Source organism: Saccostrea echinata, unplaced genomic scaffold, assembly GCF_033153115.1.
Source record: "Saccostrea echinata isolate AGI-Se365-2 ecotype Australia unplaced genomic scaffold, CSIRO_AGI_Sech_v1 ptg000022l, whole genome shotgun sequence".
NCBI lineage: Eukaryota > Metazoa > Mollusca > Bivalvia > Ostreida > Ostreidae > Saccostrea > Saccostrea echinata.
Window position 1 is genome coordinate 14298899 of NW_026889771.1, and position 72089 is coordinate 14370987.

General features: G+C 33.6%; 3 protein-coding genes and 1 non-coding gene across 4 annotated transcripts; all 4 read right to left on the bottom strand.

Annotated features, from left to right (window-relative positions):
• Nucleotides 1-538: 538 nt before the first annotated feature.
• LOC133190495 (serine/threonine-protein kinase PLK1-like) lies at nucleotides 539-16510 on the bottom strand. The gene is made up of 14 exons (XM_061326149.1): nucleotides 16396-16510; nucleotides 15635-16070; nucleotides 10575-10682; nucleotides 7399-7515; nucleotides 5961-6178; nucleotides 5735-5830; nucleotides 5358-5633; nucleotides 4051-4162; nucleotides 3771-3921; nucleotides 3611-3685; nucleotides 3331-3493; nucleotides 2589-2718; nucleotides 2347-2466; nucleotides 539-2211 (listed from the first exon to the last, which is right to left on the bottom strand). Exons 2-14 carry the CDS (start codon nucleotides 15863-15865, stop codon nucleotides 2002-2004), a joined length of 2007 nt encoding a protein of 668 aa, XP_061182133.1. The 5' UTR covers nucleotides 15866-16070; nucleotides 16396-16510; the 3' UTR covers nucleotides 539-2001.
• A 4553-nt stretch (nucleotides 16511-21063) lies between these two features.
• LOC133190511 (small ribosomal subunit protein uS10) lies at nucleotides 21064-27158 on the bottom strand. The gene is made up of 4 exons (XM_061326170.1): nucleotides 27006-27158; nucleotides 26611-26707; nucleotides 21576-21775; nucleotides 21064-21163 (listed from the first exon to the last, which is right to left on the bottom strand). Exons 1-4 carry the CDS (start codon nucleotides 27006-27008, stop codon nucleotides 21107-21109), a joined length of 357 nt encoding a protein of 118 aa, XP_061182154.1. The 5' UTR covers nucleotides 27009-27158; the 3' UTR covers nucleotides 21064-21106.
• Nucleotides 22793-22985, bottom strand: LOC133191011 (small nucleolar RNA SNORA53). The gene has a single exon (XR_009721650.1). It is a non-coding gene; the product is annotated as a small nucleolar RNA SNORA53 (small nucleolar RNA).
• A 2681-nt stretch (nucleotides 27159-29839) lies between the features above and the next one.
• On the bottom strand, nucleotides 29840-40995 carry LOC133190601 (transmembrane 9 superfamily member 4-like; the record flags this gene model as incomplete). The annotated part of the gene is made up of 21 exons (XM_061326294.1): nucleotides 29840-30057; nucleotides 30356-30445; nucleotides 30669-30788; nucleotides 31863-31926; nucleotides 32017-32096; nucleotides 32371-32466; nucleotides 32584-32667; nucleotides 32844-32919; nucleotides 33353-33434; nucleotides 33687-33819; nucleotides 34278-34348; nucleotides 34713-34865; nucleotides 36520-36617; nucleotides 36899-36940; nucleotides 37129-37181; nucleotides 37328-37430; nucleotides 37756-37868; nucleotides 37978-38021; nucleotides 38378-38480; nucleotides 38752-38865; nucleotides 40951-40995. Coding segments are annotated over 21 exons (1914 nt in total), but the record flags the coding sequence as incomplete, so codon positions are not given.
• Nucleotides 40996-72089: the final 31094 nt, after the last annotated feature.

Below are 72089 nucleotides of genomic sequence, written 5' to 3' on the forward strand. Positions count from 1 at the left end.
CTTTTGAGCAGTCAGGTATTCGTGTCAGCACCTACTGCGATATGGGAACTCAGTTTATACGTCTCATCCAAAGGACCGGTCTCCACGTCCCGCAGTGGGATTCGAACCCGCGACGTAAGAATCAACTCCTTACTTCGCGACTCTAGACTAAGAGCAAACACTCTAACCACTGCGCCACGCGGGCGACTTCTAAAATTGAATGTTTATTTGAAAATATAGAATTTATTTAAGTCTCAAAATTTTCTGAACCATTGAAACCATTTATATTTTTCAAAGATTATAACAAGAGATGGGTCCGTTGTTGGTCGACATTCTTTAACACTTTAATTCATATGAAGTATTTTAATACAGGTATGATGTTTAGTTTTATGTCAAACACTCAGTTTCATAAATCAAATAAGTACTCTGTTTCATGCTGATGAAGAATTTCTTCTGGTCGATGGTAATGTTTAATTGTTGTTAAAAATCATTCTTTCTCATTTTTTGGACAAGAATTACTGAGATGTGCTTCTACTGGAAAAAAAAACAAACAAGAAAATGTTATTGCAAGACATTTATTGAAAAGGGCAAAAAAAAAACTTTTTAAATCCAAAAATCACACGGAGTTTGCACATTCAGTCAACCAGCACACACTATCTTACAAATAAATGCAGTTCACAAGTAGCCTCCTCGGCATGCATACGTACAGTATATTTATACATATTTTCATGGTGTAATGTGGGTCCAACAAAAATCGTATTGCATGAAAAAAAAAATATTGCATAAATTATTACAGTTGCCTGATTATATTTTCAGCGATAGAAAAAAATGGACATTTCTTCGTGTCTGAAGAAATGAACATTTCGAAAGACGAAACAAAAAATCCAACCTTTATGTAACAGTTATTACATACACTAATCAACATGATTACAATATCCCACTGAGATCCCGATTGTAAAAAGCCGTAATTTCATATTTTGTCACACATCATATACCTACAATTCGCTTTTGTGGTTAAAGAGAAGCAGATAAACATTTTTGCTTCAAATTATTGCAACACAAGAGCAAATCCATATCCGAAATCTGAGGTTCATTCATACCATTTCGAAACAAAAACCTCGAACTGCTTTATTCTTTAGAAGCAATTTAAAAACCATTGCTTAAGACACCCAGAACATATACCAAATGTTCATTTAAGCGAGAAATTAAAAAAAAATCAACAATATACAACAAAAAAAATCATCACAGGTGTTCGTACAATGAAAAAGAATGGCATTATCTACATGTGCACATTATTTTCAATGTTATTCTTTAACATGAGATCAACATATTGGTCCACAATTTTATTATCACATGTTATCAGGTATCAAGTATCTAGTCAGTTTTGGCGTCCAACGCTCAAAAATGTTTCAATTAAATGCAAATGCAAATGTTTTCGGTCCGAATATCATCCATATATATTAGGACAAAAAACAAGGCGAGACTAGTTTATACACGAATTCAATGTTTGGCAGGAATGTTTTTTCTCTAACATTTTTATTACAAATATATACGGGACCAATTCAATTATTCACGGCCCATACAAGATCCCCCTGTGTAGTCATAGCACCTTGCAAGTTTCCAGGGGAGGACGGGCGATAGTTGAGAGACATTAGTCCTTTGATATATATTGCAGCAATAATCTCTCAATCAAAGCTATACATCTCTAAGGTTAGACCTACTATCACTAAACGCTAATTAATTATTAGCTGATTATTATTATGCACCAATTTATTATGGAAATCGGTAAACTATCCGAGATCTGAAGTATATTCTCATAAATACTATAGTATGCACAACTAAGGCACTTAGAGACTGTTCTCTAATGATGGACATATGCCTACATGTATATACCGCATGACTCATGATACCTTTCTTATAAATCCGCTTCAAAAGGTTTGATAATAACATTATATTTCCTTTGAAAGACAAATGGGACGTGATATTTTGTTATCAAAAAGTCATCTGATATCAGACACAAATTTAAATATCAGCTCCCTCGATATCAACTAAGTTTTTGAGCATCTTTTTAGCGAAGTTCATACGCTGAACAATATCCCTGCGGCAGCCATCTTGGATTATTTGCATCATGCAGTACGTGTTCGCTGTTCTTTCTTCATCGATATAGGTCACATAGTAGTCATTCTTCATGTAACTCATTATGATCTTGGTATGGTCATCAAAGAAGTTTACCTACAAAATCATACATGTATGTTGTATAAAAGAACTTGCAATGGAATTTGGGATAATGTGTGTCGTACAAGAGTGAACAAACAATACTAGTAATCAATTTCTATGTCACGTGACAGGGATATAAAAATATCATACCTGAAGAGTTCCATCGCTGAGGTAAAGAACAATTGCTTTCGATGTTCTGAACCACTTTTTCAAGTAGACATTTCCATACCAAGAATCGTCAGAGTCCTTGGACAATTCCACTTGACCTCCCTGCAAGGACCATAAATAAATAAATAAGGTCAAGCTGACACAACCACTATGCATCACCCAAAAAATAATCCCAACATCACAATTTTTTTTTTTACTTTACTGTAAATTGTGGGTATACTGACCTGGATGAGATGTTCGTCCATATAGCGGGCGAAGTAAAGCAGGAGGGTAGTCTTCTTCTCTAGCTCCTCTGGGACACACTCTACGGTGTATGATGACGACTTATTGGTGACGTCAAAATACTGCACGGCCCTACAAAACATTTTAAAAAATTGTCAATTGTGAAAAAATTATTTGAACAATCAATTTTTTACTTCCTTTTGTAAAGCATTGTTGTGTGTCATTCACTAAATTCTTCAAATCCGAATATAATTGACCAAACTAAACACGTGCACCTGGCAATACATCATAGATACTATGGTGTCAAATAACATTTTCCCATCTTTTTTTTATTTGCAGAAAAATTTCCTTAATACAACTATTATTTCATTATTATTTTATCAACTTTAAATTATTTCATTTTGAAATATTTCCCTTTTTCTCTCTTTATATTATTGAATTGCCGGAAGATATTAGGTTTAAATTTCCGCCCAAAATCTAAATGATAAATATTTAGAATAACATTCTGACGATATCATTTGAATGATGGATTAGATAGAATTTAAGAAGAATTCACATGGGTCGTTTAACAGGCCCCAGTACATCAAACCACAGGAATCTATTATTAGAACAACAAAGGGTATCTATCATATAATAGTATTATGAAAGAGTTAATAAACAAACATTGACACCAGGAAATAGACATTCTAAATGCGGTAGCCATAGTCGCCTGATACACAAATAGTGGACATAAGTTATAATTACCTCCCATCCGGTGACATCACGATTCTTGAAGTGTCGTTAAATAGAACGCCAATGACGTCATTGGAGAGTTGGAAACCGAAGCCGTATTTGTTGGAATAATCTACCCATTTTGTCACCCAGACAATGTTCGAGTCAGATATGGATAGTGGGTTTTCTCTGACATCTAAATAAGAAAATTCACTCTTATTGCAGACTATCATTTAAAGATTTTATAGAATTAAAAGTTAATTGTAATCAATGGAAAGAGCATGGGGGTGTTATACATGTAATTCTAAATTACCTTTGGGCATGTGTTCTAAGCATGTGTGTAGAACATCAAGTAACGTCACTGCTGAACGTGGTTTGGGTGAAGATTCTAGTTAAAAAACGGATTAATGAATAAGAAAGATTTAACAAAACTCGTCAAACTCAATAATTTCGCAATGTTTATATTTACTCACCTCTGCTTGGAGGTGACTCTGAACGGCTGTTCCTCTCGCTGACATTTTCCCTGACCAGGGACTTGACGGTCGGGAAGGAAGTTGGGGGAGAGACAGTGATTGGTGATTTAACCGAAGGGAAAGGTGGGGGTGAGGAGATACGTTCTGCCAACTGTTAAAAAGAATTTAAAAATGTCATATGCAAAGGGATAAAAAAAAATATCCATTGAAAATAAATGAGAATTCGATAAGATCGAAACATTTTTGACGTATTGACGTCTGATGGATGCGGTGATCTGACCTCATTTGCCTGTCGTTCTGGTCTGGTGTCTGTCTGGATTTCGATGTTCCTGATGGGTGACGTCATACGTTCTACTGCATCAGGCTTGTCTGGTACGGCATACGACTTGGGTCTATAAATTAAGTAGCCAATGAATCTTTAATTATTTAAGTAATAAGTGTAAGTTAGTGATTTAACGACTTGTTTTGTTTATCAGAAAAAGATCACCTAAATGTTCAAGAATATTCTATTAAATAATTTGCCAGTTTTTAAAAATCGCATGAAATTGAGAAGTCTGTACTTTAAACAGATGTGTATTTATTGTCGGGTCACCAAAACGGTCAAGTTTGCTTTGCGAAGGAAGAATACAAGATAATACCGCTCGCCTATAAAAATAAGGAGTTTGCTAAAGCTGTTTTACGATCAGACAACATCTGCGATGGTACAATTGCAGCTCCAGAAATTATCAGATATTTTTATGTTCAAGGTTCATCAATGACGACCAAATGATGGTTTTATCTTTACCAGGTAAATATTGACATTCTCATTCATGTACTTTGTGGAACAATGAGAGTTTAATTTGCCGTGAACTTGTTAACTTTACATTTGATTTAAGATGTAGGTCTCGTGAAAAAAAGAAACAATAGACTGTCAAAAAACTTTTTATGTATGAAACTTTCTAAGGATATCATTGCCATAATCTACGACAAAAATCACTCGGGTAGAACCATTGAGTCAGGGCTACAGTGATACGGGATACTTTTCCTTATTTATCGCGCTGAATAACTGACAGTTGAAAGTCATACGGTTGACAAGAGATTTTTGCTCAGCTTTCATTATATTGAAATAAAAGAAATGATGGTCCTGGGAAAATTTTCTGTGGCTTAAGGACAACTTGTGGATATATTTCACTTATCTATTTCAGATCTTCCTAATCGGATTTTAGCATGTGTGTAAACATGCTTTCAAATAAATGCAGTATCAGCGCTTGTTAAAATTGTCTGCATACTTTTAAATGCTTTAATTATTTCTTTTTTTTCTACATGGTATTTTTTGCACTCTGTCTGTGCAAAAACATTTATCTCATTAACGTTCTTGATCAATTGCCCACCATTAATTTTTTAAGTCAGAGGAAGAAAAAAAAACATCAATTGCATGCAAGGAGAGTCATTTAAATTTCACCTACTTGTAATATTTTAATGTCATGCTCGCAGTCAATGATGTTCAATATAAAAAAAGCTTAATGTTTAATATTAAAGCCTCTCCTTGCAATAAAATGTACATTGATATTGATGAATGTTCATGAATTTTTAAATTAGCATAACAACCTGTTGAACTTGGTGTACACGGGGAATTTTGGCACGTTGGTACAGCACGAAGAGGGAAGGGACTTCGGCAGAAAACCTGAGCTGAAGAATTCATGGTTATATAGTTCGTTCAAACTCGGTCTGAGTTCGGGTTCATGATTCAGGCACTGTCGAATAAAGTTCTGCGCAGGCAGTGACATGGTTTGTGGAAGAACATAGTTATTGTTTGCAATTCTGACATATGTCTCCTTGAGAGTTGAGGTTTCAAATGGGGGCCGTCCAACCAACAAGGCATAACTGAAAAGATAATTGAAATTCGTTATAATGCACAGTAATTTTTAACAAAAAGCCATATGAATTTTTTTCATAAAAAGTTATTATGCACAGTGTATTCTTACGTTACACATCCAATTGCCCAAACGTCTGCTTCGTAGCTATGACCTCTTTTTTGCAGAACTTCTGGTGCTATGTAATTTGGAGTTCCACATACGGTCCTGAAAAAAATGATGATATTTGTTTATACATTTGAATGAAACACGTATATACTATTAGTTATCAGTATCTACACACAGGAAATTGATATGTTATCAGACAGGCATCAAAACTATTTGCAAATTAACCTACATCTTCTTTTCGCCTTCGTAGGTCATTTTTGTGGCTAGACCAAAGTCTGCGATTTTGAGTTGCATTTTTTCGTTCAGGAGCATGTTGCCCAGTTTGAGATCACGATGAATTATATTGTTGTTGTGGACATATTTGACGCCTTCCACCAACTGACGGAGGTAGTATCGCACTTCCGGTTCTGTCAGAGTTTTCCTCTGTTTCAACATGTGAACTAAAGACTGAAATACAATGCACCGTTAAGAATGCTATACAGTACAAATAAACTTTGAAGCAATAATGAAGCTTAGTGACTTTAAGATTATTGTTATTTCTGTCTAGTTTCTTTGTCAACAAAAAATCTCTCTAAAATATTAATGAAATACAATGCACCGTTAAGAATGCTATACAGTACAAATAAACTTTGAAGCAATAATGAAGCTTAGTGACTTTAAGATTAATGCAGATTGCAGATTGATGCAGATTTCAAAATGCCATTGATGTGTTGTAAAGTCTTTAATGTCTTGCAAAGAAGGATCGAAATAAAAACCCCAAAAACCGGAATTTGAATTTTTAATGTGTTCAGTATCTATATAACCTATTGGTTAACCTCATTTTAAAATATTCAATATCTAAACTATGCACTGATATCAGCAATACAGTGTTGAGTATTTGTTTCAACAAGCTATGTAATCTCCAATCATTGGTCATAAGTGTTCTACCGCATATAGAATGCAACAAAAACGATGACAATGCTGGCATTTTATTTGGATGATATTTAAACTTTATCTTATGGCTCTATAAAAAAAGAACAAAAACACACGGCCATATTGAATTGTTGTCTGATCATTGTTTCTCAGAACATTGATTGAATTGAATTTTTAGAGATTACAGAAGACGGCTAGCCACATGTATTCCTTAACTGATCAAAACTTGGGCCTTTTCAGTCCTTTTATACACCCATCTTTTCTTTAAGGTCTTATTCAAAACATTCTCTCTAAACTTGATATGTCTCCTTATAAAACACACAAAACTTTTATAACTCGGAAATCTTAATGCGTCGTTTACCTATTATTACAATGAAGATATGATCTTTATATGGGCTTATACAACCGGGGGCTTAGAAATAGAGAGTGATATATATTTTGAAGGTCTTGACTGAAATGAAGGGCATATAATTATAAATAATAAAGAACGTCTTTGTCAGGTATAGAGATAAACGGCGCTGTGTCTTCTCTCTATTTCATCCTTGTTAAATTATTACTCATTACTTGGACCCAGACTTGTATTTTATGGATGAAATATTAGGTTTTATCAAAATGCCCTTCCCTAATTAAACAAAATAGAATTGCCAAATGAGCTTAAAGCTACAAGGGTATGTTATTAGATGTCCGTTATGACGGAGAAAGAATCAATGTCTGAATGCAAGGATTGGCAAGGACTATGGAGATTGCAGTCTAACCTTTCTGCTGCAGTTTTCAAGAACAATGTACACGTTGTCTTCATCTTCAAAGTAACTATGAAAGCCCACTACATGCTCGTGTGAGAGATCCCGCTGCAAATCTACTTCTCTGGCAATCTGCAAAAGCAAAGGTTGGAGGCTTTCTTTAAATATAATGTCACAAATGATAAAAAAAAAGTAAATTTGGATTTTTTGCGACCTCTTCAATTACAAGCTGAATTTGTTTTACATTGTCACAGAAAATAATACACAATCATAATACATATGTATTACTCAAGTATGCGAGATTTTATGAATTCACTGCGTTTGATGGGCAATGTAATTGTACAAAGAACAAATTGTTCTTGAAAACATATATTAATTTTCTGTAATTATATTTTGATCCATCAAGTATTTTTTTTTTATAAAACAGAATCATATATCTTGTTCTTCGTTTGTCAAAATCACTATTGCCTACAAAGATTTTTTAGCTATTGTAAATAATGACGATTCTTCGGGGAGGTAGGCATTTATTTGTCTTTTTCGCTACCCCATTGTAATACTCCATTGCAGACGACATAATACTGTAGTTTAATACAAGAGAAAAAAAGACTGACGTGTAAATCAAGTCTTCATAGTTTTTCCCATAAAAAAATTATGTCAAAGTCTCATAGAGTGATTTTCGGAGTACTCTAATTTGTATCGAATGACATCCGGGGCAATACGCCGCCATTACTACCAACATGCTAAGTACAAAGATCAAAAAACGATACGACCACAATAAAGAAATTTGAGAGAATACGTTAAGAGAGGAAGCCAATACACAGGTATTATTTGAAATAGGAGGCAATCAAATTCTCTTTCCTTTCTCCAATTCTCCGTACTAATAGCCAATACATGGGACTTTTTAAGTAAATGAACACATTTGTCCATAAAAGACAACTTTAACTTGCTAATAAACAAGGGTTACAGTCGGGAATTAATTTGCCATAATTCCAGAGTGTTTTTCTTTACAAAGTCTTTGTATATAACGTTAAAGAAATGGGACTATTTTTTTATGGTAATGGCATTATTGTTACAATGTTCATTGCATATATAAATCGTTATTACAGTTTTATGTGGTTATTATTGAATAATAATGGATGCCTTACACCAGACCAAATAATATTCTTATGTAGAACATGCGGGAACAATGTCCATAAAAGACCGCGCAGGCCTACTCAGACATTCCAAATACTAGGCTTTGTTTTCATATGCATTTTGAACTTCATTCTAGCTAGTCATCAATACGTAGGGAAATAATTCCATTTCAGAGACCAAATGGGCGGTGAAATAATACTATTATAAAGATTATAAGATTACACAAGTGAAAGCTTTCACATACCTATCTTTTGTTCTCTAGATTGTTATACTAATCCTATATATATAATTTCTTTTTAATTTAAAAATTGGTCAAATGTTATGTTCGCAAATAGAACAAAAGTCTTCAGGATAATTGGTCTGCATTCCAGTAGGTCTGCAATTGAGTAGCATCAAAGGAAAGTGAGAAACTGCAATACATCCGAAAGTTATCAATTATTCATATTAGGATCTAACATTTACTTTTGATGCCATATACATGGCAGACAAAACAACGAATCCGGAATTGAAAATAGCATGTAGCATAAAATATAGAATAACTGTGCTTTTTGACAATTCTTTGCTCACTCATGACTGGAAAATCCATTTGCTTCATAATGATTTTCCATTAAAGTCATTTCGTTCAAGTGTTATGTTGCTTTACTAAGCTGTCTGTGAAATGCGATGGCTTTACTTATTTTCTTTAAAGCAAAATAAAAATCCCTTCTAACTTTTCTCTCTAGAGTGTTTACGTCTGTCATTTCTTTGTTGACATCGACCAGGTAGCCTAGAAATCAACTTGTCGTCTGTTACTTTTAAACTGATGAATTATCGGGGTGACCCGAGGTGGTCGACACCCTGCTGTTTGCTTTATAACGGCCACCTCGAGCTCCAAGGAAGATTGATAATGGATTTCTACTGTACAAATATCATACAGCATGAGTATAAAAAGAAAAGATTCTTCCCAACAGCAGACGGATAAAATAAGAATAGGGGTACACAACACAATACGAACCTAATCACTTAGGGGTGGGTTGGACTTCCGGGCTAAAGAGGGTGACTCATTCTAAAACTTTCAATCAATATTTTCAAAAGAGTCGACCTTTATTTGCCCATTTCATTCAAGTTGATTTTCGGATTTCAATGAAATCCTCGTCCTACATTTCGCGACGTTCTCAAGGACCCTTTCTGTTTCATTCAGTTTATTTGATTAAATTCGTTACTACACCAAGGCTTGGGATTCTCTGAAGACCCCAAACACGCATTCATCCCAGACATTTCTCTTCTCATTTTACGTTGCATAAAACATGCTCAAAAATGTAATCCCTTTGACATTTTTAATAAAGCTTGCATTTTATTCCTTTTTATCCAATTACAAAATGGGCTCGTTACAGGAGGATAGAACATAAAACCTTTTACTAAAAAATGTCAATTCGTTTGTAAATTACAGAATCATTTTTCCGAAGAAAATCTGGAACATTTGGTTTTGCAGAGGAAGCATTTTTTTTTCTTTTTAACGAAATCTTATCAAAAGTAGTGCAGCTCGGACAGCTGTCTTTCTCTATCCCACTTCTCGAGATCTCTCTGATTAAGTTCTTACGTATCTTATGTCTAACTCTCTCGTAAAATCCTCCAGGAAATGAACTATACTGATTAGGACGGCAGATGGAGAAAATGAAACGTTGGTCTTCGGATAAGTCAATTGAACTACGTAGAAAACGCTGCCAATCATACGCGTCACTTAAGTGAAGGAACTAGCCAATGTAACTAATTATGCCTACTGAAAGCTTCCATCAGATTTTTTTTTTGGTATCATTATTTCATCTGAATCTGCCTGTATAATTTTTCAAAATACTTTTGTTTAGTTTTTCTTTAACACTTGACCTCTTGCTCTTTGCTGTAACTACGCTCAACTACATATCAAATAACAACTGAAAAACTGATTAATTTATAGTTATTATTATTAGCAAAACTACATTTATCGTTCTTTTGTGTATATGCATGGGTATCTTAAATGAATTCCCTTTCTCTGTTACTTTTTATTTTCTAACATTCTGGTCTATATGATAAGCCCATACCTTTTGTTTCTGATGTGGTTTTGTGAGTCGCTGCTTTGATATTATCTTTCCAGCATACACTTTATTTGTATTTAAATCCAGAAGTTCGTAGCATCTTGCAAAACCACCCTGTAGAGATGAAAAGAAAATATACTTGAATTTAGGATAAAAGAAACTTGCCGGAATCTCTCTCTCTCTCTCTCTCTCTCTCTCTCTCTCTCTCACGCAAAAAAGATTAAGAAAAGACATGAAAGATAAGATTTTAGATAAATGAAATATTTTTGAGATATCTCTCACGTTCTTTTATGGCTTTATGAAAATGTAAGTGATAAATTAAAACTATATAGTCAGTGTATTTTTAAACAGGTGATAAAATAATTATCGAAATACCTTTCACTTAATTTATGACATTCTTTCGTTTTGCATAGTCAACGACAGGAAGATTTCTTTTTTTGTCAAATAATTTCAGACAATTTTTATTGATCGTTCAAACCCCTACAAATCTCAGCTCTAAACAGAATCAATCATATACAACAGATGTAACATTGATCATGCCATTCCTCCCATACAATGGCGAGTCAGTCGTCGTCATAAATTGCAGGTGTCCCTACTCAAATGAACACAGTTTTGCATTCTGTATAAAATACCTATATCATATACAGTCTAACACAAAGACAAAGAACGCGTATTGCTGTCTAAGCTGCGTGATCGACGGCTCAGTGTGCAATCGTAGGTAAGATGATTAAGTGAGGGGAATTGGATACAATCGGAATCGCGATACACACCGACGATTTTTACTTATATCGTCCTATAGATCGCACTGAACGCTCAGACGAACGCTATTGTTTTCCGGGGAAGGGGATAACTTTGTTGCTTAATCACCAGAAATGGTGAAAAATACCTCAGATGCATGGAATGCCCTGTATCGGAAACCAATCTCCTCGGGTATGGAGTATTTTAAACCTAATAAACTTAATGGCCATGTAAAATGTTTCTGTTCTTCGTTTCTCTTTGTTTTTCCACTTGATTATGTTCGCGTGACGTTCTCTAATGATATTCTAAAATATAATAGGGGTACAAAAGTCGGATGGGCCACCCATTAGCAATAAACAAACCCCTGGGATAACCCACAGCAATGCATTGAAGTAACACACTGCTGATTAAGAGAGCACTGTAAGGAATCAGCTGATTTTGTCAGCACTATAATTAAAACTCATGGACCTGTAATTATAATTATTTGATAAGTCCTCTGCTTAGATCGGCAAATTTGCTTCCCCTGAACTGCATGCGTACATGCTGATTCAAGCGTGTGACTAGTAAAATATGGTGAAATTTGGCGAGGGTTATCAAACGAATCATAAACAAAAATATTTTAAGAGAACTCTCAGATCAGACATACACTATATATTTGATATATAAGACTAGATAAGGCAGTGGCAGCGTACGTGGAAAGCCCATTTCGTGATAGCATCTTAAAAGTTGCTTACTTTAATACAGGTACACATAGATCTCTGTGCAAACTCTGACTCTGATAATTTTTTTTTATTCACAGAGAACAAGGTGGGTCAAAGATAGATAAAATACTGTATTTGTCAATTATTTATGCAGGAATTTTTAGGTGACATTTTAGTCAAGGCTTTCTCCACAGGTATCGAGCAGTTCAATGCTATTTTTAGTACTGATGAAATTCGCACCTTTCAGCAAAAAGTTGATACATCAAACAAATGAAGCAGAAAGCAACAGCACGCAAATGCATTAAAAGGGCATATGAAAAGGTTTCGATTTCTCTTGATAAACAAGCTTCAAATGTAAATAAAAGTTTCAAATGGTTAAGACTTAAGAGGTTTATTTTTTAAACACGTGTACTTTTCTTCTCAATCGAAATGATCAGTTTCCCATGACCAGGTACGGACTTATACTTTGGATTAATGTCTATATTATACATGTAGATCTTTGTATATATTAACTGTGGTCCATTATGAAGCTATGCCAAGAATGTGTGACTCAAATTTCAAACAAAACCGTCTACCACCGAGATTTAATCTCACGGGGTCCTTTCCGTGGGTGTTAAAATCCACTTCGTCAAAATTCAAGGATCTAATAGAAAATATACTAAAATATGATTCAAAGAGACACCATATAGTAAACTGCATTTATCTATAATATTTTTTTTAAATAAATAGATCTTTGATGTTAAAGATGGCCATTTATGTTCTTTTTTATGCAAAAAGCCTACAGGTTACGACTCAGTAATTACAAGGAGTGGATATATTGTCGTTTCATGAATGAACCTCTTGTTCACGGTTGTCTTGTCTGTGAATATTACAAACATGGTACGAATTATTTACTTTCCATAATAAATTACTTCGTATTTGTTTCCTTGATGGGTTTCAAGAAATACGATACTTGTAAACTAAATGTACGAAAAGTTTAGTTTAATAAAATATTCTGAAAATTTTATGAACTTAAGTTACTCTGCACGGCTAGCTCTGTTTCTCCTGAGTGTCCTTGAGGAACCTTCCTTTGATTTCGTAAGTGAAATAAATTATGAACAGCTGAGATTCATTTAGAATTATATTAAAAAACATTCTCACGACCCCTGCCTCTGAAAGACATAAAACACGATATTCGTTGTTTAAAAAACCCAGTATGTCTGAAGGTCTTGAACACAATATAACATCAATGTCGTAAGCGACCCGTCTTGTGACAATTTCTCTTCAGTTCGGGTTTTTTGACATTTCAATTGCAGTTTTTCACCAGTGAGCTTTTACTTTCCTTTTATATTGCATTAAATTGACTGACATAGGCTTCTTGATGACACCAACCCCGAAAATAAAAAAAAAAAAAAACTCGGAAGTGGAGATTGGCCAATTATAAGTAGTTTTTATGCCTCTTTGATGACTTTATGAATGAGGAGTCTAATGACGTGATTTAGGTTTTGGTGTCAACCACCGACTCAATAAAGGTTTCTCTGACTCAACGTTTCCTATACTTGCGTGTCATATAAGTAGCATTAATATCAAATTCATAACCCGAGATGTATACTTGTTGTTTCATTTCGCTTTAATGGGTGTAAACTTTTTAGTTAATAACTTGGTTTTTATACGGATGGACAAACTTTCTTTCATGTACTTTCCATAAATGTTTAATCAATAACCCAGAACAGCTAATATTTCCTTTTAAGTTTCTTATGAAACTGAGCAACGTCATCAGATAATTTTGTAAAAATAATTTCTCATCAGCGGGCTAAATAGCTTGAAACACTTTGCGGACCAAGGATATGAGAGAGAGGGGGTAAAGTTTGTGTTTTATGGCACGGCTGTAAGGGTTTTCTTAAGTGACTGTTTAACAGACTTGGAAGACTCCTGTGTAATGGCAGTATCAAAGAGATTCGCGACTTCCGAATGAACTCAACAAATCTTATACAGCGAATTAAATAAATTGTCAAATAAATCTTCTGAGTATATTTGCTAATAGCTTTTTAGTTAGATGTATTTTGTAAGTATCACCCAAGGGTTCTATATATCTTACGGACATCGTCAGTTTTTGTAAGGTGTCTTCAGGCCACGATGATGGCCTAATGATTTCTTACGTGGACAAAAACAAGCAGGGTGGCAAAATCTTCAGATTTGGTATGGATATATATCGAATCTTATGTCACAAAAGAACAAATATACTCCTTAACCTGAACCCACAGATAAATAATTAATTTTGGAGGTGCCACTAAACAAAGAAAAATCGCGTGTAATGAAATGACCCGATCACTTCTTATGAAGTTGATCCTTGCCTGGGGTGAAGGGTGGACAATACAACTGCTCAATATAGCATTTAAGTCGTCTTAACAATGGAATTTACTTATTACTTCTTTACTTTTGCATATTTTCTTCTTTGTTTGAAAGAATTTTCAGCCTTCTCCTTTGTTCCACTGGATATATTCTTTGGCTTCTTTATCCTTTGAAGACTTTTAATATTATCCTACCACTGGCCAATTTTATTGAATTCTTGGCCTGTTCCAAGTATTTTTCATTACTTTTAAATACAGTTATAATCATATTAGCGTGCCCTGGGTTCATGTAAACTCTTTGCTGACAATGGTGAAAAAACAAATTTTGCTCTAGACCTTGTGTCAAAATCAATCATAGTCTGCAAGATCCTTATCAACAGGGCAGAGCAAATTTTTCAAAAACTTTTTAAGCCTCATATCCGGTTTAAAACAAACACTATAAGGGCACCCTGAGAAGTGAAAAATGAATTTAAATAAAACTTTGTCTGCAGTGTGCAGCGTTTTATCAATATTTGTCAAAAAAAGTCTAGTGTTATTGATAAACTGTAGATGAAAAAATATATCATTTCTTCCATTCACATAAAGTTTGCTCGAGTACACAAATTTCAAGTTATCAAAATTTAATACAAAAACGGTCTTTTTTTTTCTTTTTTATTGTCGTCTTTTTTTTTTTTGAGTAGGAAAGTAATTTAACAAATATGCATGTCGGTGTATGGCATTCTGATCACTAAGATAGCAAAAACCGTGAAGTGTCTGTTCTCACAGAGGGCGAAAGTTCGGCACAACTTACTCCTATAAGCCTGATAAGGCGTAATCTTTGTCTTGAACAAGATATTATACAACCTTGCAGAACCCTATTTCTAGAGCATTAACATGGCAGTTCTGTGCCTTTTGTTCTCATTTAAAATCAATGGGTTTTACATAATTTAAAAAAAACAATTTAACATCAACTGATAGTCAAGTGATTTCTCAATCTTTTTTGGATGCATAATTAAGCATGTTAATTTCTATTTTAGCATGGTCCATCTTGGCAGCCATATGTTTCAGAAGGTTATCTATCAATTCTTTTGTATTTAGTGAATAAATTTTATTAAATATGAAAATTATGACTTATTTGCACGACGACTTCCAAATTTAAAATAAACCGAGTTCTGAAGCTGTTTAATGCCCCCTCCCTCTCTCTCTTCAACATACTATGTATATTTTGTCGAATAAATTGATCAATTGCTAAGTGTACAGTTCTCATTAAATGTAAACACACTGTCTCTCAATCAATATATTCAGAAGATCGACTCACCTTGCCCAGCAGACGGCCTCTGATGTAGGTAGTATCAGATGTCGGGTCGTACACAATGTAGTTGGGATCGAAGTTATTGATGTTGACTTTGGTGTTGGCATCGTCAACCTGAATCCTCCCGTGAACCACAAAGGGGGATGGGGGCCGTGCCTCCTTCATCTGCTGTAGATGGGGGTAGCTGAACGCCGTATGAATTTGTGAAAACTTTGGGGGTAAAATGTCCACAGACATTGGCTCTGCTCTGTCCTACGACCACCAGAAGTTCATTATCTGGACACCAACACAAAACGTCTAAACACAACGTGAGGAAGGATTGCTAAGTATCGACCAAATCGTCACTCTGTTCACACTTTTCAAAGTTCAATCCTATTTCTCATTCTAGAATTCCAACTTTTTTTCTAAACTGGAGCTAGCTGTGACAGTTCACACCAGGCTACTGGAAGAAAAAAAATTAAACTTAATATCAGTACCCACATATGTTTCTTTCTAGCCACACGGCTCTTCAATTGCAGCTCCTCGGTGAGATTTGAACTTTGATGGAGTTATCTTAAATCTTCCCAAGTTCAACTGTGATTAGAAACAAGTAATACATACAACATAGAACGGTTCTTGAGGGAATAACTGTGTATTTGTAACTCTGTGGGAAATCCACGAGAGAAACGTGCCCTACAAAGAGCAAAACCTTTATGGCATGAATCATTTACCTTGTAGAGGTGTAATAGGCCGCTCTTTATCAGAAATAGGGTGTATTCTTGTCTTACCTGTATAGTCACAACCTCGCCAGATGATCAGTTATAGTCCTTATGGTAATCCTGATTCAATTATTAAACAGTACTTTCATATAACAACCCAGGACTACACACACAACTGTCTCCTTTGACTTTCGTTTCCTAAATAACAATCGGATTTGCGAAACAGGTCATCTGGGTTTTGTGTTTCACATTACTATAGTCCACTTGTGCGCCGTCATGCGAGCAAATGCAATGATGTCTAAAATTAGTACCTTACCTGTCTGGAAACGCCCCCTTTCAGGTACACTTACCTAGGCTATTGCATTTTACCTTTTGCAACATGTGCAACTGGTAAAAATATATATCCTTCAGTATCTATTTCCAATCATGTCTAAAATCGGCATAAAATATTGATTTAGCAGCGGCATATTGTCATTGTGTTTACAACAACAAAGATTCGTAAAATTCCGTATCCAGACATAGTTCCTTATATGGAAATTTCCGTCGCCGAACGTTAAAATATACACGCCTTATTTACATGTTTATGCATCTATAGATACAAGAAATTACACAGGTGTAAATTTAGACTAGTATTTTTGTAAGCTGACAACATTCAGAGAGAGTATTTCTTCCCTTGCATATAATTTTTATTATGTAAGCTTCTGTCTTAGAAATGTTTTCTGTGTTTACAAGTATATTCTTAGATGTCAGACATAAATTTACGTGTCGCTTATCTTGTTAACGACATAATTGATACATAGCCTCTGGTCAAGCAGTAATTAGTTCATTACTGGACACGTTTCTAAGTTTTTTTAATTCAAATGCGTGAAGATTCAAAATAATTCAACTGAATGTCATATTTAATTAGTCTTCCAAGATCTCGATCTCTCTTTATATATATATATATATATATATATATATATATATATATATATATATATATATATATATATATATATATATATATATATATATATATAATATATATATATATATATATGTATGTACATGTATGTATTTTTATAATTATATCAATGAAATCTATAATTACCTTATTTTCACGTTTACTCTTACATTTAATAAATTATTACAAAATAAAGTATTACTTCAGCATTTACCTTAAAGTAAGTATTAAACTTCAGACTACTCTTCTTTTATTTTTTTTAAATAATGTTCCTTTTTCTCATGCAGATAATTAACACAGTATTTATAATGAAAAAAATATCCTCCAGAAAACCATTTCCATGAAGGGAGTTTGGGGATTTCGCCATAATTACTTCCCGTTACATGCAATGACAACCAAAAAAAAAAAAGGAAAAGAAAAATAAAACTTTTGATTATACATGTATTTTCACTTCTGGGAGTATTTCATTTCCTTAAAGATATTTTTACATTCTCGGTTTCTTAGGGAAGAAAAAATAATCTGCACGAGAACAGCTGTTGTAGCCATGCTTAGAGCTGCCCTAGCTGTTTGTTAGGAGCCGACATTTTTATGTCTAAACCCTTTGATCACCTGGTGCCTGTCAATACGACCTCCTCTTTTTGATTGATCGATGTCTCTTATTAAATTCTTTACCTATCTTACCGATATAAACAGCGATGACAAAATATTGCATGAAATCAACTTTCAACGATAGATTGATTTGCAACTACCTGGTATATACTATAAGATTTTTTTTTTAGTTGCGTGTATGTTTTATGAAGAAAAAGAAATGCTAAACAATCTGAAAAAAAAAATCAAAAGTACATTTGATGGAAATACGTACATTCAAGAAACTAAAACAATATTTATTTGTTTTGAACGATAAATGAATAAAATAAAAATCAAGCATCAACTAAATACTTGCATGTGGATTTCCATAATTTTTTCTCCGGAGGATTATTTCAGTGTGATTTTTCACAGTACCCTCAACCCTTCCCACTATTAGTATTGAATTCTGGGTAGAATTTTTTTTTTTGACTGGGGTGCCCCCCCCCCCCCCGGGAAAAATTCCTGGATCCGCGCCTGTATAATATGCAGTTGAATGAAAACGAATTGTAAAAAGATATTAAAGTTGATAAAGATAAAATGTTGGGAAAATACTTCAAAAAAAGGTTGAAGACAATCGCATAAAAAGATCATTCTTCATGTATAAATAAAAAACATCTGAATTACACATGCATTTGGAAATGGAGCCTAACGTGATCCAGTTTATACTCGTATATGTGGCGTACTTACAGATAGATGTAATTCAGTGTTGTAAATTACTACCACCAGACATGGCCAGAAGACAGGGGAAATAAGTTAATAATAGTGCATAACAACATGCAGGTCCGGTAGTTCGCGCGTGATTTAGCACGTGTCCTAGTCCTAGATTCCCTGTCTGAATCATAGAAATCTCACATCCTTATCCCTATCCCCCGCAAGGAGAATTCACTAAACAACACACAAAGAAAATTAATAGGGATCAACTCCTATAGTCGTATTACTTCAGGTTTAAAGCCGTGTAGGCTTTTGTATAAAATAAGCATTTTTCCTTTTTCATAGTATACATGGACGAACTAAAATCAGAAAGTCACAGCTGATTACTAATTACTAATACTTCAAATGATTACTGTGCCAATTATTTTTATTCTCACGTTAGTCATATTTCCACTGACCAAAGACTTGGCAATATTTACAAATAGGAAGACAAAAAAGAGTTATATATACTTATTTCAAAGGGATTTTATCAATCTTATTAATAAATCACGTCATTAAAAATTTCAAATGTCTCCAATTATATATCGTTATCTAATTTTTAATATCAAAGAGAATTTAAAAACTCCAAGAAAAACTGAAAATAATTTTGCCAGACCAGTGATTTTTTGATACTATTTACATGTTTGAAATTGGTTGCATCGCAAATGTCCGATTTAGCAGTCACTTCCGGAGTTTTCATGGTCTCGTGACTTTTATACGTGAGTTCTCCGCCTTCATTAAAAGTGCATCAATTAGCACAAACAAAATAAAAACGGGCCAGTGGTTCATCCAATAGTTTTATTTAAAGATGTTTACTTATACATTATTCTCAGCAGCAACCAAATTTTCCATATTTGCGCCATTCAATATCTTTTATGTCTATACATCGCATCTGAATAAAACCAACATTAAAGTTCGTTTTTGTTTTTTAAGAATATTTATCCCATTTTCTCCTGACATTTGTTAAGACCGGAAGACGACTAAAAAGAGACCATACTAAGGACCTTCTTCTGTATCACTTCCATTTATCAATCAATCGTATTTATAATTCATACACCAAAACCTAATGTCGTTTTATTTAATTGAAATTGCCTTCAATTTATTTCTGTTTTGAGGCCATAATCCAGCGTCAAACGCACTAAGATTATGGGATCCGATTTCATGTTCGCTTTTATGCCTTGGTCCTTCGACGAAAACTATCATATTCATCATCTTATAATTTTTAACCCGTGTTTGTAGAAGTCATTCACCAGTAGAACGATAGTCAATTTTAAAGGTGATTATGATAATTTACCTTTTCATTAGAACCTACTTTAGATTAAAGCATGTCACCCGAGACCTTTTGCTCTTTGGAGAAAATTGGCTGTAGATTTTGGGGTTTAATGGGACACACAAGATTATCCCCAATGTGGGAAAAAAATAAAAATGGTAGACGAAACCCGTTTTCCTGCTGGCTTAACACAAATACTCAATTAGCTTCGTTTTTATTATGAAGACATGGACATCCCCCATGCGTTCACACAATGTTTGTGTTCAGAGGCAATGGGTAAAGAAACGATAATCTTGGATGACCCGCGGGAATGTCAGTGGGGAATTCTGTAACGGTTCTTTCGTGAGAATGAAACCACGTGTATTGTCCATTCCCGACTCCCATTATCATGACAAAGGCATCCAGACCGAAATAAAAATTTTGCTGACCCATTTCACTTCGTGCTCTCTTCATTACAAGTCCCCAATACTGAAAATCATTCCTGCATGGACATGATCTGATCATCCCAAATTTGGTCGAACTTCCTCGTGTTGTAAATTAATTTAGGTCCATTTTCGGAAACACAACAGCGGTATGAAAACCCCTCTTAATTACAAAGACAACAAAAATAACAAATTGCTATTATCCCATAACCAAATGTCAACACCGCCTGCGGACAGGTTGACAAAACAGATTATGAAGCAGATTAAGTCATTTCAATTAAAAGGTCAGACGCAAAAATGTAAATTGTGACAATTCACACTTGCCCGGTAAATATTACTTCTGTGTTACAATGGTGTCACACAATCCAACACAGTTGGAAAGTTCACACGCATTGTTCACTCCTTTTAACTCTTAAAACAGGGGATACCGGATCTCGCATAGAATGTTGACTCTGCTAACAATCGGTTTAATTCTTTTCTCAGATAAAATTGATAATGAAAAGTAAACCACTTGATAATTAAAACAGAATATTTTCGTTACATGTACAACGGAGTAAAAGGGATTTTTACAACAAAGGTTCCCCCACCCTCCAGAAAGACACACTTTTGTTTTATTTTTGATTTTGCGGAAAACCTAATTTCCTTCTGTATAATAAGGAAGCTGGATTCTGCTTTCTGTGTCTATTTATGTAAACAATTAATTTAACTTGTCAACTGAGGAAAGTACACTGAAACAAGTCTTACTTTAGAATACAAAGTACTCACAAAACTAAAATACAACTAAAAATGGTTATTCTGTTTTTATTGTTTTTTCTTGGTCATACACAATTAAGCGTCAGCAATTGTGACTTCGACCTCAACTCCAGGTTCAATACTGATGGATGTCTACAGTTATTAAGGAAAAATAGAGCAGTAAAAGGGGAATAACTCTTAATTATTCAGTAATCATGCGACTGCAAACCAAACACATCTAATGATGAAATCTTTTTCCTGGGAGGGTGAAAATGTATGCATTTTGTGAAAATGAAGACAGCAAATGAAATTAAACTTTATTCCTCTTGGGAGAAAGGGGGGGGGGGTGTAATGAAAACTGGATACAGACAAATTTGCTTCTTTATATGCAAGTCACTGAAGACAGCATCAGCATACAAATGAATAATTTGAAATAGTTCTACTAGTCTGGGACTTGTTTTTTTTTTTGTGTTTTTTTCCACAGACTACATTATTTAAAATTCTTACAAACTAACATTCTTAGCTAACAAAAAATTCAGAAATATGTTTGCATTGAAAAGGATACAATTTGCTTGACAATCTCAGATGGACTGTGCAGATCGATGAGACGCTTGTGGATACGCATCTGGTACCTATCCCAAGTCTTGGAACCCTCTCCGCAAGGAGTTTTCCTGGTGGTGATTCGCAGAACCTTTGTGGGCATACGCACAGGTCCCTTCACCTTCAGGGCTTTTTCTTTAGCTCCCTTGATCAAATCAGCACACACTACAAACAAAACAATATTTTAGGCTTGACTTTAATTACAGCCAACCTTCATTATGTCGAACTCAATGGGATGAAGAAAAAACTTCAAGATATCCAAGTATTCCAGATATCGAAGTAAGGGCGAAACGATTACACGTGTAAACGGCGACGTTTCGATTAAATGCTCTAAACGTTTACAGATTGAGTAAACGTTTACACGAAGGTCATTATCAATGTCTATCAGAAGGAAAGATAAATACAAACAAGTTTTTTTAATTCATATTTACCAAAAGAAAGCAATTGTTTTCTGTTTTAATTGATACTGGAAACATGTTATTAAACAAAAACTATCTAAAACCCGATACAGTCTATGATATATTTAATTCCGATTTTCGAGTAGCAAATACTAACGATGTGTTATGATTTGATTTTCCCAAGTATAAAACTTTATTTACTTTGATTAAATTAATATAATACGTTTTCACCACCAGTCTTTGCAAAGTGTTTCAGTACAGTCAGCAGATCGCAGTATACTTAATTCAGGATTAAAAGATCCATCTTTGCAAGTTTAATTTGACAATTTTATGCCCAGTATGTAGCCAAACAAAATAGTAATGCAATATTGGGTGACGGCGTAGAAAGTGAATGAGTTTTATGCGCTTCATATTTTTTCGTCATAAAAACCAACAAATAAATAGTTATAACAACTCATACTTACATTATAGTAAAAGAATACAGTATTAAGTTAGTGTTTCATGAGTAAGTAACCATAAAAATTCAACACAAAATATTCTCCCGTTTAAACGGTAACGTTTCGTTTACTACTGATCGTTTAAACATTTACAAAATTCAGTAAATGTTTCACCCTTATATCAAAGGTGAATTTACTTAAGGAATAAGTGGTTGGGACTTGCACTTCACTTCCATATATCCATGGTATTTGAGATATCAGTGTTCGAGATACCAAAGTTTATCTTAATTTCAATTTTTTTTTTCAATATTCTTCTATATCACATAAACATATTCTATGACAATTCAGGTGTCCCAGTTTACTTGATTTTTCAAACCATGCATTAGGAAATGTGTATCCTAGGTGTTTGAAAATTGTAGTAAAACTGAGGTATATTAATGTCACACGCCTATGACTCAAGCACCTTCGATAAACAACCAGTAAAGTTGCTGGAAATCTGTCAGAGACAGAAGTCCCAAAGGTGGATCTAAGGAGCGTGTAATGAATATAGCACTACAAACTTTTCACAAATTCTTAAACTGCATATACAGTATTATAAGAGAATTGTATGGTAGATACAGAAAAGAAAGATTCCATAATGATCCTTAGGTGATTACAATATTTTTAATGATACTTTTCCCACCCAACATCAGAATTGCAAATACAGGGTTCGACACTACCTTTTTAAGGCTTTAGTCCGGCCGGACTAGTGCTTCTTTACTTTTACTAGTCCGCACACGATTTTATGAGTCCGTCAAAAAAAAGGTTTTTAGACATTAATTTAACATGACAATTAATATACGTTTTAACTTTTTTTGAAATAAACAAAGCATTTACGTGAAATATATTATTCCACAGATTCATTCAAATCTCACAATCAGCAAGTACAATCGTATTACCGATCTTGATTCTTTTTTTGTCTTTACATTACATTCAAAACGTCCAACATCTTTCTTTAAAGTGTGATACTAAATCATGATCGCTAAAACCTTTTACTTCATATCGATCAATCGAAAAATAAAGCGCTGAATTGACTCGGAATTGTGTAACTACCCGTAAAAAGCTAGAAATCTAAAAATAAATGCGGAGTAAAAGTTGTCGAGAACCGGACATTGGTAAATTATTCATATTGTTTTCCAGAATTTTTTATTGGTCCGCTTGGACTAATTAGTCACAGATTTTATTAGTCCGAATGAAAATGTATTAGTCTGAGACTAATGGACTAACGTTAGTGTCGAACCCTGATATACAGGTGACTCTCAATGGCTCGAACTCCAATCTCTCAAAGTTCTCGATCTCTCGAAGTGAACCTCCGGTCCCTTTTTTTTCTCTATATAACTAAGCAAATTTACTCCTGATCTCTTGAGTCCCTGATCTCTCTAAGTTCTCTTTCTCTCGAACCTAGACCTGGGTCCCTTTACACACATTTCATTGTTTTTTACTCTATCTCTCGAAGTTTTGATTGCGCATGTATACACGCCAATCAAGCGTAAAATTAATGCAGCTTGGACTTACCTGGATAACAGTGAACGCCTGGGACTGGGATGGACATGTTAATTGGGTGTTTACATAGATGATACTACACCTGTTAGTCGTCCAAGTGTTGATATAATTAATTGGTAAATTATAAACAAATCGCTTCACAACTTATTTTGACTGGACGAGATAATTTTTTGAAAATAATTTAGGGATGTGTCAATAATTTTCCATAGATTTAATATGAACTTTAATATTATTAGAGTCTACACAATCCTAGTTTGGCAAAGTTTGCACAAGAAATTTTATCTCAAGAATCGAATACTGATTACGAGCAATCTAGTGAAGGACCCAATCAAGCTGAGGAATAGCCAAAGCGACAATTGCTATTCAGGTTTCATATAGTCACAGACCTGCCTACCCTTTTCATTGCGAGGGTGTAATTTCAATACTCACTTTGGCGGAATTTCAGAGGTAAAGCTGTAATCCTTTATGTTTCCCTAGTTTGATGTTTTGCAATGATACTATATTATCTAGATAAACTGGTAATTGTACATCATTGAACAAAGCAAGAATGAATGTTCCGTTTTGAAATCATTTATTGACAAAAAGTCCATGCACTGTATGACTGGTATCCTAAATGCAGTTATATCAAACTTATTTGACTTACATGCCTAATGGACTTTTGGAAAATTTATAGAAAATCACATAATTCAAATTTTTATTTGCATGATAATACAAATTCTACATTATTGCGCTATTTCGTTTTTGTTTTCCGTACATTTACTTGTCTCTATGTTGTTCTAAGCCATGTAAGAATAAACGGAGTTGAAAATTAACCTGACTTTACTTATTGCACATATCATTAAAAAGTTTTTTGTTTTCTTATTTTTGGCATGCCACCCGTTTAAAAGGCATAACTACAAAGTATATTACGTATGCTGTTTGTATCGTAAATAAGCATTTAGTAAAAAACCAAAACCCTCTATTAATTAGTATTCATTATCTTCTTCTCGTTTTTATTTAGGAAAGCCTTTACTTTAACTCCCAAGTTAGCCATTCATTAAGTTGTCTAGGAAAAAATATTTAAAAGCGTAAAACTAAATTTCATGGCGTAACAGCGTAATTTCTTGGTAAAAAGCGGAAGAATTACGCCAAAAGCGGAAGGGAAGGCAGGTCTGTAGTCATGAAATTAGAATAATTAGATATTGCAGTCTATGCGAAAGTTTAAAATTTTTACAGGACATACAGTCTGGTAAAAATATATATTTTACCAGACCAAGCATTTACTTACCAGACCGACCTTTTTCTTTAAATTCATACATCATTATGATACAGAGATTGAAAAGAGGGGGGGGGGGGTTGTATTCTCACTGTTATATTGAACCTTAAATGATTATTAAAAAAAATGATTTTATTGAAATGAACGCATTTATTATTGTTTCCTTTTTAAAAGGTAGTACATATGACAAATGCATACAATTTTCTCTTTTTCTGGTTATTTGACACATACAAACGAAATATACAGTGTCAAAGATTTTTTTCTTAAACTTAAAATGTACTTTAAAATATATTTATTTATTTCCTGAAGTAACTCATAATAGTTACTCTTGTTTAATAATGAAAAAAATTTACCCAACCGAATCTACCTATGAGCTATCCATAGATCTATAATCCATGACAGAGGAAATTCGAATTAGAAATAACCGATCATGACAGGTTTGATATAGATTAAAATTAATCATGCATTACTGCTAAATGGATCGAATAAAGGATATGTGTGGAAAATAAGACCATATGAACATGTAAATTCAGAATTTTAGGCCTTATTTTTTCATCGGACATTTGGTCCTGTATCCTGAATTTTTTTTACCGACCCGAACCAAATTTTACCGGTAAAAACCGACGGTCCGGTGACTTTCGCATAGACTGATATTGAAACTCAAAAAAATCATTTTATTTATTCAAAATACGATCATTGTTGTTGAAAACAAGTGAATTACCTGTAAAATACGAATGAAAACGTGCAATGTCATTATCAACATATACTTCCGGTATGTATATTAGTAAAACAATGATGATCAGAACTAAAAAAAATCCGAATTTTATTCACTTTCTATCTCTCGAACTCCCCGATCTCTCGAACTTTTCTTACGGCCCCTTGAACCTCGAGAGATTGAGAGTCACCTGTAATCTGCACAAAGGTTTGTAAAATTCACTGCACCAATATTCAGAAGAAACCTATGAATAAACATCTGAATTTTAGTAGGAACTTTAGAGCTTAGTTTGGGGAAAAAAATGCTAGGTCTGCAAAAATGTATCTTATTACCATGCATTTTGTCGTGCAATATTTTGTTCTCATAATTTTGTAGACTGACACAATTAGATTTGAGTTATCTGCCCGAAGAATTTCTCACCATTTTTTAATACAGGGGCCATGTCCATTAAAATTAGGGAAGTTTTGTATTGGGAATAGGACTCCCATACACACAATCGAGAGCCCCAGCCATCTTTCACCTTGCTACATTGCTAACACATTGTTAAACAATGCAAGAAGGGCACCTCTCATTTGAGCGGTGGAATAAATATACGATCTATGTACTGTCAACAAGTCCTATTGCAATATCCTACAAAATCTAATTTATCTTACCCTTCTCCAAACTTTTGACATTCCTGCTGGTCAATGTGATACGGATTCTGTGAATGGGAGCTTCCTCCTGTGGGGCTTTGGAGTCTTTAAAGTGGGACTGTAAAAAATGAGTTACTATTTTTACTCTAGTAAAAGTGTAATTTTGTTTTAAATTGTAGTCTACCTGTCTACAACTTTGTGAACTTTTTACAATAACTTCATCATGTCATTATAAATATTTCAGTGTATCACTTAGTCTGTGAAGGAAAAAGGTACTAACGATAACATAATCATCTCTTTAACACCCCCCCCCCCTTTTCCCCAAAGCATTGTGATGTCCTTTACAGTACTCAACTGCAGAAGATGAAAAAATAAATGATTTTAAAGGTAGATTGAAAAAAAAACTAATCAATTACCATATCTGTAAATCCTGGCCGACTTAATCAAAGAAAACTTAAGGTTCTCTGAACAGAGGTGAGCCAGTCGCTTCTTCTCAACACGCGTGGCCGATGCAAAAGGATCCGGAAGTGGAAAGCGCATGAAGAAGTGCAGGGTATAACAGGTTCCTCCTCCTTGTTGGTGCATGGTGTTTGTTGTAGATATTGGCATCCTTATTATCATCATATTTATCCTTCATAAATCAACAAAAAATTCTCTGATATAAACATTTTCCTATAAAATAAACGTTCACTGAGGCACTCCTGTTTAACAAAGTCCTCTTAATGGAACAGTCCTTGTCTAATATTAATCATTAAGTTTTTTCCGGATATTTCCGGACATAAATGTGATCTATGGGGAAACGATGGTAAAAACGTTTGAAAAACTGTAAGTTCTGTTAATAAGATGTACAAGAAGCAAAAGTATTAAAAGTGTCGGGATTTTTCATTTTGATTTAATTTAGAATGCCCTTTTTTCCCTTTTTTTTTTGGGGGGGGGGGGGGGGGGGTCTCAATGCTTATAGAAATCATTGTCAAAATCAGCAGCTTTGCAAATGAAGGTACTGCTGACAGAGAGCAACTGATCATCTGACAGTGATAACCATAAATCTTGCTTCACCTAAATATACAGTGTACCATTATAATTCTAAATTCAAAGAACAAGGTTCACTTAGGGCCTTTTTTGGCCCTGTGAATTTCAGAAAAACTGAAACTGCTTGGTTTTAGATAACAATGCATTAAATATCATTTAGACCTTTGGTGACTATGCATCTATCAAAAATGACGTAATTTTCTGGCTAGTCATTGCATTATGACATCATGAAATGTGTCATTTTCCTCATATCCTGAAAAATTCTACAAAGACAGTTAATCTTTAAAGCTATTTTTTCGATATTTAATATAGAGCGCAACCTCTGATCTAAAATATGCAATTATTAAATGATAGAACTATTTCTGAGGATTACAAAACATGTTTTATTTTTTAGATCAGAGGGTGCGCTCATATTATTTCTCTTCTGTGAAAGTACTCAAATATACTTGTTTTCCTTAAAATTCAAGAACATTGCAATTCCATGAAGCCTGTTTTCCAAGACCTTGGCTTTAAGAAGAAAATTTTTAATAGGAAATGAAAGCACTAAGTCTCTACTTTATCTTGATGTTTAAAATGGAACGTAAAGTGTTAGTCAATCAATTGGTATATCTACAGGGCCATTTTATGCATAAAGTGAACCTAGCTCTTTGAGGCCATTCAATCTACATCTTCTGAGAGTATCAAAGGTGGGATTAGTTACCATGGATAAGCATCCCCTGTCAACTGGTCACACTGACCATGATTGAGTCCCTTGCCATGATCCAACAGAAGGAGGAATCTGTAGACAATTTGATCTGAAAACAATAGTTTTACTATCTGTTGGAAAAATGTCAACATTCTCCCTAACAACAGATTGATTTCCAAACAAAGTCATTGTATCGACAATTTGCTAAAATGTTGAATTTAAATGAGATTGTTGTTACCCTTGTATCATCAACTCTTTTGTCAGTAGCCTGCCTTGTTAAAAAGAAGACAACTTAAATCTTTTCTTTACACTCATTTATTTCATATGATAAATGAAAGCATTTTAAAACATTCAGTCACTTAATCACGGAAAGTAAATATTATAATAATTATTATGTATAATTATGTTAGACCGACTTGTCAGATTCCTATCAATTGTAACAGTCAAACTTAATGTACAGCATTTCAACAAAGAACATTCATAGAATCTACCTTGTTTACACATATGTACATCAAAGATGCATAAACTCTCAGGGAATTCAACCACTGTACCTATTTAAAATCACAATGGCGAATACACCTTATAGAGCAAGAAACATTCTCCATTACAATCTTTAGTAGTGATAAAAGTGTGATTGGATTCCTTCCATAAGGGGTGCTATATATATATATATACATAATTAATGCGAGATTAAAATTTAGATTTCGGAATGTATAAATAACTTGTAATTATAATATTTATTTTAAATACATGCATCATTTATTGTGACTACCATGTTATGCATTTGAAGGAAAATAAAAATCTAACGTTAAAAAAATATTAACTAAGGATTTGAAGTACATGTACACAAACATTCAGATTTCAATTTAGTAAAATGCATATTTTTCAATGTTCTTTTTAAAGATTCTACTCTGAAGTCATGATTAACATAAAATAAATACAACTTACAGATCACACTTTTGCACTCTTTGTGCATATAAGAAAACATTGATTTACATACCATTCTCTCTGTCATCACAATGCTTTACAATAAATATCATGTTTTCCAATTCAGGTCATTTTTGCCACAGAAACAAATATTTCTCACACATTCTTCAACATTTGAAAAATTGAGACACATCCATACTTTGCAATCATTCTGATCCCCTCAAATAAATGTACACCCAAAAGAATGAAAACATTCATCTGATTGAATGAATCACATGTGTTAACTTTACAAATTCTAAGATGCAACAATGATAAATATTTTCCCTCTTATCCAAACCTATATAATGTGTTTGGAATTCATATATACACCAACTCAAAGAAATTTGAACTAAGTTCCATAGACTTATAAACAAAACAGTTATTTGTGTACACATACAACTAATAGATGAACAAACTCATAGGCATATACATAAACAGATATGATATCATACTCTTCTCTTTTTTTTATTTATGAAACACCTCACATTTTGGTGTTTCTGTCATTTGTTATTTACTATCCACACGTAATTCTTGTTCATGACAGTTGTGGAGCTTATCAAGTGTGGTCTTCTGTATCAAGTGAGAGCAATACAACTTGTACCAGAATTGAAAATAATTTAAACTAAGCACAAGTAAAATCAGTCTATTTTGATAGCCCCATATATTTTTCTGATGAAGAAATAAGCGGCGTAGAATCCGATGGTCCCTGTTAAAATCCAGAAAGTGAAGACCATCAACAAAGTGTAGCCAAAATACAATAGGGTGGGAATGAATTCTGTGATCTCCAACTAAAAATAGGAAAAATATTTTGTATTAATACCAAAAAAGTAATATTAAAAAAATGGTAAGAAAAAATATAAAAATCAGTAAACATGTATTGATTTGTTTGTGGTATTTCAATATGGTAGTGTTATCAAAATAATAAACATTGACTTTGAGGAATCATTTTTAAAACAAGAGAGAACTTTTACTTGAAATTTTAAGGCAAATTCAGAAATTACTTTAGTCTCGTGCCATTAACGATGAAACTTCCTATGAAATGGAGTCATCAAAATGGATGCTAGAGAAAACATTTTTTTCCCTTACCTTTGTTACAAAGTAAAATATAGAGTAGGCAAATACATAGACTGCAGATCCTCCAGACACTATAAATGACCTCCACCACCAGTGGTAATCCTGGAGGAAGACAATTAAATTTTGATAATAAATCTTTGTCATACATGTATGATATAGAAAGCACAAAACTGAATTGTTTCAAAGAGATTACACAAGAAAATGTTCATGTGTAAAAGCAATACAACAATGCAAACATGTAAAAGCAGTACAAGAAATTTATAAACTGAAATGAATCTGTACAATCACTTCATATCTGATCGAGTACTGAAAACTATAATCTTACCTCACCACAGAGCTGGAAGTACACCATCACAATAGAGATCTGGGACACCGAGATGACCAGAATGATGAACACAAGGAAGAGAAAACCAAACAAATAATAAAACTGGTTCTCCCAAATTGCCTGAAAAAATTAAGCCAAACAATTCAATTCATTCTCACATTATGTGAAAAAAAAAACAGAGAGAAAATACAAGAACAATATCAAACACAACACAAGAGGCAAGAGCATACAATGTATGAACCATATATATATAATAGCAATAGACTGCTTTTTTATAGATGATGTTATCTTCTTTATAAATGGTTTGTTTTATTTTAGCTATGAAGACTTACTTTTTCATTCTTTTATATACAATTGTGATTTTGCTTAGTATAATATGTGTACAAATATATGTATGTTATTTGTCAAACACCATCATTACAAACAAGCTCTATTATATATTAAATAATCATAATAACCAATACATGTATCTCTAAAATTCAATTTTTGTGTAGCAGATTCCATGTATACATGTACAATGTACATGCATAATGTGTATTTAGGTCTTTTCCAAATATGTAAAGATAGTTGCCTTTTAAAAATTATTCATAATTTTTTTTAAATTTACTTACTACTCCATGGTCATGCTTATTTCTTTTAATTAAAATGGTCAATTAATTGTGGGAGGAAAATGCATTTTTTTTTTGCATTCATGCTGTTGACAGTGACCTATCTTTGGTATAAATTTTTTAGAGTGACTTATTCAACAAACTTTTTCTTTTGCAATTATCAGCTTGTTATATGGGTAAAAAATGTGCTTTCCCCTAAATACATGTGTATTATGCCATTTAAAAAAACTGTAGAGAGAACCATATAAAAAGTGTGCATTATTGTTTGATTATTTTAGTGGTCTTTTATTTCTATTTTATTCAAAAGATCCAAGACCACACTTGCCCTGTCTAGACATTGAGGTTGCCTCATTAGATGAATGGCTGTGGTGTGTGCTAATGAATATGAAAATATTCCTCAGAGAGATCCATACATGTATATACAACTTCAAAATAATAAAAGTAATATTACTACTTTTGGAACTGAAGCTACATGTACATGGTATACTTCCAGATATACAGGTATTGGATACAACAGACATTTTAAAATCATAAAAGAGTTACAGTATATCAGAGGTCCACTAAATAAATTTGATATTATACTTACAGTAAAAACAAAGAACAATTCTATAAACATTGCTCCAAAAGGCAAGATGCCAGACATGATGACCCTGCAAAAAGAAAAGCAATTTCTTACACACCTGATAAACTTGGACTTCACAAATGACATCTGACCTTCAGAATTTCTTGACCAATCTTACCCTAGAACAGGACTCATGTACCACATCTGTTCAGGAACCTGTCTTGGTATTTGATTTGTTCTTACTGGGTGTTCATAGGGCTGAAATATTCAATAGCAACACTTTTTTTTTCCTTTAATAATTTTTTTTTCCCCCACAGAGCTTTACATATTTTTACCTTATTCACAATTTGTGTTTATCAGTATATATATATATATATATATCAAACTTGACATCTTGAGAGGAAATAATGAAATAAATGAAGAATTACTGAAGAATTTAACATTATATTTGTAGAGGACTCATTTTCAATGTGAACTGTAAATAAATAGAGGAACATTTATTTAAGCACACTGCAATGTAGGAGGTACTGACCTGTTTTCTGTATCCAAAGTAATACCCCAAGAAAACAAGCGGTACAGAGATACCAAACCACATACATAGTAAGGCTAACATTGTGGTAAATGGTAGCTGAAATTGAAGAGCATAGGTGTTTATATACAAGTATTATGAATATTAAACACAATGACAAGTCAAGACATGTATAAAAAAAACACACAATTAATATAAAAATGAAGGAAAACTTACTGCCCCAGATGAATGTTTTCCCCAGATGAAGAAGTTGAGAACAAATACTGTTCCAAACATAACACCAGGATATAGAGTCGCTGTCTGTAAACAACAGGAATGCATGTTTAGCCAACTGTACATGGTATGATGACAAATGACTTTTAATAAGATATATATTTTCTAAAAGGACAGTGGTTCATTTTTTTCTTTTACAATTTTTTTATATATAGAATAGTGAAATAGTAAAAAGGAAAATCTCTGAGGTATGAGACTCTAACCTGGAAAGCAGCTTTTTTCCACTGTTGTCCTTTCATTGTCTTGTAAATTCTACCAGATACATATCCAGCAAAGATTCTATTAAAACAAAATGAAAAGTTTCTTATGACCCTGGCCTGATAATTAGTTTATTTGCAGAGTATGCAAAACTTAAAATTATAATCAGACAAACATCAAGTACATGTACATGAATATTCACGATACTCTTGTTTAGATACTGAAAGGGGAGAAATAATTCTTTGCAATATATAGTAGCCTATTTCAAAAATTTGTTCCTCTTGGCAACCCAAAATTTTGAAGTAAACTCTTCTGTTCCAAAACAGATGCATAGCTAACAAACCAACAATGAAAAGGAGAGAGAGATTAGCAAACTAAGAAAGTTTTAATGTGGGTCTTTTATAAAATTATCTACATGTTTATCTATCTAGATGACACATGTGTCAATATGATTTAGAAATCCAACAACAACAACAAAGTTCCAGTATGTACACTGTACGATTGATCAACATACCCCATAAAAACAAAGAGGAAGATAGCTGCTGTCATCAGAGCTCCGCGAGAGGCGGGGGACAACATTCCTAGCATGGCAAAGACTGTCAAAGAGAATAATTCCACTCAAATTTGATTGGTTGAAATTTGTTTTTAAAACAAACCTGTTTATTTAATAAATCAAATTGATACAATGATTTTTTTCCCAGATGTATACTGTGTGTACAATCTTTATTTAAATTTCATGGTAAATGAATTAATACACTCTGCATCATAAACAGGCACGACATCTTCACCCTGAAACTCTTTTGATAAAAGTGAGTGGCTTTCACCTGTAAGTATGATAAAAATCTTACATATAGTGATAAGAGCCATGCAGAATATCTGCATCCCTGCTCCCACTAAAGAGGCCAGAGTCCGGGTGTATTTGGGGGGTCTGAAGACGTCACCATGAACCAGTTTCCAACCTGTCTCCTCTAAAGTCTCCTCCTAAATGACAATGCAGTTTTTACATTAGCGAGACAAAATAAATTGAAATCAAAGATTAATTTTCTTCTAAAACACACACCATATTTAACAGAAGTACAGACTTATTTAGCATCAATCCAAGTATCATATGAATCTAACAGCAAAATTTTTTTTAAAAAGAGTTCTTATACAACATATTGAAATAAGGAGCCAGGTTTGCTGAATGCTACTGCATTAATGAAATGATAATGGATATCATTTAGGTACATGTATAAAACTTTTGGAATTTATATTACAGCATATGTTCAATAAAATAACCGTCTTCATCAACAAACAAATTTTAGAACAACAATGTCTCTTTGCCTCCATTTAATACAAAGTATGATATATGTATTTTTGAATGGGGCGATGCTAAATTGTAGAAATGAGATCAAACAAGAAAAAGTAATTCAAAATGGATTATTTTCATGACCACTTACTATATCATCGTCTCTGTTGTATCGAGCAATATCCTTTCTCAAAGTTCTGACCATAATCATGGTTAATATACCTGAGAAAAAAATCTGACTTCATAAAACACATTTAAGAAGCAAACAAAATTTTGTGCATTTGAAACTCAATTCCTACTTCCACATACACGTGATTAATTTTTTTTAATCCTCAAATAAACGAAACAATTACTAATTTTTTTTTTCTTAAGTCACACTAGCTTTTATCTTGGATCTAAATATGATTACTGATTATTAATTTTATATAAACTTTAATATTCAATAGATAATAAAAATAATTGATAGTACAATTTTATTAATTTGCAAAAGTTGCACCTTATCAAATTTAGGTATGCACAAAAGCAAAAAATCCCAAAGTTACATGTCATTCAGTTAAAACTCACAATTAAAATTTTAGCTTCATACCTGAGAGAAATATGACAACCACAACCGAGTTGATGATAGAAAACCAATGAATCTGTACGTCACTCATGGCCAGGTATATATCCCATCTGGATGCCCAACGAATGTCACTGTTCTCCCAGGTGACGTCATATGTATAGAGAATCTCATTTTCTCCTGTAAAAAATGAAAAACAAGATGTGTTTGTGAAACACTATGCCCCCGTATGGCAGCTTATGTCGAAGGTTAAAGTTTCTCAAATGCAAGTCAAAATCCAGGCCAAAAGATAAAAAATGTTGATACCCAAAGAAAGATCTTGTCTCGAGGAAAACACCTGTGGAATTTGAAAGACCTAGATACAACTGTTCAAAAGTTATGGTGAAGGTTAAAGTTTTTGAAATTAAAGTCAAACGTCAAGGTCAAGGTCAAAGTGGTTGGTATCCAAAGGAAGATCTCGTCACGAGGATTACATATGTGAAGTATGAAAGCCCTAGCACCAACCATTCAAAAGTTATGGCCAAGGTTAAAGTTTTTCAAAAGTAGGTCAAACTCCTAGGTCAAGGTCAAAGGGTCAAAGTGGTTGGTATCCAAAGGAAGGTCTTGTCACAAGGATTACATATGTGAAGTATGAAAGCCCTAGCATCAACCATTCAAAAGTTATGGCCAAGGTTAAAGTTTTTCAAAAGTAGGTCAAACTCCTAGGTCAAGGTCAAAGGGTCAAAGTGGTTGGTATCCAAAGGAAGGTCTTGTCACAAGGATTACATATGTGAAGTATGAAAGCCCTAGCATCAACCATTCAAAAGTTATGGCCAAGGTTAAAGTTTTTCAAAAGTAGGTCAAACTCCTAGGTCAAGGTCAAAAGGGTCAAAGTGGTTGATATCCAGAGGAAGGTCTTGTCACAAGGAATACACATGTGAAGTATGAAACCCTAAGCACCAACTGTTCAAAAGTTATGGCCAAGGTTAAAGTTTTTCAAAAGTAGGTCAAAGTCCAAGGTCAAGGTCAAAAGGTCAAAGTGGTTGGTATCCAAAAGAAGGCCTTGTCACAAAGAATACACATGTGAAGTTTGAAACCCCAAGCTCCAACTGTTCAGAAGTTATGGCCAAGGTTAAAGTCTCATAAAATTTTGCAAAAGTGGGTCAAACTCCAAGGTCAAGGTCAAAAGGTCAAATATGATGGTACCCAAAGAAAGGTCTTGTCACAAGGAATACACATGTGAAATATGAAAGTCATAGCTCCAACCAATCAAAAGTTATGGGCAAGGTTAAAGTTGACAACAGACAGACAGACAAACAGACAAACGGACAAACGGACAAACAGACAAACAAACAGACAAACAGACAGACAGGACAAAAACAATATACCCCCGGGATCTTTCGATCCGGGGGCATAAAAATTTAGCACCGACTGTCTGAGTGAAAATGTAAGTAGTTAAAGTGCTTTTAAAAGAATTAAATTTATAAAGAAGCTTTAGTATGAGTAATTCAAAATGCTGTCATATAATAAATGTAGGCAACCAATACCGTATATACTTGCCTATAAGTCGGTTGTAATTTTTAAAGCTTAAATTAGAGGGATTGACCCATTAAAATACCAATCTTTTTATAACTCGCATATAAGTCGGATAAAGAGTTTTGGACCAAAGTTTAACTCCCAAAAAAACGACTTTTAGGCGAGTACATATGGTACTCAAATCCCAGCCTTTGATAGCATGATAGACATAGGGTTTGTGAGGAGTATAGCAGATCAGAAACCCTTGGCTTATGAAGATGTGGCTTAAAGGTTATAATACTCAATGTTTGATTAAATAAATGTCTGTATTAGACTGTACCTTCTTTCAGTTCCTGAAGCTGAACAACACTACCAGGTTTCTTGTTTTTGTAGTCACATTTTCCATCAGCATCTGTGTTTAATTCTCCGTACTGGACACTAAAAAAAAAAAAATGTAGTAAATGGTGAACAAGGTACAGCTTGTCAAACTAACAAGAAAACATTTAATTCAAATCTATGTCCAGCCTCTGAAAATTGCTGCAATTACATTTAACAGACCCCCCCCCCCCCCCCCCCCAATGAGTAGTGTTTAAAGCTTCCTTAATTTGCAAAAAAAAATTTAACCAAAACTGCTGAATGGTCCAAGTCAGAAAAATTGTTAAGTTATAAGATGCCCCAGCATAAATGTGGAAAAAATCTAGAAGGACTGACAAACTTACCTTTTTGCCTCAACTTCAAATCCCACGACTCTGTAGTCTTCACTGTGTAAAAAAAGACAAGCATCTAGAATGCACACTGAATGATTATTAAAGGTAAAGTAACTCTGATGCAGATATTCTATTGAGTCACTAGATTCTCTTCTTTATTAATGTTTATGAGCTCTAAATTTTGTCCTTAATGCAATAAAGACTCTTTATATACATGTATTGCTATAATCAAAGTGACTTACTTGTCATCAGTGTGAAATTTCAGATGCATCTTTAAGTGGTTGTTCAGATAAACCTAAAATTAGAAAAAAAAATTAGTATTTACACATTACGATCATCTACAATAGGTAAATAAATGTGCATGCACTAAATAAAGAGCAATTATACTGTTTCACAAAAATATGAATATGACAAGTGTGAATATTTCTCATAATTTCTTACTTTTCCATCTTTGACAAATCCAAGTTTATAACCATGCTCATATTGGACTTCATCTGAATCCATCATCTTAAACTGTGTAGCACAAGGTAAATTATCCACAATCCTACAATTGATTAATGATAAGTTTTATGAATTATACCATGGTGCTTACTTTATTCATATCATTATATGTATATTTTTTTTTCTCTGTATGACCATCTTAATCCCTTTTGGTATCAGAAATCCAGACTCATGCGACATGAACTTAACAGAGGAAGAGGATTTCTTAATCATTACAATCAAGTCTAAAACAGGTATGCTAATTTCCCAGTAGGGCAGATGATCAGTGTGAAGAAGATAATTTTCAAAGAGACAATGATTAAGAAAACAACTTACAAACAAAGAATTTATGAAACTATGAATACAAATTCTATAAAAGGACAACTTACAAATGAACATAGTAGTTCTTTTTAATTCTTTCTGCCATCAATGCTGATTCTTTGGCAGTGAGCTTAATTTTGTCACATAAAACTCTACATGCCATGTTTATAGCCATTCTTATCTGAAATGTGTTTTAAAAATAATTTAAGAGTCATGTTTGAATCAGATCAGAGTATTGATGATATGCAATAAGGATACAAAAGAAGAAATAATTGTACAACAAAACAAACCTCATATGGAGTATTGACAATTCTGTCTCCTCTTAGTACTTCACCTTCAAAAGAATTTCAAAATTGACATTAACAATGTAGTTTGATATATATGTATATATACATGTACATATAAAACATAGGTGTTTTGTGTACAGTTATAAAGAATGTGTTTGTCATTGAATATTAAGAATTTTCATGCAAATTCAGATCATTAAACTGAAGTTATTTTAGGTTATATTAAGAATTTGCATGCAAGTTCAAATCATTAAACTGAAGTTATTTTTCAAAGAAATAGAAATTCAAATAATAAACAAAAAACAATAATTGAGGCATTTATTTATGCCTCATTATTACTGTTCATTGCTGTTTTTTGTCCCTTGATTTCCTTTGTTGATCAAACATCAGCTCAAACACATACCCAAATTTTCAACTTTATATTCTTTTCCTCCTTTTGGCTCACAGAATCTGAGAGAATAATATTCATACGGAAGCTGAGTCTTGGTGCTAGTCATCTTTACTGCCTGAAATGTAAATAAGCAAACAGATTAGTAAAATTGTCACCCAGCTTAATCTGTTCTGAACATGATCAAAACATTAATGTTAAATTAATAGATACTAAACTTCACTTTCGGTAACATCTATGATGTGTTGTTGGCTTTTTAATGAATAATTCTTAGTTTCGTGCATGCTGGGAATGGATTTAAAGGTTACCATCAAGTCTGACAGAGCTTACAATTTTCATTAAAATTCTTAAATATGACTCTAGCTAATGCTTAATCTATGCTTACTTACCTTGACCTCCACAAGATCATTTTTCTTAAATTCCTTTGGTGCCACTCCAGGTACATAGAATCCAGAGCAAAGGTTTAGAAAGGACAGGAACAAGAGCAGCTGTGAAACCATATTCTGCAAGAAAATGTAAACAGGTGTATTTTTTATTCTCCTCAAACTTACAGGTCTAGGATTGACAGTGATAAAAGTGATAGGGTGCATGACTGTACTGCATACAGGAAATGACATGAGGGAGTATTTTTGTGTGTTCTGCTTTTAAAATTTCTAATTCAATGAAATATCTCAGAACCATTTTTATTTTAAATTTCTCACAATGCCTCTAGAATTTAGAACTGTCTGACTGGCCGGATATTGTCGTTTTGAATCAGATTTTAGTATTTGCACTTGGTTCCAGGCACGTTAATAGAAAGTTTGATGAAGTGTTAAAAATCGCGTTTTAGGAATTACTTGCAAGATGTGAGAATTTTTACAATAAGTAATCAATGTTCTGAGATGTCTGGTGCATAAAGATTGGTAGGTGCAGCCTTATTTTTAAAGAACAAGCCATGTAAATGAGCGAGTTGAGCAGACGCCATTACAGAGCTTGCATACCTTTACTTTTTTTACATACCAATAAGGTACATACATATTTATTAGTTAAAATAATCTAACTGTGTCTCGGGACAAGTCCTCACCACAGTTGGAATACGTCCCACATACTTGCAATGTAGCAAATTGGAGCGGATCCTCTCCGAAATGATTTTGAAGAATACAAAAGTTGCACTGAAAATAACCAGGGCTCAAAATAATTGATGGCCTGCTGGTCTGGGCCCAGTAAATTTTGGATTTGGGCTAGTGCTTTGTAGAACGTATGTGTCCTTGGGGCCAGTGATTATTTTATGTATATCAAAATCAATTCACATTCAGGCTAGTTAACTAGAAAGGTTAGTGCGTCCAGGTTCTATTTGGATGCGAACAATTCCTTCTTTTGTTAGGTTGTAACAGTACTATGAAATAACGCAATATAAATTCAATATCATGCATATTTCTAAGAACAATTTTCCTGAGGAGTATATTCTTAAACATTGTAATGTTTTCTAAATGCTGTTTCACCTTGGTGGAACAAGTTAACGATGTATTATAAAAACAAGAAATATGTGCAGTAAACAAGGGCTATGCAGAATCTGAAAGTGGCACTACTAGAGTTGATTAAGAATCAAGATTTAATGGTGAAGAAATATAATTTCTTTTAACTGTTGGTTTTTAAAATCAGAAAATAAACTCACGGTTACGTTGAATATACCGTAGTCTGATTTTTATCCCCTCACAGCAGAGTTGGAGTGGATAAAGTAACGCCCCTGTGTGCATGAGTGGGTGAGTGCATGCTTATCGGAAGTTACACAAGCAATAATTTATATTGGGATTGATGTGATCTTTTGCTCCGCCTAGCTTGCCCTTGTTTAAGCACTGGTTTTGGGCCAGTCTTTTCCATACCTACTAGTCCAGTGGGACAGTGAAAGTTATCGATTGACCAGTAAAATTTTAAGTTTATAGCCCGAGTGACCAGTGAAAAAAGTAATTATTTCTAGCCTTGATAACTACCTAATTATTCATAACAAACCTTTCTGAGATTGCAATATGCCTTTTAACCTAAAAAATAATCCATAAAAATACTAAAATTCAACTCATTTTCTCGATGTTTTTCCTCGCTTCAAATTTACACGCCATGTTGACATTCGGAACTCTCTGTGACTGCATCAAAGTGTGATTTTTCATATATACTGAAAAGTTTATTTAAGAAATAAGTATGACTTAGTAACTACTTCAAGAAACTATAATCTAAGCCATGTAGGTAATTTAACTACATACTAAACGTTGTGACTGTACCGGATCTGTTTATTGTTAGTTTCATGTACACCCTCTGTTTTTGACAACGAGACCTTGCAATCAATACTTTCACTTGTAAAACATCTGTTCAATCATTAACTCTGTCATTGGCATGTGATAATGGTTTGTCACTCAGGGCGTCGTGTACCTACTTAGCTTTTTTTTTTTGCAAACATCACTAATTAACCACTAAGGCAAAACAAAACTGTCCCTTATCATATGTGAATGGCACATATATTTGATGACAAGTATATGCAGACATAAAATACTTTGCTAATAACTTTAATTTTCGTTGTACAACACTCTACCGGGATTTGTTGACAGATTTCTTACCCTTGTCGCCATCTTACAAACGTGGAACTCGATGAAGTCGGTTATGAATAGCGAAAATTATTACAGCCGGATATTTTTGGAATATATTTCGTCAGGACCTAAATCGACTAATGATTGTTTAAACTTCATGAATATTTTTGAAAAACACACAAAAATACAAAACACTTTTATTCTTTGACTGACTTTGCTAAAAACAAAACAAAGGAATAGATACTGTGAACATTAGTAACATTCTTAATCATAAAAAAAAGTCTTGCATTCCACCATATTTCAAGTTGAAATCTAAACCCATGTATTTCCAAACTGTTGCTTCCAAACTTTTCAATTATACATAAAGTTTACAGTGCATAGGTATTGAATATCTAAAATAATTTAATCCTCTCAAGCCTTTTTTTTTTCAACTATGGTCCCGCTGGACACGTCATTAATATACTGGTGATGTCAATATATAAAGTTGAAAATGACGACCTAAAAGCAATCATTTTAAAAGGTCCTAAATACAGGGCGCCCCAACTTTCATTTGGCGACAGAACTTCATTTCTATTATGAATTCTGTCGAAGATTATGCCAAAAGTTGGGCGAAATATGAAGAAGACCTGACCACTTTGTCGGAAAGGATTAATAGTGTTTTAGAAATATAATATATATAAGAATCGTGTTAGGAAGTTAAAAGGCAACACGCCTTCCATTTTCACCATTTAAATCGGAGGTGATAAAGGAATTAGAAAGAATTATGTTATGGTTCCAGGAGACATTTAGCTTGTAACAATATTAGTCTTTGTTTGTAAGGCACAGTATTATAACTGTATCTTAGAAAAACTTGGTTTTAATTCTACATCAGGAAATCCAGCTTATACTCATAGTACACCTTCTAAAGATGAAATTTTTCAAAATCACATTTCAGCATTTAATACTTTTAATATTCCATTCAACGAATGTGAGATCGATCTACCCTACCTATACTGGATTCCTAAACTTCATAAAATCCTTACAAATAAAGATACATTGCCGGGTTCAGCAAATGCTCTACCAAAATTAAGCCAAAACATCAAAAAACCAGTAACATAAAAATGTATGACTTTTCTATACACTTTATACAAATGTTACCATTCCTCACGATAAATTAAAAATTAGGCTTTTTGATATCATAGATAACTGCTTCTTCAATAAAAAAGGAACTCGGAAATTTTATTATCTTGTGATTAGTCATCAACAAAATTACTTTCTTAAAATCACTCTGATCCTACACACAAGTACAAAGAAGTTGATATTAAAAGGATGCTGTAGTTCCTCATTGACAACATCCATGTAGTATTTGGAGACCAGGTCTTCCCAAATAACAGTCGGAATTTCTATGGGCACTAAATGTGTTCCTTTATTATAGCTGATCCTATGAAGCAGAATTTATGCAAAAACTTCTACATGAAAAGAATTGCTATGGCCTTCAACTCGACAATCAGTTAAATCGACGACGTTTTATCAATTAACAATAATTACTTCCATTGATATGTCGACTCGATGTATCCCAGTTTTTGGATGTTTTACTGACTATAAGGGCCAGCTAACAACTAAACTGTATGACAAACGATGATGACTACAGCTTTTCCAGTGTCAGCTTTCTTATTTATGAATATTCCGCTATCACCTGCATAAGGTGTTTACAACTTATTCGATACTCAAGAGCATGCTCTGAGTATGATCAATTCTTAAATCGAGGCAGGCTACTGACAGATAAGTTGATGTTACAGGGATTTCAACAACCTTGTTTAAAGTCAGCATTTCGTAAATTGGGTTGTATTTTGACTAAAATATTTCATACCAATTGTTAGGCCTTTGTTTTTATACTCACTTTTTCTACGAAATCTTCCATCTACCTGATCAATAGATATTTTTCCTATGACGTATTTTGCCTCGGAGTTATTCTCGACCGCCATCAGTGAATTTTCCTCCTTGAATAACCAATTTTAAACATATATGGCCGAAATATATGGAAAAAAAATCTTTGCAAAATTAAAATTGTGCATCTTCACCTCAGTGTGCACAGTATAACAAATTTAATTTGGTTGAATATTGAAGGAATCTGGGTATAGAGACCTACAATATTGCGGCCATGGGGAAAGAAATCTTGCTTAAATTGCTTCGATGGAAAACTATCTATACAAGGTCCAAGGCGGGTTTGTCCGTTCTACTTGGGATGCTTACTTCTCCTAAGCACTTGATCCTACCTCTGAAATTTATGGGGGCGTGTTTAATGCCCTGTTTACCCACCGATTTGCATTGTTTTGTTTTGGGTTTTTTTTGGGGTGTTTTTTTTTTTGTTTGGAGATCAGTCGATGTTCGTTATCTTCACCTTTTTCATTTGAATTTGTTTATGGCACACAAAGGGAGACCGTATAAAAATATTGAAACAGCTCTCAGACAATGACATTTTCATTTAGTTTACAGTTATTTTCTTAGTTTACTAGTTTACAGTTATTTCTACTTTTTTCCCAACAAACTATTTTACTACTGCGATGTGACATTGTATCACTGCGACATAAGGTATAGACTCTATCATATCCCTCTTAAAAGAACTTATGAAAACAATAATTATCTGTATCTGTGTGGGTACGTCACAGAAATGATGTGATGGGGAGGGCGGATTTAGTCGAGCTGGTATTTTTGAAGAGCTCTCTGGCTTTGAAGCTCTCTAGCTTCGTGGCGCGGGCTTTTTCCTTTTCCAGGTGGTTTCAATCAATTAATTGCAGTGCGGACAAAAACTAAATTAAAGGAAATTGAAAATATGGGTTACATATATTGTCACGGTCATTTGCAAAATTATTTTGTTAAAAACATTCTGATTGTACACACAAGTACTCCGAAGTTGATATTGAAAGATGCTTGAGTTTCTGTTTGACAATATCTATGTACGTAGTTTATAATTGGAGATCAAGTCTTTCAACAATCCATTGGAATTCCCATGGGTGCTAATTGCTCCCTTTATTAGCAGACCTATTTTTGTATTCATATAAAGCAGAATTTATTTAAAAAACTTCCACATGAAAAGAAGACGTCTCTTCCATTCAACATTTAGATATATCGACGATTGGATCAATTAACAATATTCATTTTCATTCCAACGTTGATTCGATATATCTTTCAATCGTCAACTTCCTTTACTTATGCAGCAATATACCCCTCATCACCTGCATATTGGGTTTATATCTCTCATTTGATTCGATACGCAATTAAGAGCATGCTCTACATATGAACACTTTCCAAAACGAGGTAAGTTATTGACAAACAAGTTGATGAAACAAGAATATCAGCAGTCTCGTTTAAAGTCGTCATTTCGTAAGTTCTATGGTCGATACAATGACCTTGTCAGCAAATACAATTTATCATTAAGTCAAATGCTGACTGAAGTTTTTCATACTTGTTGCTAGTCCATTTTTTACACACTGAATTGTCAACTGATTTTTTCGTTATTTCCCGATCATGACAAGGAGCACACGGCGGGTGTGACCGGTCGGCAGGGGATGCTCACTCCTCCATGGCACTTGATCCCACCTCTAATTATTTCCGTGTGTTGAATTTTTTGTCTTAAAGTCGAACATTTAAACTTTTTTAAAGATGCCGATATTTATTATCATGTTGTGATAAAAATACTACTATAATGGCCTAGAAGTGACGTCATATTTTACATCATCAAAGGGGAGTAACCAAAATTTTATGATTTTGCAATTTTTTAGAGTTGTCTTTACTTCAAGGTAACGAGTCTGCGCATGCCTCGGCTGCATTTTGTCAATGATTGATAATTTTAAAGAATTTGTTCAGAAATTTCACTTCATTGTTTGTATAAATTTTATAAGAGGTGTTTTTACTAGTATGTTCAATTCACCATGCATCGGACACAAATTCATACCATGCATCAGACACTTTCCAATGCATGGGTAATCACTTCCTTTTTGAATAAACCCAACTGACAGTTGGTTTTTTTTTTTTTTATAGAAATAGAAAATAAAAACTCTAAATATTCACTGAAAATAGAAGTAATTGTTAAAAAAACGACTAGAAGTGGGCTTAATTTATTTCTACAAACTAGGAGATGATAACCCACAAGACAAAGGCGCAATTTAAGTTGCCATAGCACTAAGCATTGCAAGGCATTTCTAATGCGATGTGATGCAACTAAAATCTCTCCACCTTTGTGGATCGATATATTCAATCAAATTAAACTAGAAAGTGAATTTTTAAATCAAACATAAAAAATATTTTTATGCCACTAATTAAAAAGCATTTCAGGTGTTTTAAGAGTCACTGAGATAAAAATGTGAAATTTTTCGGTTCAAAAATATTGTCCGATGCATGGTGAATGTCGTCCGATCCATGGTGAATTCTGGCTCATTCCAAAAAATATCTTTTTTAATGACATTTTCTCAATAAACATCACAAAATAGTGTCACAAATTCATCTTTCAATCACAAACTAAATGATCAGCTCCATTTTGATAATATTCAGTCGGTAGCGATTTCGCTAGAACTTGTTCAAGTACGAGAGTGTCCGATGCATGGTGAACTCACCCTACTGCATTTTTAGAAAATGATAGCAACTTAAAAGATCATGAATTTGGTTTGTTGTCTCAACTCCAAATGCATACTTCAATGTGTTCTTCTCCTATGATCCTGATTTCTCAGCGTCGGATTAGAATACCTCGAACGCCTATGTTGCAACCCGTGTTTGCTTCTGAAATGCATTTTCAACCACTATTGAAATATTTATTTCAATAGTGAACGTTATTTCAATAGTGGTTGCAACCTATTGTTGCAACATTACTGAAGCAAAAATGTTTATCTTATCAATTTACAACTACATATTATAATATTTATGTCATATGTTACATAATAAGGGGCCATAAGGGGTCAGAATGCCAAATCTTTGGCACTCTATATCTCGAAAGTGGGAAATATTTTGATAAGCAATACTGAACAAAATATGTTCAGAATATTGTTCTAAACAATAAGTAACCTTTCGATTTTTGTTAAACGTCCCCATTAAGGAGTTGAAGGACCAGCCCCTAAATATTTCTTATGCAAATTTCTCGGAAACGAAAAAGAATTTCCGAATAGTTGTTGAACAAAAAGTGTTTAAAATCATGAGAGCTTTAAAGTGGTACGAAGAAAAAGGACTGGCCCCTCAAAATAGGGGCTGAGAGGGGCCGAAAGTCATTAATCAATAACCTTTTAACGATTTATATTTTGTAATGCATTATTGAAGCAAAAATGTTTATCTCATCAATTTACAACTATATATTATGATATTCACATCATATGTTAAATAATTAGGGGCCATAAGGGACCAGAGTGCGAAATCTTTGACGCTTTATATCTCAAAAGTGGGAAATATTTTGAGAAGCAATATTGAATAAAAGATGTTCAAAATAATGTTCTGAACAATATGTGAACTTTCAATTTTTGCTTAATATCCCCATTTAGGTGTTGAAGGGCCAGCCCCTAAATGTTTCTTTTGAATATATCTTGGAAACGAAGAAGACTTTTTCAATAGTTGTTGAACAAAAGTTTCTAAAATCACAAGAGGTTTAAGCTTATATAAAAAAAGGGTAAAAAAAAAAATCTCTATCAAATTCTTATCTCATCTGATCAAAAATCGGACGGAAGACCCACTCGTTGCTCGCAACGAGATCGCATCTAGTTATTCTTTTTTTTTTTTCCTAGACGCCAACTTTGAAGCTTCATATCTTCCTCATTTCTGAACGGATTTTGTTCAAATTTTCAGAGCTTTTAGACTTTACAAAACACTCTCAGAATACTGTAATACAATTCGGAAATTACCTTCTGTTCACGAGTTATTTCCCTTTGATTGAAATTTTTATGCCTCTGGTTTCCAGACAAAGGCTCTGAGACCGTAATAATTGGAGCGCAAAACCCTTTGAATTTGAAAAGAAGAAGCATTGAAGTTGTGCACATCGGTTTTTGTTTTTTGATTTTTGCATTAAAAATGGCGCTAGAGAGGGATCAAAAGTTAGAACGCTAAAAAGAGCAAAAATTTTGACATATTTTCCTTTATATCTTTAAAACTAAGAATATTTTGTTAAAACATGTAGAATAAAAGTTGTGCATAATAGCAAGAGCTTTCATTTGATATCATTTAAAAGGGGCTGGCCCCTAAAATTAGGGATCTAGAGCCCTTGAAAGTTTTCGCTTTATAACTCAAAAACGTTAAATATTTCGATATGGCTTTCGGAATTAAAGTTGTTCTTTAACACCTTATTGATCTCATACAAATGTTGTTTTGTTCGAGTATTGCGTAATGTGTCGTAATATGTAGGTCCCGTAAACAGGTAAGCGTTTTCATTCGGCAAGTAAATCAGAACTCTTCATGTGTATAACTTTAACAAACTTGCAATAAATTATATACCCTACTGTATTTAATGCTAATTTTCTTCTAAATAATGTTTTAAACGTGTTCTGTGGTTTACTCATAAATTATTTTTTACAACTTTCTTTCCCTTTTTAATTTAGATTTAAAGGGAACACGTCTTCAAATAAAGGAAGGAATTAAATGTATTTATATAACTGTAAGTAATGCTAAACTTTAAGCATCGAATAAATAATGATCATTAACTGTACGCATTTTACCAGTTTACGTTCTCCATGTTCACCTCGATGTTTATTGTTATGTAACGCAACCCGTGATCCCACGTTGCCGAGGTCACCAGTGTGCCAGCCACCTGTGGTCATAGGCCATGTAAACAAAACAAACATCTGAGAAGACAAATCCATTGTGTAGAAACAACGATTAATGAAACATTATGTTTTTTTTTTTTATGGAATCTTTAAGATAACTTAATCTCATCTTTGATTTAATCTTAATTCTAAACACTAGTGCATAAAATCATTACGAATTTTAATCGCTTTCACCGACCTGGTCACTGTCGACAGAACAATACGATTTAAAAAAGAAACAAACAATTTATTTCTCTATCCCATGTTATTGTATTCTATTTCAATTGTAATTAAAAAGGTGCTACGGCAAAGAATTGCAATTAGTGATGGACATATTAAGTATTAATACTTGTGTAAAGTATAATTTTTACTATCAGTCTCTTGTTTCTTCATTTAATTTTTCATTTAATATTAAATAAACTATATACATAAAACAATACTTTTAAACATACAATAATTCACGCCTTCTTAAAGCAGACAGTTTACATTCCACTCTGTGTTTAGATCTAACTTCAAAATTTGTAACCCACTCGTCGTTCACACGTGGCCGCAGAGGTTAGCGAGCCGCGGTCATATCGGTGTTCAGTGATTCATTTTGAAAATGGTTATCATGGGTCCAAAGGACCCCTCTTAATGACAACAATGGGTCCCGTGCCAAAATCAATGCGTCCAAATCCAAGGGTACCGTATATATTAGATATTACAGAGGAAATTCTGGTGAAATATAAAAGGGTATTGCACAAAAGTGCAAATGTTTTGTTGTAGCTGTGAGTGATTTATACTTTTACTATCAATTGTCCAAGTAAGAGTACATGATTTTGTGTCATAAAAATAATATACTGTCCACTGTGCACTTTGGTTCTATTTTTAGATCGTACATACGATCTCACAAATTGTATCAGTCATAAACATGATAAAATGCACAGAAGCAGAATGAAGTAAAAAAAAGTTTAAGAAGAAATGACAGTCAGAAATAAAAATGATTAAATTTTATAATTGTTAGCTGGTAAGGAAAAAAACGAAAAAACAAAACAAAACAATGATACAGCTTAAATACAAAGGCATAGCATGGTATAGTATTCACTTCATAAACGTTCCACGGTATAGACATAATCAGTGATAATTGAGCTATGCTATCTAACTTTCAAATATTTTCTGATAATTGCTTATTGACTGCAATTGTGAAATCTGACCTATTGTTGACAACCTTATACCTGTTGAAATCGTTCATGCATGCAGCGTATCACTTAGCACGTGGATATGATGCAATCGGTCAAGTTTTGAATCAAATTATACCAAAATAATTTAAAATAGTACATGTCCTTCTATAAATTTATTGCGTCCATTGGGATGCACATTTATTGAAATAATGCGTCCTGAGCAAAATTTGTGCGTAATTTACGCAGGACGCACACCAAAATGAATCACTGGGTGTTAAAATGCAATGTGTACTCATAGTGATTAATGGAAAATTGTGTTTGAAATCATTTCAAATCTTAAATATTATTTTATTTCACTATCTCACGCTTATTTTTATCATTATCTTATCCGCCTGTGTATTTAATCATTTTAAGTTTATGCATTTTAATTGCCGACTTAACCACTAGGTTTGCAACAATTTATTTTTCTGTCTCATGTTTTAAACTGCATGTACACATGTATAATAATTGTAAGTGGAGGTGACGTTTTCAATTCTCGGGAAAATCGAAAATTGAATTAATTACTTCTGAGTTTGCATTATTTGCTACCAAACTTATAATTGTATTGTACAGAACGATATACTTATGCTTTTCTTTTATTTCGTCGAATAAACAGAATATCCCAATACACGATTTTACGGATACATGCTTGTAAGTACATGCAGTTTTACATGGAAGAGCGCCCAAACTAAACACATCCTGAGCTTTAAGAATACACATGCTTGTGTACAAAGCAAACGGGTAATTCACAGATAAAGAAAAACAGAAAAAACATGTCTCCATAAATTAAATACCCAATCGAAATGATGTTTTGATTGATCAGCATACGGTTTTTTATCCTTCGTCCATGCATTTCGACTATACGGAAAAAAGATCCGATTCGATAAAATTATAGCAAACGTGGTTTGTCCTTTGAATGGCAATATATCCGAATAGTAATTAAACAGCCTATCAAATATATCACGGCGTCCATATAAGGGAGAAACTTTGGTAAATAAAGTGGTTCCTACAAATATGTCACAAATCTTAAACATCTAAATAATTATTTAATTTTTCTAACAAATACTAATTTGGTTCTAAGAAAGCCACGCAGTTGTATACAAATATTCCAAAATAATCTGTCATGTTTAATGGACTGACAGGTGATCAAATTTCCTCTCATCACGATACGTACACCCCCCCCCCCTTTAAAGAATACAATGTTTTTCTTTAGAGCCGAAATTGTCAATCGGTTGGTTTGTTCAGATACGTATACATATAGGTGAGGGCTGGTGTTGTATTCCGAGAGAAATCCATAACCTACCGGTATTTTAATGTAAACCAATAATCATACGCGACATTTGTTACTCGCGAATCGTCAAATGAATGAAAAACAAGGTCTGCAACGATTAATATCTGTGACTAAGCTTTCCTATTTTATAAACTTTTTAAGGTCTTTTATATTATTTCTAAAACTTAAAAAAATGTAACGATTTAATGTGTTTATTGGAGTGGTCAATTGAGCGACGAAGTGTGTACTAATAGTTTCTTTGGGTGGGGGGAGGTACCATTTTCGGTGCATTTGATTTCCGGAATTTTGCATTGCACTTCCGACAATTAATAAATTTCACTTTTAACGTTTATTATTTTCATCCCGGATTTTTCGACTATATTTCCAGCAATTTAATGTTATCAAAACAGATGGAATTAAAATTTTAATAGGATATAAATGGTGAATGGCTGAAAATTTATACATTTTATAATGTACATGGTACTTACGGCCTTTGAGCAGTATGGGATGGAATACGGAGAAAATGATCAGCATTCCAAAGTAAAATGTTAAGTACAGGTCCACGTAACAATCAGGCAGGAGGTGATACATTGGGTTCTCAGAAATTAATGATTTTTCACTCACAGTTATTTCTCGGGTTATAAGCCGTGTATGTGAAAGGAAAAATATTTTGGGTCATTGTTACTATGGAAACCTGGACAAAGAAATTTCCCTAGCAACCGGCCAATTTTTCTTTGTAGATTGATGAAATTTCACTCATTTTAAAGGCTTTAAACGAAACGTAAATAAAGTATATATATTTCTTATTTAGTGTAATAAGAAAGATACATTTTTAAAGTGTTCTGTCAACGTAATAAAAAGAAATTACATTCTCTAATATATTTGCTATAGACACAGGTAAAGATACATGTTTACCTTTTTTGCTGATTCAGCATTTTGCGTGATTTTAGCAAAAATCGAGTCGATATTATTCATTTCACCATCTTAATACAATTGCTTCATCTATTTCATGTAAAACCACTGGAAAACCTCTCTAAGAATTTGAAATAAAAAGTTTTGCAAATTTGAAAATTCCTATCTGTTGCTAAGCAACAAAAATGGATGGTTGGATAAATTAAAAAATGGGAAAATGTGAAGCATTGGAAGAAAAATCGTATAAATTTTAATCATTGATTACCAAAAACAAAGTTTAAAATAATAAAATATAAAATATTCTTCCTTGTATACTCTAGACTATTTTACAATAAGCTATCTCCATGGCAACAGCAAATTTTCCTTAGCAACAAAGCATTGAAAGTTATTTTTAGCACATATTCATCTAAGTTTTTAAAAGATTATCTGATTATTATGGTTGAATTGCTATTGTCCAGAATCGACATTGTCAAACTGTATATTTTAAAGTATTTTTAAGTTTATTCATCCATAGCAACAGAACTTGTCCACTTAGCAACAAATGTATTTTATAAAGAATGTAGTATGTAGAACAGTATGTACCAAGTCCTCAACAAAAATCTGTGTCTTTAAAGATGTTAGCTAGGCAAAACACTCTACTTATTGAAATGAAAAATTACTTGTTTGACTTATGACTGGTATTTTTTTCACTTTCAAATGGTAAATCAATGACCTATTTTTCATGCTAGTGGCTTATTAAGACTTGAGAATCTTAAAGTTTCTTGCAAAGTCCTGAAAAAATTGCATCATGACCTATATTTGCGATGAACACTGGATGGTCTAATTTCTGAAAAGTTTAAAAAAAAAAATGCAGTAATCTTGTTAAAAAAGTTATTGGCTTTTGATGAGGTCTGCTTGTGATAATGCAGACCTGGTGAGGTATTGATTGACCGAGGCCGAAGGCTGAGGTTAATCAGTTTCTGACAAAGTCCGTATGGGCAGGAGTAGGTCGAATTCAAAAGTCAATAAAAAATGTTTAAATTGTAATTATTGAGTACCAAAAACAAATTTTAAAAGAATAAAATATATAATATTTTTCTATGTAAACTTATGACTATTTAAAAATTTCCATCTCCATGGAAACAGAAAATTTTCTGCAACAAGGCAAGGAAAGTAATTTTTAGCACATAAATGTATTCATGAAAGTTTACATTTTAGCAGTAAAACTGAATTTGTGCAGTCCGACTGACTACTCTGGTTTTTTGTTGAATCTTCCTATGCTATCAAAAATGTAACTAATATCCAAATATCCCACATAAGCAAAGTTTGGGGGGGGGGATCTGGGGTGTGTATTATACAGAAATCCCTTTACTGTGTGTCTTTCTGTCCATGCCATCTTCTCCTTGCTATAACTTTGTTATTGAAAAACTCCATGCAATCTTCTCCTTGCTATAACTTTGTTACTGAAAAACACTGAAAGTTCATATATTGTACAGAGATTGCTTATGACCCAAGGGGGTGTCATGCCCTTGACACAAGGTCTTGCCAGCATGTTCAAGGTCACTGGCAAAAAAAAAATGTATAAAATTTGTTGTCCGGTCAAAAACTTTCTAACGGAGAATCATTGGATGCTCATACTTGGTACAGTAATAGCTTTGTTGACCCACGTGTGTTAAGACCTTTACCAAAGGTCATTTTGGTTAGTTCAAGGTCACTGGCTGAAAAATTTTAAAATTTTTGTCTGGGCAATGTTATTTTGTAAGGGCGAATTTCTGGAAGGTCATACATAGAATAAAATTTGCTGATGATCCGAAAGTGTGTGTCGACCTTGACCCAAAGTATATCAGACAAGCCGACCTTAACCCAAACTCCTTTTAGCAAGTTCAAGGTCATATACAGAAAAGTATAAAATTCTGGTCTGGCCTATGACTTTGAAATTTAGAATTACTAGAGGCTTACATATTGTACGGAGAATGCTTTTGACCCGTGGGTTTGTCATGACCTTGACTCATGTTGGTGTTGGCAAGTTCAAGGTCACTGACGAAAACATATTAAATGCTTGTCTGAACTCCAACATTGTAATGGAGATTCACTGGAAGCTCTACTTGACACAGAGCTTGATTATGATCCAAGGGTGTGTCCTGTTATTGAATAAAGATCATTCCTGCAAGTTAAAGATCACTGGCTGAAAAGTAAAAATAAAATTCTTGTCTGGGTTACATTTGTTTGATCCTTGACTTTTGACCTTGTGACCTCAAAATCAACAATGATCTGGGGGAAATCAATTAGAAGTTTGTAATACTAGTGAATTTTAGCTCACCTGAGCGAAGGATCAAGTGAGCTTTTCTGACAGAAATTTGTCCTTTGTCTGTCGTAGTTGTCATTGTCGTCGTTGTAAACTTTTCACATTTTCGTCTTCTTGTCAAGAACCACTGGACCATTTTCAACCAAACTGCCACAAAATACTTGGGAAAAGTGGATTCAAGTTTGTTTTGATGAAGGATCAGGCATTATTCCAAGGGGAAAATAATTAAAATATGAAAAAATTATCTTTTAAAAATCTTCTGAAGAACCACCGTGCTTGAAAATATGAAAGTAATGTGGAAGCATCCTCAGGTAGTGTAGGTTCAAGTTTGTTCAAATCATGACCCCGGAGATAGGGTGGGGCCACAATAGGTGATCAAAGTTTTACATAGGAATACATAAGAAAAATCTTTTAGAATCTTCATCTCAAGACGAGCAAAGCCATGATTGGCCATATTTATGTAGAAGCATCCTCGGGTAGTGTAGATTCAAGTTTCTTCAAATCATGACTCCCGGGCGTAGGGTGGGGCCACAATGGGCAATCAAAGTGTTACATATGAAAACATAGGGGAAATCTTTAAAATTCTTCTCAAGAGCAACAAAGCCATGATTGGTCATAATAATATAAAAGCATAATCAGGTAATGTAGGCTTAATTTTTTCAAATCATGACCACCCAGGAGAATAGAGGGGCCATAACAATGGATCAAAGCTATACAAAGGAATATAAAGGACATAATCAAAATACAATTACTGTAAAAAGCATCAGTCAGCATTGGATTCAAAAGATAGATTGCATTTGCTGACAAGGTCATTGTATTGACCATAGAAATGATGACTTTAAAGAAGACTGTTGACTTTTTTGTCAGTAGCTTGCCTCCTTTTAGAAATTGTTCGTACCTAGAGCGTCTCTTGCGTATCGGAACAATTGGGAGATAAAAAACAAGCTTAGAGCACAAACTTTAATTGTTTACTTCATAGAACAACACTATCATTATTTTCATTAAATTTTTTTTATTTTTTCATTAAGCTCGTTATATCAAAATGAATAATTAGTTATTACAAGTAAATATCCCGATATAACTAAGCTAGTTAATAATTCTCTATCGAGAGTAAGTTATCTCGTAATAATTTAATTCTGGTTGTAACACGTCATTTGAATGGATAGAAGAATTAGTTTATATCGTATAACATATGTTGCCTACGTCACAATGACTTACGTCAAAAACTTATTATTCCGCTTGACGTTACTTTAAAAATATGTTCGATTAGAAGGCATTTTTGAGGAAAATTGCCTTATTGTCTTCGTTTAATGACGGTAAATTAAATTATAAGGAAAGAATTTAATAGCTGTCCAAGTTATACTGGTATAACCTGGGATGGAACAGATTACGCTTTTTTATTAACCGCTTCGCGGCTTATAAAGCATAAACTGTCCCAACCCAGGTTATACAGTATATTGATTGATTGATTGTATGTTGTTTTACGTCCCATTCGAGAATTTTTTCACTCATATAGATACGTCACCATATACCGTTGAAGGGCTTCAAATTTTGACCTTTACTCGGAACGCAGGGCCATTAAGCAATGAGGGATCTTTATCGTGCCAATGCCTGCCGTGACATGGGACCTCGATTTTTAAGGTCTCATCCGAAGGACCCGCAAATTTCACTTCAAAGTGTAGAGCGTATGGCGATGGAACAATTGCTACCCATTTTTATTGATTTAAGTCAGTCACAGCCAAGATTCGAACTCACGGCCTCCCGATCATGGAGCGAGCGCTCTACCGACTGAGCTATCGTAAATGGTTTATACAGTATAACTTGGGTAGCTTTTAAATTCATTTCTTAAATAATGAATTAGCTATATGTACTTCATTAAAATGAATTCCCTATCTTGTTTTTATAACAAGTTAGTATAGTTTGTATCATATTATAATATCATTCAAATCTCATTCTCAAGGAGTTAGTAGTCTCGTTACAACGAGTTTGTTATCTAACGAGTATGTCATCTTTTTATAATAATTAATTAGCTATCTTGAGTTAGTATCTCACTATTACACGTTATATATTTAGTTATCTCATCAAAATAAGTTTTTTAATCTCGTTATCCAGGAGACAGTAGTCTCGCTACAAAGAGTTTGTTTATTTCGTTTTTCCATCTTAGCTAACTTGATAGCTTTGCTTATATTTGTATCAGCCAGTCAAATTGCGCGCAGACTTCTGTATTGAACCATCTAAACTCCTTATAAGTAAATGGTTTGAATATTTATTGTTTTAATATATTATATTCCACCTTTGTTAAACAGTTTAAGCTGTTCAAATATAATTGATATCTTGGTAAAAAACAAAAGACTAAGTATATCATGGGCCTTTATATATTTCATGGAGAAAATAGGCAGATCGTGAAAAATGTAAAAATTCCTGATAATTTAAAATACAGTTATTGACGTTTGAATTCGGCCTACTTGTTTCTTTACGGACTTTGTCGGGAACTGATTAACCTCAACCTTCGGCCTCGGTCAACCAACACCTCACCAGCTCTGCATTGTCACAAGCAGACCTCATCAAAAGTCAATAGTTTTTTCTAAACGAAATTACTGCATTTTTTAAAACTTGTCAGAAGTTAGACTGTCCAGTTTTTGTTGCATATATTGGTCATGATGCAAAATTTTCAGGAATTTGTCAGAAATTTTAAGACTATCAAGTCTTGATAAGCCACTAGCATGAAAAATAGGTCATTGATTTACCATTTGAAAGTGAAAAAAAAAATACCAGTCATTAGTCAAGTAAGTGATTTTTCATTCCCATAAGTAGAATGTTTTTGCCTAGTAAACATCTTTTGAAGACACATATTGTTATTGAGGAATTGCTACATACTGATTCTTTATAAATACATTTGTTGCTATGTGGACAAGTTCTGTTGCTATGGATGAATAAACTTAAAAATACTTTTAAAAAACCAGTTTGACAATGTCAATTCTGGGCAATAGCAATTCAACCATAAGAATCAGATAATCTTTTAAAAACTTAAATGAATATGTGCTAAAAATAACTTTCAATGCTTTGTTGCTAAGGAAAATGTGTTGTTGCCATAGAGATAGCTAATTGTAAAATAGTCTACAGTACACAAGGAAGAATATTCTATATTTTATTATTTTAAACTTTGTTTTTGTTAAATAATGATTACAATTAATTTTATTCGATTTTTCTTCCAATGCTTTACATTTTCCCCTTTTTTAATTTATCCAACCATCCATTTTTGTTGCTTAGCAACAGATAGGAATTTTCAAATTTGCAAAACTTTTTATTTCAAATTCTTAGAGAGGTTTTCCAGTGGTTTTACATGAAATAGATAAAACAATTGTATTAAGATGGTGAAATGAATAATATCGACTTGATTTTTGCTAAAATCACGCAAAATGCTGAATCAGCAAAAAAATGGTAAACTTGTATCTTTAACTGTGTCTATAGAAAATATATTAGAGCATGTAATTTCTTTTTATTACGTTGACAAAACACTTTAAAAATGTATCTTTCTTTAAGTATTACACATAAGAAAAAATGATTTTATTTACATTTCGTATAAAGCCTTCAAAATGAGTGAAATTTCGTCAGTCTACAGAGAGAAATTGGCCGGTTGCCAGGGAAATTTCTTTGCCCAGGTTTCCATAGTAACAATGACCCAAAATATTTTTCCTTTCACATACATGGATTATAGCCCGAGAAAAAACTGTGAGTGAAAAACCATTAATTTCTGAGAACCCCCATGTATCACCTTTTATATATAGGCTGCCTGATTGTTACGTGGACCTGTACTTAAGGAAAAATGTACTTTTTCTTTGTGGAAAAGAGTGAAAGGGAATAATCTAAATGCGGAGACTACCCTCTCTTTATTTGATACATATGTAGGTTCTGTTCTTCATTATGGATGTGAGACGTGGGGATTTCATAAAGCCCCACATGTTGAGCAAGTACATATTAACTTTTTGAAGAAAATTATGTCGCTTCGAAAATCTACAAATAACTTAATGGTTTATTTCGATTTTGGTAGATGCCCAATGTATGTTCAAAGAAAACTTCGAATTCTGAAATATTGGTGTTATTTGCTCAATACAAATAATTGCATTCTGCGGACATGTTATAAACAATTGTTATGTGATTATGAAGAACAACAGGAGAATTGTACAAACTGGTTAAGTGCAGTTAGAAAGCGTTTTTAAAACGCTATTTTGTTTGAGTGGTAAAATCCTTTAAAAAGAATATTGATGACTAACCTAACTCATCTGGAAAATCTGCAGCAAAATTTAAATTATAATGAATCGATTTCGGCTTCTTTATCAAAATTTTCCCGAACTTTTCCGTAGACCTCTGGCTTTTCCCTTAATTCTGTAACACTCGGAACTCGAGAGTTATCCGCTAGGTGTCGTTTCGGCATCACTTCCGAATAATTTCTACTTTGACATTTCCAAATCTTACATTTTTTACGTTTGACGATGAATACTCGGATTATTGTGGAATGCATAGACAATTAAATAGCACGATTAAAGACAAGAAATATCTACCGAAACAAGATATAATAACATATTTTGGTGACATGTGGTAGGTATATGATATTTTAGGCCCGATATCCGAGAAGGGTCCAGTGTTAACAAATGGAAGTGACTTACCTTATCTATTTCATAATACCGCGGGTATGATTTATTAATAAAACGTTAATTCTACGTTATTTTTTGGATTTTTCATATGGAATACATTATAAATGTGTACTAGAAGATTAATTTATGGAAAAGGATGAATAAAAATATTCTTGGACCCCGGGGTGTATTTGGGGGGGGGGGTCCTGTCCACAAGCACCTGTGCAGCATTCAAGCTTGAAATGCCATTCAAACAATACAAATCAGGAACAGTGCAAATCTTTTGAAATCAGAGGTAGAATCAAGTGCCATGGGTCTGTCATAATGTAAATTTTGAACTTACCAGTTGTCAGTAAATACCGGTACAAAATTTACATGTCATGTTGTAAATTTTGTATTTACTGCCACCCGGTAAATTCAAAATTTATAGCATAAGAGATCCTATTCATGCTAGCACTTACCCCGACACGAGACCTTATACGGTCTCATCCAAAGGACCGATCTCCACGTTTTACTACTTATCCAAACTGGACATAAAACATTCTCAATGAATATTTAAATCCTTGTGTTGAACCTAACAAATTATTCCGACTCGCTGTATGGTCTGAAAAAACATGGCTGAACTTATCCATTCAGAAACCCACAGATTGGAATTGCTCTTAACCAGTGTGTGTTATGGCCTTGATGCAAGGTCATTTGGTCGAGTCAAGGTCACTGACAGAGAAACTGTAATTTCGCTACCGTGTTTGTAGTAGTGAAACATTGCTGGTATCATGCAGAGTGTGACATGGCCTTGACTCAAGTTCAAGGTCACTAAGGATAAGATGTTTTGAATGTATGTATGGACTAAATGAACATGACGTGTCACTGTGAACTTTTCAAGTCGGTAACACAGATTGGGTTTTATGACGAGAGTGTGTCATGGCTTGACACAATGTCATTTGGAATGTTCAAGGTCACGTAAATTCCTTTACAGTTTTTCCTAGCGAAATATTGTAAGTTACAAGATTGCTTACATAGAATGTGGCATGACCTTGACTCAAGGTCACTTCTTCCTTCCGCAGCTCCAACGGAAGACCTATTCGTTGCTTTGCAACGAGCTCGCTCTAGTTTCAATAGTGGTTGTAACACGCCTAACTATGTTGAGATCATTCCAAAGTATACTGAGGAAGATATTAGACGAAGATTTCGAATGAGCCCGGGAACATTTACATCTGTGAAAGTATTATCAAATTTTATTCAGTGGTATAGAAGGAGATGCGGATAAGAGATGGGTACCCCTCAATATTATAGAAAGAATGGCATTGTCTATGTATTGCTATTGGAAACCCGAAATACGTGTCCGATCAAAAAGTAAAATAGGAGGTGCACAATGGCACAATGTAACAAAGATTCTGTGAAAGTCTCAATAAATTTCATTCAGTGGTATGGTATAAGAGGAGTTGCCAATTGGAGATGGGTACCCCAAGCGTAACGGACGGACGTACAGCTAGACAGAAACCCCCCCCCCCCATCACTCTACATCCCCCGCTTTTCAAGCAGGGGGTATAATGAAGTCATTGCACGATTTGGTTGTCCACATAGTATTCAGTGACCAAGATCGTAACTTTGAAAGCAGCCTGTTTCAAGAGCTATGTAGTATGCTAGAAATTAAAAAGACAAGGACAACTCCTCGAAATCCTCACGCAAATGGTTTGGTGGAGCGTTTTATTAGGACACTGATTAGTATGATTAAATCTTATATCTCGGGCAAACAGATTGGGATTTGAACTTGGGATGTCTTGCATTTGCATACAGAAGTACACCACAAGAATCAACAAGCTAATTCAGAGAATTTGTGTCCCCCGCCTAGGGAAAAAGAAGAGCATGCGGAGTTCTAGGAGGGGGGGGGGTGGTCGGACCCATCCCCCTGGATTTGCAGAACTATTAAATATATATATGTATATTGAAGCAAATAAAAAAATGCCAATATGGATATAAAGATTTGATTGCTTATTCTTTAATATGTGTATATATAGAATATTTATCACACTGTTATACTAATTTTATGAGAAGTACGCCAGACGTCATAACTTTTTTATTTCATATGTTGAATACTATCATTTAGTGAATAAAAAGACATTTAAAAAAACAATAAACGAGATCGTCCGGGATTCGACTTCTCATTTGCTAAGCAAGAATCATACCCCTAGAGCAAAGAGGCACTTGATTATACATCAAATTAAATGCATTGGTTCACATATAATGTTTATATTCACGTTTGATATTGTCAAAATTTTGCACAATACATGGTGTCTAATTTAGCCTTTAATAAACAGTTTTGAAAGATGTAATTAGAATATAAAGTCCGCCGACAACCTGTATTATATGTAATAACTCTCCACATGTCATCGCGAGATATCGCGCGGAAACGAAAGTGTTAAAACAGACAGAATTTATGACCTTGACCTTTTGACCTCAAAATCAATAGGGTTCTTCTTTAGGCCATAGGGTGTTGCTATGTAAAATTTCATTGCGAAAGCTCAAATGTTCTCGAGATATCGCGCGGAAACGAAAGTGTTACAGATTGACAGACAGACAGAATTACAGACGGACGGACAGTCAGACCGAAATTAATATCCCCCGCTTCCAGTGAAAGCGGAGGACAACAAAATTTACTCCAAACATGGTCATGTTGGGAAGAGAAGTCAACCTCTAGAGATCATATATAGTTCTTCTGGAGAGACAAAAAATTTTCCTCCATGTGCAGATTATTTGTAAACCTCCGAGAGAATAAATGAATTTAATCCACGATTAATAAAAATTAATTATTATCCAGAGATGTTGTTAATCTAAATTTGTTGGTTTTCCTTCTTGAGACATACTTTGTTACCTATCCTTAATCAGTGAGGATGAAAAGTCACGTCAGATGTTAAAAGCATTGGTTTTCCCGCATACATTTTCTGGGTCATCAATAGAGTTATTCACAATTACCTCCAAATTGACAGGCTTGTCCTCTGCTGGTTCTTTCACAGTTGCGATCTTCGAGTTGAGACGACGCCATTCAGGAGAGTCGAATTGTGTAGAATTGGGTGATGACATCCGATAGATGGCCCAAAGAGCCTCCCATCATCCAGCTGTCCTAGCTCAAGAAGCATTTGCTTTCAATCAGTTATATAAAGTTATCTCCCTTGAAATGAAGAGTCGGTGCATTGACAAAGATTGTTTAAATGGTAACCGAAGCAGTGGACGTACTAGTATTAAAAAGGTACGAATTAATATTTGGCGAGGGTACTGAAAAGCGCAAGTTAAATGTTCATGCTTTTGAATCCAACACGAGAGCAAAGCGGACATTTGATGAGCAGAAGACAGTAAAAGAAAGAAGCAATGGCATTAACTCCACCCCCTAAAACCTCATTTCAAGATTTGATCGTCTTGAACACAACTCCATAAAGAACCAGAGACCCTACCCGAAATACAAAACCTACTTTGTATGTAATTCACCATATCACTCACAAGAGCATACCATCATCAACAGAAATTAAGGGGTACCAACCCTCTGAAAAGAGATAACTTTCCAAGTAAAAAATACGAATACTACTCGTAGTTTTCATTATCAGAGTTTCATTATCGAGACTTTGGAGTAGTCAATTCGAACAAACCTAATATAAGATGGAAACATTACCATCTATTTTTTTTTTTTGCCTATACTTTTCAAAATGTTTTATTATATTTAACAAAAACTTTAAATTCAGTAATAAAAAGCCTTATAAATTGAATAAGTTCTATCTTTTTAAGGACCATTTTAAAAATGGTTTAATATTTCAAGTACCAAATGTAGAACTTTTATTAGTATTACATTTTTTTCCAATGAAAAAAATATTTATAAGATAACTCTTGCTAACAGATGTATTATTTTTTTACAACTACATACAACATTGTGATATTCTGACTTAGGAAGCAGTGTTTTATTATTAGGTTTTCTAATATGAATTTAATAGGTATGATACTAAATATTATTTTCATATACACCTCATATTTTTAATTTTATGTTGTGATACTAAATCTTTACTCTTTCTATCCTCTGTGTTAAAATTTCTTCTTATCATGATCCGACATAAAAATCATTTCTGAAAAAATAAGCAGCGCTTCACGCCTTATTCTGTTTTCCATTTGAAGCTGATGCTATAGCTCTTGATGAAAATCAATGTTGGGAAGTTTAATTTTTTTTTTGAAATTTAGAGCAGAGGGTCATTAGTCCTTAAACCAACCACTGCTCCAAGCCAAACCAGACTGATACAGGGAATCGAGATCCCGCTGGCTCAAAATGCCCAAAAGCCAGCTGAAACAAGGTATCCTACTTTGGACTTTCATAAAACAAGAGGCCATATTGGGAAAATGGTACTCAATGGGATATTGGATTTTATACGTGCAACTGTCGATGGTTGTGAAATGATTCTACAGCAACCCTTATTTCCAAGACAATGATAAGCTGAAATCAGATTGTGCTACGGAACCAACAACCTTCTACATTTCAAATGTCAATGGGAACAAACTCAAAACATATCGTCCTTGTGTCTCATTTCTTCAATGCAAGAAGACTTATAAACAGAAATGCATTGTATGTGACATCAGCGAAGATGATACCCAGTGTTAAGATTTTCTCTTGAGTTATGCACAGAAAATTGATTACAAGCGTTCATTGCTGTATACTTACCAACAAGATGAGATACAATGTTTGATGGGTAAGAAAGACACCATACCATACTTAGCCTGACAACCACAGTACCACTAAATACTGTTGTTATAGTAACAGTCCAAATACCAAGTGATATATAGCCTTCAAAACTGGGACTGGTCGATTCTAATACAGAGAACTTTAACACATATGTCGTGTCAAGGATTATTGATTTACATAAACATGATAAACTGACCCTCAATTAACTGAAGACTAGGCCTGAACCTGTTAACCCTATATGTTAATCAACAAGTGGGTAAATGTGAGTCTTATACCGATCTGTAGGTTGACAGTTCTTTTCGAGGTGTAACACATATGGCAGATACTGAAAGCTAGTATCTTCAGGATTTGCTAGACAGAACCTCAATACATTTAAACAGTGATAAAGCTGGTGCTCTCCGAAACCTACTGACCAGGTAAAAACCGGTATTTTCTGAATCATTTGAAAAAAAAAAATGGACACAAAAATTTGGCCAAACATAAGATAAACTAGATGCGATCTCGTTGCGAGCAACGAGTGGGTCTTCCGTCCGATTTTTGACAAGAATTTGACTGAAATTTTCGTTCAAATATAATGATATAAATAAATTGTTAAGACGAAAAATTTTGCTTCAGTAATGGTTAACAAAATATTGATCATTAAAGGGTTATAGATTAAAGTCTTTCGGCCCTTCTTGGCCCCTAATATGAGAGGTCAGCCCCTTTTTCTTGATATCGTCTTAAAGCTTTCATGATTTTGAACACTTTTTGTTCAACAACTATTCAGAAATTCTTTTTTGTTTTCGAGATATATGCAAAAGAAATATTAAGGGCCGGCCCTTCAAGTCCTAAATAGGGATGTCTAGCAAAAATTGAAATCGTGCATATTGTTCAGCATATTATTTTGAACGTCTTTTGTTCAATACTGTTTATCAAAATGTTTCTTCCTTTTCGAGATATATTGCGCCAAAGATTATGCAATCTGGCCCCTAATGACACCTTAGTGCGTAACATATGATGTCAACATCATGTTATTTAGTTAAAGAGTGTGAAGATGAACTATTTCGCTTCAGTAATATATTACAAAATATTGATCATTAAAGAGTTATTGATTGTATACTTTCGGCCCCTCTTGGCCTCTAATTTAAGGGGTCAGACCCTTTTCCTTGATATCGCCTTAAAGCTCTCATGAATTTGAACACTTTTTGTTCAACAACTATTCAAAAACTCTTTTTCGTTTCCGAGATATATGCGAAAGATATATTTAGGGGCCGGTCCTTCAACTCCTTAATGGGGACTTTTAGCAAAAAATGAAAGGTTGCATATTGTTAAGAACATTATTTTAAACATCTTTTGTTCAATATTGCTTATCAAAATATTTCCTACTTTTGAGATATAAAGCGTGAAAGATTTAGCACTTTGGGCCCTTATGGCCCCTAATTATGTAACATATGATGTGAATATCATAATATATAGTTGTAAATTGTTGTGATTAAGATTTTTGCTTCAGTAATGCATTACAAAATATTGGTCGTTAAAGAGTTATTGCTAAAAGACTTTCGGCCCCTCTCAGTCCCCATTTTGATGGTCCAGCCCCTTTTTCTTCATACCACTTTAAAGCTCTCATGATTTTGATCACTTTTTGTTCAACAACTATTCAGAAATTCTTTTTCGTTTCCGAGATATTTGCGAAAGAAGTATTTAGGGGCCGGCCCTTCAACTCCTTAATTAATTGGGACGTTTCATAAAACTTGAAAAGTTTCATATTGTTCAGAACATTATTTTGAACATCTTTTGTTCAATATTGCTTATCAAAATATTTCCCACTTTCGAGATATAAAGGGTCAAAGATTTCGTATTCTGGCCCCTTATGGCCCCTAATTATGTAAACTATGACGTCAGTATCATATTGTATAGTTGTAGATTGTTATGATAAACATTTTTGCTTCAGTAATGTTTAACAAAATATTGATTGCTAAAGAGTTATATATTGAAGACTCTAGACCCCTCACGGCCCCTACTGTGATGAGTCAGCCCTTTTTTCTTGATTTCATATAAAAGATCTTGTAATTCTACACAATTTCTGTTCAATATGTTTTAAGAAAATATTCATAGTTTTGGAGATATAATAAAAAATGTCTGGAAAATTTACTCCTGATTCATGTCCTAAATTTTGACCCCTACCGAGCTTCCATACTAGGCACTTTCGGAAAAATTGAAAACCCAGGTGCAAAACTTCAACATGTCTATAGTCACTGAAAATTTTGGCGCTCTAGCTTTTGCCGTTTTTAAGTTTTTGTGCCGACAAAATGGTCATCTGAAAATCGATTAAAGGGCGATAACTTCCGACCGGAAGTGAATTTTGAGGATTTGAACAAAAAAGGATCATCTTCAGATCAGAACACATTACCCCTGAAAATTTCAAGAAAATCGATCGAACCGTTTGGGAGATATCTTCTGCACAAAAATTGTAAATAAAACGTGGATTAATAATAATAACTAGATGAGATCTCGTTGCGAGCAACGAGTGGGTCTTCCGTCCGATTTTTGATAAGATGAGATAAGAATTTGACTGAGATTTTCGATCAAATATAATGATATAAATAAATTGTTAAGACGAACAATTTTGCTTTAATACCGTAATGTTTAACAAAATATTGATCATTAAAGGGTTATAGATTAAAGACCTTCGGCCCTTCTTGGCCCCTAATGTGAGAGGTCAGCCCCTTTTTCTTGATATCATCTTAAAGCTTTCATGATTTTGAACACTTTTTGTTCAACAACTATTCAGAAATTCATTTTTGTTTTGAGGATATATGCAAAAGAAATATTAAGGGCCGGCCCTTCAAGTCCTAAATGGAGATGTCTAGCAAAAATTGAAAGAATGCATATTGTTCAGAATTTTATTTTGAACGTCTTTTGTTCAATACTGTTTATCAAAATATTCTTCCTTTTCGAGATATATTGCGCCAAAGATTATGCAATCTGGCCCCCTAAAGACCCCTTATTGCGTAACATATGATATCAACATCATGTTATTTAGAAAAAGTGTGTGAAGATGAACTATTTCGCTTCAGTAATATATTACAAAATATTGATCATTAAAGAGTTATTGATTGTATACTTCTGGCCCCTCTCGGCCCTTTATTTAAAGGGTCAGACCCTTTTCATTGATATCACCTTAAAGCTCTCATGATTTTGAACACTTTTTGTTCAACAACTATTCAAAAATTCTTTTTCGTTTCCAAAATATATGCAAAGGATATATTTAGGGGCCGGTCCTTCAACTCCTTAATGGGGACGTTTAGCAAAAAATGAAAGGTTGCATATTGTTTAGAACATTATTTTGAACATCTTTTGTTCAATATTGCTTATCAAAATATTTCATAGTTTTAAGATATAAAGCGTCAAAGATTTGGCATTCTGGCCCCTTATGGCCCCTAATTATGTAACATATGATGTGAATATCATAATATATATAGTTGTAAATTGTTGAGATAAACATTTTTGCTTCAGTAATACATTACAAAATATTGATCGTTAAAGAGTAATTGTTCAAAGACTTTCGGTCCCTCTCAGCCCCTATTTTGAGGGTCCAGCCCCTTTTTCTTCATATCACTTTAAAGCTCTCATAATTTTGAACACTTTTTATTCAACAACTAGTCAGAAATTCTTTTTCGTTTCTGAGATATTTTCAAAGGAAGTATTTAGGGGCCAGTCCTTCAACTCCTTTATGGGGACGTTTAACAAAAAATGAAAGGTTGCATATTGTTTATAACATTATTTTGAACATCTTTCGTTCAATATTGCTTATCAAAATATTTCATACTTTTAAGATATAAAGCGTCAAAGATTTAGCATTCTGGCCCCTTATGGCCCCTAATTATGTAACATTTGATGTGAATATCATAATATATAGTTGTAAAGTGTTGATATAAATATTTTGCTTCAGTAATGCATTACAAAATATTGATCGTTAAAGAGTAATTGATCAAAGACTTTTGGCCCCTCTCAGCCCCTATTTTGAGGGTCCAGCCCCTTTTTCTTCACATCATTTTAAAACTCTCATGATTTTGAACATTTTTTGTTCAATAATTAGTCAGAAATTCTTTTTCGTTTCTGAGATATTTGCAAAAGAAGAATTTAGGGGTCGGTCCTTCAACTCCTTAATGGGGACGTTTAGCAAAAAATGAAAGGTTGCATATTGTTTAGAACATTATTTTGAACATCTTTTGTTCAATATTGCTTATCAAAATATTTCATAGTTTTAAGATATAAAGCGTCAAAGATTTGGCATTCTGGCCCCTTATGGCCCCTAATTATGTAACATTTGATGTAAATATCATAATATATAGTTGTAAAGTGTGGAGATAAACATTTTTGCTTCAGTAATGCATTACAAAATATTGATCGTTAAAGAGTAATTGATCAAAGACTTTCGGCCCCTCTCAGCCCCTATTTTGAGGGTCCAGCCCCTTTTTTATCACATCATTTTAAAGCTCTCATGATTTTGAACACTTTTTGTTCAATAATTAGTCAGAAATTCTTTTTCGTTTCTGAGATATTTGCAAAAGAAGTATTTAGGGGCCGATCCTTCAACTCCTTAATGGGGACGTTTAGCAAAAAATGAAAGGTTGCATATTGTTTAGAACATTATTTTGAACATCTTTTGTTCAATATTGCTTATCAAAATATTTCATAGTTTTAAGATATAAAGCGTCAAAGATTTGGCATTCTGGCCCCTTATGGCCCCTAATTATGTAACATATGACATAAATATTATAATAAATAGTTGTAAATTGTTAAGATAAACATTTTTGCTTCAGTAATGTATACCAAAATATTGATTGTTAAAGAGTTATTGATTTAATACTTTTGGCCCCTCTCGGCCCCTAATATGATGAGTCAGCCCTTTTTTCTTGATATCATATTAAAGATCTTGTCATTCTGCACAAATATTGTTCAGTACGTCTTAACAAAATAATTATACTTTAAAAGATATGATACAAAATGTCTCAAAAATTCACTCATGTTTCGTGTCCTAAATTTTGACCCCTACCGAGCTTTCATACTAGGCACTTCCGGAAAATATCCAAACTCAGGTGCAAAATGGCAACATGTCCTCTATCATCACTGAAAATTTCAGCGCTCTGGCTTAAGCCGTTTTTGAGTTCCATCGCAGACAAGGAGGTCCTCTAAATTTTGATAAAAGGGCGATAACTTCCGACCGGAAGTTAATATCCCTTAACGGAATTGCCGGAATTAACTTCAGATGTCAACGCATCTACCATGAAAATTTGAATGAAATTGAACAAGCCATCTCCGAGAAATCGTCTGCACAAAATTTGTAAGAAGAAAAAAGAATAAAAATAATAATAACTAGATGGTTCTCGTTGCGAGCAACGAGTGGGTCTTCCGTCTGATTTTGGATAAGATTAGTCAAGATCTTGACTGAGATATTCGTCTGTAAAAAGTGAAAGGATGCATATTGTTTAAAACATTATTCTGAGCTTCTTTTGTTCATTATTGCTTATCAAAATATTTCCCCTTGATCGAGGTGTGAAGAATTTAGCATTCTGGCCCCTTATTACGTGACATATGATCAAAATTTTATAATATATAGTTGCAGAATGTTAAGATGAACATTTTTGCTTCAATAACTTATAACAAAATATTCATCATCAAAGAGTTATAGATGAAAGACTTTTGGCCCTTCTGAGCCCCTAATTTGAGGGGTCAGCCCCTTTTTCTTGATATCAAATGAAAGGTCTTGTGATTTTGAAGACTTTTTGTTCAACAACTATTCAGAAATTTCCTTTCGTTTAAGAGATATATAGAATAACAATATTTAGGGGCCAGCCCTCCAACTCCTTAATGGGGATGTCTTGTAAAAATTAAAAGGGTGTATATTGTTTAGAGCATTATTCTGAACATCTTTTGTTCAATATTGCTTATCAAAATATTTCCCCTTTTCGAGATATAAAGTGTCAAAGATTTAGCATTCTGGCCCCTTATTACGTAACATATGATCAAAATTTTATAATATATAGTTGCAGAATGTTAAGATGAACATTTTTGCTTCAATAACTTATAACAAAATATTCATCATTAAAGAGTTATAGATGAAAGACTTTTGGCCCTTCTGAGCCCCTAATTTGAGGGGTCAGCCCCTTTTTCTTGATATCAAATGAAAGGTCTTGTGATTTTGAAAACTTTTTGTTCAACAACTATTCAGAAATTTCCTTTCGTTTAAGAGATATACAGATAACAATATTTAGGGGCCAGCCCTCCAACTCCTTAATGGGGATGTCTTGTAAAAATTAAAAGGGTGTATATTGTTTAGAGCATTATTCTGAACATCTTTTGTTCAATATTGCTTATCAAAATATTTCCCCTTTTCGAGATATAAAGTGTCAAAGATTTAGCATTCTGGCCCCTTATTACGTAACATATGATCAAAATTTTATAATATATAGTTGCAGAATGTTAAGATGAACATTTTTGCTTCAATAACTTATAACAAAATATTCATCATTAAAGAGTTATAGATGAAAGACTTTTGGCCCTTCTGAGCCCCTAATTTGAGGGGTCAGCCCCTTTTTCTTGATATCAAATGAAAGGTCTTGTGATTTTGAAGACTTTTTGTTCAATATGTTTTAACAAAATACATCAATTTAAAATGTTATTTAAAAAAATGTCTCTAAAATTCACTCATAAATCACGTCCTAAATTTTGACCCCTACCGAGCTTCCATACTTCGCAGTTCCGGAAAATTTCAAAACCAAGGTGCACAACTAGAACATGTCCTCTATCACCACTGAAAGTTTCAACACTCTAGCATTTGTCGTTCTTGAGTTTTTGTGCAGACACAAGGTCTATCAAAAAATCGATTAAAGGGCGATAACTTCTGACCGGAAGTGATTTTTCAAAAACTGAAATGCCGTTATAAACTTCAATTAGCAACGCATTAACCCTGAAAATTTGAAGCAAATCGATCGAGCGATCTCCGAGAAATCTTCTGCACAAAATCGGTAAGGAAAAAAAAAAGAATAATAATAATAAGAAAAGTGAAAAATCAACAATAGAATAATAGAAGGGTCTTCCGCAGAAGACGGAAGACCCTAATAAAAGTGAAAAAGAAACCGAAGAATAATAGAAGGGTCTTCCGCTGAAGACGGAAGACCCTAATAAAAGTGAAAAAGAAACAATACAATAATAGAAGGGTCTTCCGTTGGAGACGAAAGAGCCTAATAATGGAAGAGCTCTTCCTATCAGACAGCCCAGTAGATGACTTCTAATCAGAAAGAGAGAAATAGAGAAAGAGGATTTACAGAAAATGATTTCACCTATCAATATTTGAACTTTTAAGTAGTCCGTGGGCTTCCAACATTGTTCTGGTTGTAGAGAAGGATGGCAAGGTAAGAGTCATGTAGATTACCGACAGCTAAATGACGTCCCCATTAAGGATGCATATCCTCTCCTCAGGGAAGACTCATGCCTAGACTCCCTTGCAAATTCAAAATGGTTAATTAGTTCCATGGATCTCAACCCAGGCTTCTGACAGATTGCTTTGTCACCATATGACATAGAAAAAGAACAACATTCAATACCACCCTTGGTCTTGCCAATTTACATCTATGCTTTTTGGGTTAGCCAAATACCCCTATACTTTTGAATTCTCGTGCAAAATGTATTGAGAGAGAATGTCTCTTTTACACGTCATTAAGGACTAAGCCAAAGTTTCTCTGAAAATCCTGAGCACATATTTCAACGTCTTTTAGCAGCAAATCTAAAACTTTCAAAATATATCTTCTTTTAGAAGGAAATCAAGTTTCTAGGTCATGTAGTGTTAGAGTCTGGTTTTTCGACAGCCAGATTTTGATAAAATCAAGGCAGTTATACACAGGCCAATTCCAAAATCTGCAATGCTTTGCTCATATTGCAGATTTGTCCAGGGATTTGCCAAGATACCAGGTAATCCGGCCTATATACGTATCTCTTATGTGAAAAGAATGGTGTGACAGTTCAGCTGTCAAGTTCAAATATTCACATGGCAGTATACAGCACTAATGTTACGAGAATTATGGATATGTGTGGATGGATTACGTGTACATATAAACACGTCTTATGGCGAAGCGCTTGGGAAGCTAGCTCCATAGACAACGTGTACGAGGAAATTAGATTGAAATCCACACACTGTCCAAAGAATTTTTTATGAGTCCACGTGTAAAAATTCTAAATAACCCACTCAGGTCAGACTGTTGATGGCAATGATTTTGACAAAATGATTTACAACATAAGTAATGTTCCTGGACATGGCAACTGCTTCTTCCATTGTTTGAGTCTTGCTCTCAATGGCAATTTCACAATGTCAAATAATTACAGACAGACAATCTGTGGGCAAATACTTAAAAACTGGAAATGCTTTCGCAACAATATTGAACTTGAAGAACACAGACCTTTGTCCTATTTTTAGAGTATGAATCTAGGTAAAAATTATGCTTTCTCCTGTGAAATTGAAGTTGCTACTAAATTGTTTCACCGTTAAATCAATGTCTGGCTTGAATGTAAGAATACATGTAGTGACAATGTCATCTCCCACATTCTTAAAAAAATTTGAAGTGACACTCTCGCTCATGATCAGCCTATACTGCCTTACTTTAAACCCATCAACATTATCAGTATTTGGCACCAAGATCACAGAGATCAGAGATACCACTGATGAAGTTAACTTCAAAAGCATCAAAAATGTTCTCAATGCTGTCTGTTCCAATCAGATCAAACATGTGCTCAAATCAACAACAACAAAAAGATAACACTATATGTGAATTGATATATGTCCCATTTTTAAAAATACCGAACATTCAAATACATGTGCATAAAAATGCACAGATAAGATCCACCTAAAATGTCAGGAATCACATTTTTTCCGAGCATGCCTATGCAGGAAGGGAGGTAGAAAGTAACTTTGAAAATTCCAACATTAATGACCATTCTTATGCTCAAATGCACAAACAGAAAATTACAGAAGTCAACACTGCAGATGACATTTCTGATGAGCATACTTATTCAAGTAGAACAAATCAATTCATACATAGTCGTTCAAGTCTGTCTGCAAGCTCCACAATTTCCCAACATCTAGAAAATACAGACACTCATAATTCTTCATACAAACATACTCATCAACTAATTCAGGTCTAGTTAGAATAATCTAACTGTGTCTCGGGACAAGCCCTCACCACAGTTAGAATACGTCCCATATACTTGCAATGTAGCAAATCGTAGTGGATCCACTCCGAAATGATTTTGAAGAATTCAAAAGGAGTTGCACTGAAAATAACTACCAAATTAATCATAACCTTTTTGAGATGGTGTATGTCTTTTAACCTAAAAAATAATCCATATAAATACGAAAATTC

What these genes read in the sequence shown, in the direction of transcription:
- LOC133190495 (XM_061326149.1), bottom strand. Translation starts at nt 15,865, where the DNA reads ATGTCTGTGGACATTTTACCCCCAAAGTTTTCACAAATTCATACGGCG. An exon ending in AACCACATCAGAAACAAAAG is followed by an intron (nt 7,516 to 10,574) that starts GTATGGGCTTAT and finishes TTGCTTTTGCAG; the next exon opens with ATTGCCAGAGAAGTAGATTT. An exon ending in GTGATGTCACCGGATGGGAG is followed by an intron (nt 2,719 to 3,330) that starts GTAATTATAACT and finishes AATGTTTTGTAG; the next exon opens with GGCCGTGCAGTATTTTGACG.
- LOC133190511 (XM_061326170.1), bottom strand. An exon ending in TGTCAAAAGTTTGGAGAAGG is followed by an intron (nt 21,776 to 26,610) that starts GTAAGATAAATT and finishes TTTTGTTTGTAG; the next exon opens with TGTGTGCTGATTTGATCAAG. An exon ending in CTGAGATTGTCAAGCAAATT is followed by an intron (nt 21,164 to 21,575) that starts GTATCCTTTTCA and finishes TAATAACTGTAG; the next exon opens with ACATCCATCAGTATTGAACC.